The following is a 72,089-nucleotide window of genomic DNA, read 5'->3' on the forward strand; positions in this document are numbered from 1 at the left end:
AGGAGGCTATTCAAGATGCTTGCTCTTCTCCTCTTGGTGTCATATTTTTTATTAAGTATTTGGTTATAGGTGAGGTAATTATTTCATCTCATCTGTCACTTTGTATCTTTAATGGTGCCATTTCATGAATTGATTATTTTAATGCACAATGCATTTATTGTTTTTTTTTAATTTTTTTTTATTTGTAGATGGACACAACATCTCAATTTTGTTCATTAATTTTTATGTGGTGCTGAGGACAAATCAAGTGTCTCACATGTGTGTGGCAATTGCTCCACCACTGAAACACAGACCCATCTTCAATTTATGATTTTTTTGACATTTTGTTTTGTGTAACTTTGAAAAAAATTTTTCTTTGTTATTCTTAGGTTTGAAAACAATTGTGTCATGTCATTCAAAATTAGACCCCAGTATTACTGTTGTTTTGAGACAAGGGATTTATAATCACACAGGCATGCCATTGTTCCAGCAGCTTCCTTTAGAAAGGATATTATATTATCAGCAGTGGAAACTCTCATTTATCATTGTGTAGTTGGTGTGTTTTTAAAGATTCTCACTTTAGTTTCACAGGTCTATTTATTCATAATATTTTAAGGTGTACACTGATTTCTCTAAGTTTATAACATACGTTAATTTGTGGCATAATGGTCTTTTGGTCAGTGATAAAAACTATGTATAATGATAGCTACAACCTATAGCCTAAGCTTGCATTAATATAAAATCTACATATAAGTACACAGTATGATGTTTGCAAAAATAACAAAATCACTTTTGAATGCATTTCTCAGAATGTATGCCTATCACTTAAGGAGACAACATTGTACACATACTGTATACTACAAGTAGGGATATAATTAGTATGTGATTATTATGTTTCATATTTACCAGAGCTATTTCAATTTTATTTATCATATTAAAGCACAAATATCTGACATTACTGACAAGCTGGGCATTAGTTCATCTTGAATATCTTTTAATTTTGTTATTTTACTTAGGATTTGCTATATATTCTCTCTCTCTCTCTCTCTCTCTCTCTCTCTCTCTCTCTCTTTCTCCCTTTATTTATTTTTTTTGTAAAATTTGCCTTTTCTAAACTATAGAGATTCTCACAATTAGCTAATGAAGCTTAGATACTTTTAGAAATCTAATTAAGTTTTTATGTTTTCTTTTTAAGCTCAGCTTTAGATGAGGGTAAGGGGCCTACTAAAAAATTTTTGTAGAATCTTATTGGTGCATATCTGTTTTTCCCTGAAGTAGATGTGGTGGTTCATAGGGCATGCCTGATTAGATAGTGCCAAACCATTTTTCAAAGTAGTTTTATAAAGTTATGTGGCTGCAAGCAGTGTTTGAAAATTCTAGTCATTTAATATTTTGTAATTGTTAGGTCTTTATTAATATGTGTATGCCTTTATTGTCATTGTTTTTAACATTCTGCTGAGTATACAATACTCTCTGCATTCTGAATGTTAACTTATCTCTCATCATATTGACATATATATATATATATATATATATATATATATATATATATATATAAAATTATTTGCAATGTTTTCTCCCTGTTAAGTGCTTTTTAAAACCTCTCGTTTTGTGGGACTGAGGTACCTGGGATTGATCTCAGGGGCACTCAACCACTGAGCAACATTGCCATGTCTATTTTTTTGGTATATTTATTTAGAGGAAGGGTATCACTGAGTTTTTTTTTTTAATTATTTTATCACCATTATTGAGGCTGCAATTGAATTCATGATGCTTCTGTCTCAACCTCCCCAGCTGCTGGGATTAGAGACTGTTGTATTTCTTTTTTGAGATTTTTTTTTCTTAGCCATATGTACTATTTCCAGTATTCTTCACTACAAGCCTTTTACTAAAAATGGGTGATACAAACATTCTCTCTATTTCATTGTCTTACTTTCATATAGTCTTAATTACATTATTTGGTCTACATTATCCTAATTCTGATTAAGTTTAACATGAGTTCATTGTACTTGTTTTTTTTTATTTTATTTAATTTTCATAATCAATATAAGAATATTTTTGCAGTAACACAATATTTTTTCCGCAAAATTATTTTTTTAATTTGAATCTATTGGTTTTCTGTATGAGATTATAGAGATTATATGTTTTGTTTGTTTATTTTATTTATTTACTTATTTATTTATTTATTTATTTATTTTTGCATGGGGCACAAGAGATTAAATTCAGACATACTTTACCACTGAGTTAAATCCCCAACTCTTTTTATTTTTTATTTACAGACAGGGTGTCACTAAGTTTCTTAGGGCCTCACAAAGTAGCTAAGTCTGGTTTTGAACTTGTAATCCTTCTGGCTCAGCCTCCCAAATCACTGAAATTAATCGTGGGTACAGCTACTTTTGGTGGAATATATATATATATATATATATATATATATATATATATATATATATATATATATATTTGACTCATCAGCTCTGTTTGGAATATTGGTAATGATGTAAAACAGCAAAAACTATATTTTACATCACATTTCTACCATATCAGGATTTGCATATACACACCTCATTGTACTTTTGCAAGTTTAGTAAAGTATGAGTACTTATCTTAATTTAGAAATTAAAAATGACATTCTTAGACCTTAGCATGTTATCCACCAATAATAATTACTTATAAAAAAAGTGTGTTTCCATGTAAAGTGATGCAAACTTGTTTTCTCAGTAGCTGGAAAAGCTGAAGCAGAAAAATTGCAAATTCAAAGCCAGTCTCAAAAATGGTGAGGCACTAAGCAAATCAGTGAGACCCTAACTCCAAATAAAATGCAAAATATTGCTGAGTGCCCTGAGTTCAATTCCCAGTACCAAAAACAAAACAAAACAATAGAGCAATACAAAAAAATACAACAATACAAAACAAACAGTCCAAAACAACAAAGAGTCTGTAGACTCAGTGAATGACATTCACAGATTCTCCCTATGGGGTTTTGGATTCAAATGTGAAGATTCTCATTTCCTGAGCAAATGTTACACAAAAAGCAAAGTAGAAATACCTAACAAATGCTGAGGGAAAATATTCAGCAAACATATTAATACAATGTTGATTGATAAAAACCTAAAATAGAACAGATAACTACTTTGTAGTGGGAGAACTCCGGAATAGATTGGCCTTAGAATTGGATTTTTATATGAATCAAATGTAAATTTACTGAAAAAATGTGAGTCACTTCCAGGGAAGCATCATTAAAGTCTTCAATAGAATTTTAAAAATCTTTTTTTGAAAATCAAAGTTATGATACCCAAATGGGAATGTTTTTGAGAAGAAAATTTCACAGTGCCATTCCCAATACATTCCAGAGGAGAAGTTGGGGATAGCTTAAGGATCTCAGCATCACATTCTGTGCCAGGTAGAAATGGAAAAGGCAGTGTCTGAAAATTTTGTTAATTTGTCTTCTATGTAAATATTTTTAACATTATCGGGAGAGTAAATTCAATAAAACTTGGTGAATTTACTTATAATTAATTAGAATATAATTTGAAATAATACATCAAACACCATCACACATTGTAAGTTTTTATGTGTTTAGGTGTTTAGGTAAATATAACAAAAATGAATTTCTTACTATTGGATAAATTCCATAAGGATTTAAAAATCTCACATTATACTTACTTATTTTGCCTGTGAATAGTTTTCAATATATTGTCTCTTATTTATAATTTATGTATTATACACCTCTCCTATTAGAAAATAAAATATTGATTTTAAGAACAATTAAATTTTTGTGCCTTTATGTATTAAGTTTGTGTGTGTGTATGTGTGTGTGTATGTGTGTGTGTGTGTGTGTGTGTGTGTGTATGTGTGTATTGTACTGCAGTTGTCCACTACTTCATGACACCAGGCCTGGAATAAAGATCTCAACATAAATGTTCAATTATATATTATTCAAATCAAATTATTGGGGCTTATATTACCACCAAATATAAAGTAAACAATGAGATGATGGCCTGAGAAGACCCATGTACCTGGAAATGCAGTGGAAAGTAGGGTAAAACCAAATTTCGAATGGAAAATGTTCACACCCTCCATAGCATGAGCATGATCTTTATAATAACTTTTTTTTTCATTTTTCCCATACATCTTCACCATTACTCTCTTAAAGCCTGTCTTAAAAACTAAACACTTCCACCTTTATCCCTGGACCTGTTACAAATATGTGATTACATGAGACCCTGTGCATCCAAGAAATATAAGATGGTACCAGAAACTTTCAGAAGATATTTATATGTTATTTTCTGGATCTCTCTATTATTTTGGGGTTCTTGGGCTCTTTCACATATGCTTGACCCCAACTTGTTTGTTCCTACTACTCTTTCTCATGATGTGACCCTAAAGATTGTCGGTTTGGAAAGAGCTGGACTTCACTAAAAGTTCATCTCAGCAGAAAGAGTAGATGCTTTGTCTTCAAGATGAGAAGGAAAGAGTAATAAATTAGGTGTCCATATAGTTCCCTTTTCATTCCAAATTTAGAGGAGCCACATTTAGAAATATTGCCAATTTATGATGAATATAAGGCTTTTGGTTGCCTTTTTGGATGCTCAAATTGTATATGTGTCATGTATCGTGTGATTTAGAAATTTTCTCTTTTTTATGCAATTATAGCCTGACTCCTCTAAGCCTGATTTGTACTAGGTTATAACTATGGCCTATGAAGATTTAATTTAAAAAAAAATCCTTATATTGTTCATACAGCTCTATCATGTAGGCTTGACTCAAACACCTATTAAAGTGAATATTTGAGTAAACTGAAAAAATGTATAGAAATTTCTGTTTCTTTTCCCATGAATACCATAAGATAGGATGCATGTCTCTCTTCCATTTAGTGGAGAGCAGGAGCCTAAGTTACCAAAGTAGCAGTTAATTAATCCAGATGACTTTCCCATTGACCAACACACATCCTATTTAAAATTGTCTACCTCTTTAACAATATTGGGTTTCTGGTCATATTCTGTTTTGTTTTGTACCTTCTTTAAGATAATCAGTCAACTCTGTTATAGTTGAAGTTTAGTTCACCTCACTCTTTTTTTTTTCTAATGCACTAATATGTTACTTCTCAATATCTTTTGAAAACCAATTTAATTGATGACTACATTTTTTTTTAAAATAGAGAATTATTTCCTCACTTGCATAGGGCTGGTAAATTTCCCTGTTTTCAAAATGAGAATACGTCTTAAAAATTAGTCTTGTGAAGTGTGATGAAAATGATGATTCTAAGCATTCTATATAATATCCACATTTCCAAGCTCTTTGCAGGGAGGAACATGACAATACTCAGGACCAAGAAAGTACATTCAATCAAAGCAGACATAAAATTGGTCAACCTGGAGTGTTATCCAGATGATTCAGCACCACAAATCTATATATTTGAGAATCTCTGAAACACCATATATGAGAAGGTGAGTGAAAAATAAGTCCTTTAGTAGCACTGAGATTGGTTTTAATTTTTAATGTATAATTAGTCAAGTCAGGTGGGACATCCTATTTCCTCATCTTTTTCAACCACATAAAATGGAGCATTTATACACTGACTTCAAGTGTTAAAAGTGAATTTAAGCAAATCAAAACCACCCTAAGATACCATCTCACTCCAGTAAGATTGGCAGCCATTATGAAGTCAAACAACAACAAGTGCTGGCGAGGATGTGGGGAAAAGGGAACACTTGTACATTGCTGGTGGGACTGCAAATTGGTGTGGCCAATTTGGAAAGCAGTATGGAGACTCCTGCAAAAGCTGGGAATGGAACCACAATTTGACCCAGGTATTGCCCTTCTCAGACTATTCCCTGACTACCTTAAAAGAGCGTACTATAAGGATACTGCTACATCGATGTTCATAGCAACACAATTCACAATAGCTAGACTGTGGAACCAACCTAGATGCCCTTCAATAGACAAATGAAAAAAAAATGTGGTATTTATACACAATGGAATATTTCTCTGCACTAAAAAATGACAAAATCATGGAATTTGCAGGGAAATGGATGGCACTGGAGCAGATTATGCTAAGTGAAGCTAGCCAATCCCTTAAAAACAAATGCCAAATGTCATCTTTGATATAAGGAGAGCAACAAAGTACAGAATAGGGAGGAAGAGCATGAGAAGAAGATCACCATTAAACAGGGTCGAGAGGGGGGAGGGAAAGAGAGAGAGAAGGGAAATTGTATGGTAAAGGAAGGAGAGCCTCATTGTTATACAAAATTACATATAAGAGAAAGTGAGGAGAAAGGGGAAAAAAAGAGAGAGAAATGAATTAGAGTAGATGGGGTAAAGAGAAGATGGGAGGGGAGGGGAGGGGAGGGGAGGGGAGATAGTAGAGGATAGGAAGGGCAGCAGAATACAACAGACACTAGTATGGCAGTATATAAAAAGTGGATGTGAAACCGATGTGAATCTACAATATGTATACAGGGTAAAATGGGAGTTCATAATCTGCTTGAATCAAATGTGTGAAATATGTTATGTCAAGAGCTTTGTGATGTTTTGAACAACTAATAATAAAAAAAAATTAAAAGTGAATTTTTTTCTTTTTTTTATTGGTTGTTCACAACATTACAAAGCTCTTGAAATATCATATTTCATACATTAGAATCAAGTGGGTTATGAACTCCCATTTTTACCCCAAATACAGATTGCAGAATCACATCGGTTACACATCACATTTTTACATACTGCCATATTAGTGACTGTTGTATTCTGCTACCTTTCATATCCCTTACTATCCCCCCTCCCTTCCCCTCCCATCTTCTCTCTCTAACCCATCTACTGTAATTAATTTCCCTCCATGTTTGTTATCCCATTCCCCTCATAACCTCTTATATGTAATTTTGTATAACAATGAGGGTCTCCCTCCATTTCCATGAAATTTCCCTTTTTTTCTCCCTTTTCCTCCCACCTCATGTCTCTGTTTAATGTTAATCTTTTCTTCCTGCTCTTCCTCCCTGTTCTGTTCTTAGTTGCTCTCATTATATCAACATCTAGCAGTCAAGGAAATGCAAATCAAAACCACCCTAAGATACCACCTCACCCCAGTAAGATTGGCAGCCATGATGAAGTCAAACAACAATGAGTGCTGGGGAGGATGTGGGGAAAAGGGTACTCTTGTACATTGCTGGTGGGACTGCAAACGGGTGTGGCCAATTTGGAAAGCAGTATGAAGATTCCTAGGAAAGCTGGGAATGGAACCACCATTTGACCCAGCTATTGCCCTTCTCGGACTATTTCCTGAAGACCTTAAAAGAGCACACTACAGGGATACTGCCACATCGATGTTCATAGCAGCACAATTCACAATTGCTAGACTGTGGAATCAACCCAGATGCCCTTCAATAGATGAATGGATAAAAAAATGTGGCATTTATACCCCATGGAGTATTACACAGCACTAAAAAATGACAAAATCACGGAATTTGCAGGGAAATGGATGGCACTAGAGCAGATTATGCTTAGTGAAGCTAGCCAATCCCTAAAAAACAAATACCAAATGTCTTCTTTGATATAAAAAGTGAATTTAAGGAAAATGATATCATAGAAATTTTCAGAACACAATCATAGAAATGTGGGAAGAACACCTGCACATACACAAAGAAATATATATATGTATATATATGTATATGTATATATATATATATATATATATATATATATATATATATATATATATTTGCACAAATGTGAGGGTAAAGCCAGTGGCCCACAAGAATTGTTGGTGAAATATAATGATAACATGCAAATAATAAATTATTGAGGTTGATGCATGGTTCTACAATTCTAGGAGATGATAACAGTGGTATAGAAAATAACATAGTTAAACTCTCTGAATGTACCTCTTTACTCTCTACCTAAAATTGATTTCGTGTTTGGTGATTTCTGAATTTTCTTTGTTCAGGATATCAAAGGTGATGTCCTTTAATATCTTATCCCATCTCACATTTGTGACAGATTTATCATCTTTTTCACTCTGCAGACCTAAGGAATCAGCTCAGTCATTCTGGGAAAATATCTGACTTACCTAAATCTTTGTTTGGAAGAAATACCTTATTGAAGAATATTTCATAATCATTTTTTCAGTACTTTATTGTTTCTACATTTTATTGGTGTATTATAGTTGTACATGATATTGAGATTTGTTATAAAATATTCATACATACACATAATAGAATTTTCTCAATTTGACTCCCAAGCACTCACCCACCTCCCACTCCTTGGTCCTTTTTCTTGACTGATCTCCTTTTGATTTTCAAGCAATCCACCCTCACCTTTTATTTTATGTTTTTGATATCTAGCTTCCATATATGAAAGAAAACAAAAGACCCTTATTTTGCTTTCTCTAGTACCATTGATTTTCCTGCAAATGTCATATTTTTTATGGTTAAATAAAATTTAATAGTGTATATATAGCACATTTTTTTTTCATTTTTTTTCATCCATAGTGGGACATAAAGGCTAATTCCATAGTCTGAGTATTGTGAGTTATGCTGATATGTATGTATCTTAAACATGGATATGTATAGTAAAATAACATTCTTCAGAATAAATACTGATGAGAAGTATCACTGAATCATATACTCATTCCATGAATAGTCTTCTTGAGGAACCTCCATACTGATTTCATAGTGTTTGTTCAAATTTACAATATCTCTAAAAAATGTATAAGCATCTCTTTTTCTCCACGTCCTCTTCAGTATTTATCATTATATTTATCATTTATGACTGCCATTGTTACTGGTATAAGATAAAATTATACTATAGTTTTTATTTGCATTTTCCTTATTGATAATGATGTTGTGTCAGGTGCCACTCTACAGAGGAGCCATGCACACACCTTTAAGACCCGAGTAAAGATGTGTTGGACTCATATTGCACCTATTTCAATGCAAGTGCACTTGCCTCTTTTTGGATAGAAAGGTACAGCTCTGGGAGTGGGTGTTACTCAACTGGAGTGGAGCTGCCTTCTTGTTCCTTTGTAGTACTACTTCTGACCATTTTTGGATAAAATGTTTCATGGAACCTCCCCTTATTTTTCCCCTGTATAAAAATAAATAATTTCAGTGGCTCATTTTTTTTCTATGGACCCCTAAGATCACTGTGACATCTGCATATTTTGAAAAGGTTCTTCTATATTGGGTGTTTTTTTCACCATTTTCTTAAGTTATTGAAGTAGTCAGATTTTTTGTACTCAGCATAGATTGTAAACTAAGTTTGATGATGATAATTTTGAACTTTTTTGTTTGTTTACTTATTTTAAAACATCTTTATGTATTTCTTATGTGCTGTTGATAATGAAACCCAGTGCCTTGCCTATGCTAGGTGTGCACTCTACCTCTGAGCCACAACTACAGCCCCTAACCATTTGTCTTTATTTTTATGAGAAGTGTTAGTTTAGTTAATTTGCTCATTTATTAATGTGCTACTTAATATTTGTGTAAAGTTTATTGGGTCTTTAAATACTCTAGACATAGAGGCAAAAGATTAGCTAGCAAATAATTTTTACCAATCCTGTGAGTTCTATCTTCACATTCCTAATTGTTTGCTTTCCTGTGCAGAAGCTTTTTAATTTTATGTTGTCTCATGTTTTAAGTCTTATCACTATTACTTGAGCTTTAGGCATCCTATTGAGAATGTTGTTGCCTGTGACTAAAAGATAGAGTGTCAGTGCTCTATTTTTTGAGCTTTTGTGGCCACAAGCTAAATAAAACCTAAAGCCACCATATTTGCAAAGCTACAAAGAATGATGCTCTCTTAGAGCCTTCACAGGTAGTATGGCCTTGAAACTACTATGACACTAGACTATTTTCACAAACTCACATTTAAGAGATTGGACTTATAACACCCCAAAATGCAAGAAAAACACCTCTCTCTCTCTCTCTCTCTCTCTCTCTCTCTCTCTCTCTCTCTCTCTCTCTCCTCTCTCTTTAGCAACAATATAAAACCAGACTTTCAAAAAGTATATTTAGTTGTAGCTGAACAAATTATTTTATCTTATTTATTTTTATGTGATGCTGAGAACAAAATCAGTGCTTTATACATACCAAACACTCTACCACTGAACCACAACCCAAACCTCACAAATTAGACTTTCTTGCAGCTTATATATTCTATATTATCAAATTTGACTTTTTGGGGGGAGGTTACTGGAAACAAAACCCAGTGGTGCTTAAAAAACAAACCACATTTCCAACCTATTTTCTTATATATTTTCTTTTTTTTTTTTTGCTTTTTTTATTGATTGTTCAAAACATTACAAAGATCTTGACATATCATATTTCAAACATTAGATTCAAGTGGGTTATGAACTCCCATTTTTACCCCAAATACAGATTGCAGAATCACATCGGTTACACATCCACATTTTTACATAATGCCATATTAGTAACTGTTGTATTCTGCTACCTTTCCTATCCTCTACTATCCCCCCTCCCCTCCCCCCCATCTTCTCTCTCTATTTTCTTTAGACACAGGGATTCACTGAGTTTCTCAGAGCTTTGCTAAATTTTTGAGGCTGGCTTTTAACTCTTGATCCTCCTCCCTCAGTTTCTATGTTTCTGAATTTATAGAAGTGCACCACTAGGTTATGTCATCAAATTTAAATCATAATAATGCGATGAACAGTAAGTGATATCTGTCAAAGGAGTGAATGAACCTGCTAAAAAACATGACTGAAGCCTTGCTGAGTGTCCTCAGTGGCAGTTACAGAACCATCAGGCAGCTTCTGAATCCTGATTGATCTGTGTATGCATTGTGATTTTTTATTCTCCAGGTAGTGACTGCCATATCTGAATGAAATTATAGAATGCTGAGTTGGCATTTTCTACTAAATGAGAGAATTCCCCCACACACACATTTAGGTGATTACAGGTAAATATTTCTGAGCAGAGAGTGAAAGAGAGAGAGAGAGAGAGAGAGAGAGAGAGAGAGAGAGAGAGAGAGAGCTAATAAAAATTATTAAATAAAATAAAATTCTTCACAATTTTATTTGTTGTATACACATTTCCTTCTTTTAACCTTAAGAGGCCTAAGGATGCATCTGCTTGAGAAGCTAGCACGTTCTTTCATGAAGTTTCAGTGAACATATTTTTCTTTTGGGAATAAAATCTAGAGACACTTAACCACTGAGCCACATCCCTAGCCCTTTTTAATATTATATTACAGACAGGGTTTCACTGAGTTGCTTACATCCTTTCTAAGTTGCTGAGGTTGACATTGAACTCATAATACTTTTGCCTGATCCCCCAAAACCATTGGGATTACTGGTTTGTGCCACCATGCCCAGCCAATAAACATTTTTTTTAAAGTTTCCTTCTCTTTTATTGATTTTATTTATTGATAATTACTCTTCTGATTGAAGTGGTTTGGATTCTTAGTGTTGTTTTAATTTGCATTCTCTAAGTGCTAAAGATAATAATGATAATAAATAATACATATTTATATAATAATATACATTATATAATATATACATTATATAATATATAATAATTTCATATATATATATATATATATATATATATATATATATATATATATAGAGAGAGAGAGAGAGAGAGAGAGAGAGAGAGAGAGAGAGAGACCCTGTAATATATCTTCTTCTTTAAAGTGTTTTGGCTGTAACTTGAAGTACTTTAAGAGTAATTTCAAGTAACCCTGTACCTCTGTAAGCATTTTATTGCCCATTAACAACTACTTTCTATCAGTACTTACTGTACTTAGTGATACAGTCTCCTCATGATTTTTCAGTTTTACATTATTGTTCCACTAGGGCGAGGAACAACCTATGTCTCCATTTTCTAGATAAGTCCAATCATCATTCTTTGTCAGAAAAAAGAGAGGCATATTCCATTTAACACATGTTTGGTCATAAATGACCCTGGAAAATGTGGAGCTGTAAAGTTTGCAGCTGCCCTTTAAGAATCTCTGTTGTTTTTTCACAATGCATAATCCATCTTTTTTCAGTCCTGGTAACAAGTTCTCCAGAATACCTATTTAAAGATGCCTTGAAAATCTCCAATCACCACATTTTAAAAACTTTATGTTATTTTAGAATCTGCTTTCTCCCATTCTCTGGCACTCTCACATCCAGCAATCTCATCATTACATAAAGAATTCTTTCAATGTCTCATGTATACTATTGGACTTTAGGGAAAAAAAGAAAATGTATATGTATATAAATAATTGGAAAAGGCCCTTTCAGGTAAGTGAAATCCACTTGGATATTTTTTCAACAAAATTACTGCATGGGATGAAGGTAAAAAATTCTGCTTTCACGGAACACACTCATAACCATTAATTTCAAGTTTTTCTTTCTACCCCAGAAGCTGTAGTGGGTTGTCATCTATTCACATTGTATAATCTGAGTGGGCTTATTCATTGGCTTTAGCTACTCTAGCTTTATTACTCATGGAAGTAACTTTCTCTTTGAATACTTAACAAAAACTTTTGGCAATTAAAATATTATTTTAATTTAGAATTTTTGCATTTTTCAAAAAAAAAACAGAATCAAAGGGTTAATTTACTTGCTGAACTGAGCAAGATGCCAATCATTGGACCAATGGGTTCTGTAGAATAAAAAGGGATTATTCACCATTCAAGGAGTGGTGGAAACTCCTAGTCAAACCCTCCTTCCTGAGCATATGGTTGAGGGACATTTGTAGAATAAGGAAGCCAGTAGTCTGAGGCATGGGAACAGACTGGAGTAGGGAAAGTGAAATAACTGAGGGTTGCACCTGCTTCATCAAACTTGGATTTTTATATGCCAAACATTCAGATAATGGTGGGCTCAGCATGCACTAAGGGTGGAACTTTTGACACGCTAGTGTCAGAAGGGCACTATCAGACAGTTGTGAAGGCCCAGTTAAAGATCAATAGATGATGTTTCCTCCACATTGTTTGGAAACAAAAATAGTGACCACTACTATTGTGATCCTATTGTTAGATGTTTCAGCAAACTATTGGTGCACACTGCTCAGCTGGGTGATTTAAAAAATCTGAGCCATAAGCAAGTAACAAAGAGTAGAAGAAGTTACAGAATTTTTCCTGGCTTGCCCTGTTGTACTGGGAGACTTCTTTCTATGTAGGACTCTCTATATGCAAATATAATTTCACTAGGTTTTTTTTTTTTTATTGCTGTCTTACATCAGTTTGATTTGTAGCTCAGCCGAACACCTTGTTGACTATTGGTGATGTTAACCTCAACTCAGTTTCCCCCACATTGCCTCTTTCCTCTCCTGTTCTCTGTTTTGTAGAAAGCATCTCTAGGTCCAGCCTACAGAAAGGACAATTTGGATTATGCCTCACTTTTTACAGGGTGGATATCCAGGTACCTGCTGTCATACCATCACAGCAACTAGAATATTTTAGGGAGGGTATTTTGAGGCTGCACAAGTATTCAATTTTTCCTTGAAGTTTTCAGACCAAGTTTGGTTTTTAATAGATTTTTCCTGATTATAATGTTCTGATGAAGACTATTTCTCTTATTCCTTCTTTGTTTATTAATTATAATTCTTTTATATTATCCAATCATAAGTTTAAGTTATTGTGGATGAAAAGATATTTCATTAATTGGGCTATAGTCAAATGCAATCATGATTTATTTTGTTAATTCAGCTAATAATGTTTGGTCATTGAGAGATCTTTCAGTTGTCTCCCATATCATTTTAATACATCCAACCCCTTTTTACTTTCCCTATTTTTTCATGTCTACATGTTCTATGCTCAACTTTTATTCTCCCTGCCTTTTTCCTAGAATGCAGCACTTCTACTAAAAAGTGTTACTTAGATAAACCTTAGGTATGGCTGGATGCAAAGTATTCTCATTGCTTCTACCCTAAGCCCTCTCAAAGAGAAAACTAGAAAACATGTATATATGCTCACCAGACATACAGACAGACCTCCTATGCAGTCTATTCCTGGGGCCCTGAACATCATTTTCTAAATTACGGTGCCTTGGCTTCAGTGCTTTGAGCTGAAGAACTTCTAAAGGACCTCAGAAGCAGTCTTTTTGATGTCTTTAGTCCTTCCTCCTCCTGCTCTTCTTCTCCACAAGGGCAGGCTGTAGAAAAGAATTTTTTTTAATTGGAGGTGGGTCATGTATATTAGGCTTCATCTCTCAAAGATAGTCATAAAAGCAAAACAAAACCACAACAACAACAACAACAAAACAACAACAATAACAACCACAACAAAATATCACTCCTGCTTTCCACTCCCCTGTGGGTAAGCCATAGAGAAATTCTCTGAGTTACATAAACTGACATAAGATTTTAGCACACTCTTTCTGGAAGTGGTCATGCCCCATGCCAGGGAGGAAGGATGCCACACAGAGAGGCAAGAGCCTAGATAGGCCTCACTGGGTTACTCCTTCAGTTTGCTCATATCAGCTCATTCTTTTTCTTTGTACAATTACACTTCTACATGCCTGTTCATGCTTCATCCAAAAAAAAAATAGTTCACCCTGGGATTTTCAGAATAGATATGAATGTTATCATGTCAAGTAAAAATTATATCAGAGAACTTTGTTATCTTCTCTTATAAACCAGCCTTTTCTTATGGGCATGTCAGCCTATATGCTTTGTGATAGACAGAAAAGGGGTCATCTCTTTTGTTGCCCATGCTAGAAAAAAAAAAAAAAACGGATGTAAGGAATTTAAATGAAAGAGTGACATGAAAAATTCAAAATTTAGAGACTGTTTTGCCCTGGGGCTAGCTAGCCTAAGAAGGATTGTATAATAGCTCAGGACAAGAGACGGCAGAGTTTAGACCCCTGAAGAAACCAGTTTAACTAAAGTGTAGATATCAAACATTTTGTACTGATTAACCAGAATTCAGAGGCTCAGAGAGATTGAAATGTGGAAGTGGATCTGTCATGTGCGACCTTCTCCTCCACATTCTGGGGGTTCAGAAGATGTGTGCCTCACCAAAACTATAAGAAACAAGTTTGTGAGGGAAGCACAAGGATCCTTGAAGAACTCTATGGTTGCTCTTCTTTGCAGGCCAGACCTCACTGTGAGAGTTGTGGCCAGTCAATTAGAAAATTTCAATGTGATTCGCATGATAGAATTTAGAGGATAATGAGGCCAGTGGTTGCCCTTAATTACCAAAACCAGGGTATTTGTGGTTAACAAAATGTAAAGTAAAGGGGAAGAAATGAACACAATATTCTGACTTCTGTTGACTTCTGGCATTGGCTAATTTGTCATGGTGTTTATAAAAGCCAAATAAATGGGAAACCCACTAAATTCTTACTTGACTTATATAAACAGAAAAAAAAAATCAGAGCAAATGTACAAATATCCTCCAGATCATAATAACAGAAAATAATAATTCCTCAATTAGTTTCCAGATTTAAGTCAATTTACAAATCCTGAACCCCTTAAATGAAAGGGAGATGATGTCCCATTGAAGAAGGACACTGGTACACTACCAAAAATCTTTCTGTTAATCTTTCTCCCATCTTTTTCCAAAAGGACCTAGGGCCTTTTAGTAGAGGAACTGCATTGGGAAAAAGGCATTGATCAGATTTTTCAGGGACCAGTAGACACAGGTTCCGAATTTACCTTAATTCCAAGAGACCAAGAATGACATTGTTGCCCTCCAAATATATGGAAATAAGGAGATCAATGGAATTTTATGCAAGGTCTGACTTACAGTTTTTTCAGTGGGTTCCTAAACTTATCTTGTGGTTATTTTATGAGTCCTGGAATGTATAGTCAAGAAAGATACACTTAACACTTGTCAAAACTCCCATCCTGGTTCTCTGACCTATGGAGTGAGGTTATTATGGTGGAAATGAATAAATGAAAGTATATGATGTTGCCTATACCTTGGAAAATACTGAATCTAAAGCAATGTCACATCCCTGGAGCAATTTCAAAGATTAATGCCACAATCAAGAATTTTAAAGATGAAAAAATAGTGTTTCCCACAAAATCCCCATTTAACTCTCCTATCTGGATTGTGCAGAAGACAGATGGGTCTTGGAGAATGACAGTTGATAATCATAAGCTTAATCAGGTTATGATTTTAATTGCAGCTGATGTACAAGATGTAGTTTCTTTGCTTGAGTACATTAATACATTTCCTGGTACCTGGTATGTGGCTATTGATTTGGCTTTTTCCCCCTCAATTCTAGTGTAAAACAACCAAAAGAATAAATTTGCTTTAAACTGTCAAGGCCAGCAATATACCTTCACTGTCTCTTCTCAGAGGTATGTCAACACTCTAGGATTGTGTCACAGCTTAGCTCACAGAAACCTTGATCTTTTTTCTCTTCCACAAGGTATTACATTGATCCATTATATCAATGACATTATGTTTGTTGGACCAGCTGAGTAAGAGATAGCAAGCACTTAGAACTTGCTAGTGAAGAATTTGTGTATCAGAGGATGAGAAATAAATATCACAAAAATTCAAGGGCCTTTCAACTTCAGTAAAATTTCTAGCAGTCCACTGTTGTGGGGCCTTCTGAGATATTTCTTCCAGAGTAAAGAATTCATTGTTGCATCTCTCTCTTTCTACAAATTAGAGAGAAACTCAATGCTGGTGGGTCTATTTGAACTTTGGAAACAGCACATTACTCTCTTGGGTGTGTTACTTCAGCTCATCTATGGAGTTACTAGGAAAGCTTCTGCTTTTTAGTGGTGTTTAAAACAGTAAAAGGCACTGACACAGGTCCAGGCTGCTGTGCAGGCTGCTCTGCCATTCAGGTGATATGATCCAGTAGAGTCAATGATTTTTTTTAAAGAGAGAGTGAGAGAGGGGAGAGAGAGAGAGAATTTTTAATATTTATTTTTTAGTTCTCGGTGGACACAACATCTTTGTTGGTATGTGGTGCTGAGGATCGAACCCGGGCCACACGCACACCAGGCGAGCGTGCCACCGCTTGAGCCACATCCCCAGCCCCGAGTCAATGGTTTTTGAAGTGTCAGTGGCAGATAAAGACACTGTCTGTGGCCCCCATTGGTGAATTACAGATAGGGCCATTGAGATTTTTTTTTATTTTTTTTTATTGGTTGTTCACAACATTACAAAGCTCTTGACATATCACATTTCATACATTAGATTGAAGTGAGTTATGAACTCCCAATTTTACCCCAAATGCAGATTGCAGAATCACATCAGTTACACATCCACAATTTTACATAATGCCCTATTAGTAATTGTTGTATTCTGTTACCTTTCCTATCCCCTACTATCCCCCCTCCCCTTCCCTCACATCTTCTCTCTCTACCCCATCTACTGTAATTCATTTCTCTCCTTGTTTATTTTCCCATTCCCCTCACAACCTCTTATATGTAATTTTGTATAGCAATGAGGGTCTCCCTTCATTTCCATGCAATTTCCCTTTTCTCTCCCTTTCCCTCCCATCTCATGTATCTGTTTAATGTTAATCTTTTCTTCCTGCTCTTCCTCCCTGCTCTGTTCATAGTTGTTCTCATTATATCAAAGAAGACATTTGGTATTTGTTTTTTAGGGATTGGATAGCTTCACTAAGCATAATCTGCTCTAGTGCCATCCATTTCCCTGCAAATTCCATGATTTTGTCATTTTTAAGTGCTGCATAATATTCCATGGTGTATAAATGCCACATTTTTTTATCCATTCATCTATTGAAGGGCATCTGGGTTGGTGCCACAGTCTAGCTATTGTGAATTGTGCTGCTATGAACATCGATGTGGCAGTATCCTTGTAGCATGCTCTTTTAAGGTCTTCAGGGAATAATCCAAGAAGGGCAATAGCAGGGTCAAATGGTGGTTCCACTCCCAGCTTTCCCAGGAATCTCCATACTGCTTTCCAAATTGAGGGCCATTGAGATTTTGGAGCAAGGCCCTGCCATAATCTTTAGACAAATTCTCTTCCTGAGAAAAATAGCCCTTGGCCTGCTACTGGGCCTTAATGTAAACTGAATGCTTGTCCATGGGCCACCATGGCATTATGCGACCTGAGCTGCACATTATAAACTGGGTGTTATCTGACCCCCGAAGCCATAGAGTTGTGCATGTGCATTATCTATCATTCAGTGGAAGTGGTATACACATGATCAGGCATGGGTGGGACCTAAAGGAATAAGAGGGTTGCATAAAGATGTGGTCAATTTGTCCGTGGCTCCTACTCTTGCTGCAGTATCTTCTGTTTCTCAGTATGAACCTATGACTTAATGAAATGTACCTTATTATCAGTTAACAGAGAAAGAGAAGATTAGGGCTTGCTTCAAAGATGTTTCTACAGATTACACAGGTATCATCTGGAAGTGGACAGATAAGGCCCTTTTGCCCTTTCTTTAATGATTATGAAGGACAGTGTTAAAGTAAAATCTTCACAAGGGGCAAAACTTCAAGCAATGCATCTGGTTGTGCATTTTTTTGTGAAAGGAAATTCATCAGATCTGTGACTGTACACCTATCCTTAGGTCATGGCTATGAGTTGGCCACCTGATCAGAGAAGTGAAAAGCAAATAATTGGAGAATTGGCAACAAGGACATTTGGGGAAGAGGTATATTTATAGACTACTCTGAATGGGCAAAGGATGTGAATATATTTGTGTTTCATGAAAATGCCCACCAAAATTTGACCTCAGCAGAGAAGGATTTTAATAATCAGGAAGATGGTCTAACCAAATCTATGGATAGCAGTCCACATATTTTCCCAGCCGTCCCTGTCATTGCCCAATGAGTTCATGAACAAAGTGGTCATGGTGGCAATGATGGTGATTATGCATGGGCAGAGTAGCATGAAATTCCACTCATCAAGGCTGATTTGGATACTGCCACTTCTGAGTGCCCAATTTTCCAGCATTAGAGACCAACACTGAATCCCTGATATGGCATCATTCCCCAAGAAAACCTGGCAGCAACCTTTTGGCAGGTTGACTATATTGGACCACTCCCATGATGAAAGGGGCACCAGTTTGTCTTTATTGGAACAGACCCTTATTCTGGGTATTGATTTGCCTTCCCTGCACATAGTGTTTCACCCAAAACCACCATCTGTGGATGTACAGAATGCATTATCCATCATCATGGTATTCCAAACAACATTGCTTTGGACCAAAAAACTAAATTCATGGCCAAAGAAGTGAGGTAGTGAACTCATGATTAAGAAATTCACTGGTCCTACCGAATCCCCCACCACCAAGAAGCAGGTTGTTTGATAGAACAATTTAGTGGACTGTTGAAGATGTAGTTGCAGCACCAGCTAGGTGGCAGTACATTGAAGGGCTGCGGCAAGGTTCTTCAGAAGGCTTTCTATGGTCTCTGAATCAGCATCCACTATATGGTGCTGTCTCTTCTATTGTGGAATTCACATGTCTAGAAATCAAGGTGTGGAGACAGGAATGGTACTCCTAATGATTACTCCTAGTAACACAGTAGGAAAGTTTTTGCTTTCTGTTCCTGCAACCTTATGCTCTAGAGCCCTGAAAGTCTTAGTTCCAGAAAAATGAATGTTTCTGTCTGGAAGTAAAGCAATGATTTAATTAAAATGAAACTTATTACTTCCTCCTGGCCACTTTGGGCTCCTCATGTCTCTGAGTCAACTAGCAAAGAAGGAAGTTAAGGAATTAAACTGAAAGTTATTACTTCCTCCTGGCCACTTTGGGCTCCTCATGTCTCTGAGTCAACTAGCAAAGAAGGAAGTTAAGGTGTTGTTGGTGTGACTGATCCAGATTACCAAGAGGGAATTAGACAGTTTTACTCCACAATGGATGTAAGAAAGCATTCTCCAAAATTGCAGTAGATCCCTTACTGCATATTTTGATATTACATGCTCCCATTATTAACGTCAACAGGAAACTAAAAAAACTCAATTTTGGATTTTTTGAAATAGTTTGTTTTTTTAAATTTTTTAAAATTTTTTAACACAGTTTTTATATCTACCCATCTATCAACATGGTCCAGTCTTTTACTTTTAAGTGAATAACTACTTTGTGAACTTTTTAAGAGCCTTATATTGGGTGAATATTCAAATAATAATATTTTAATTCATTGTGTGACATATGCTCATCCCAAAAAAGGCCTCACTTAAAATATTGCCATTTACTCTATCTGCTATAATAATTTCTGAGCCAGACCTTGTTCCATTCAATCTTATAAAAAAAAAAAACATTTTACACTTGTTATCTGTTGTTGATCAAATTCAAATATATACTAATAATAAAATTCTAGAACAGGTCAAAAAATCTATTGTTAAGTTTAGTTAACTTACTATATCATTAAGTGACAGATAAAGGAGAAAGAAATAAGATTGGACAAATAGGAAAGAAAAAAAGAGAAACAAATAAAAGAAGAGAGAGGGAGAGAGAAGAAGAAGAAGCTGTAAAAGAGCAATTTCCATAAAGATAAAAGGGACAAAGAGATGGATGGGTGTTATTTGAGTTTGTATCAGACAGTGCATTGGGATGAGTAGGAAGTAAGAGAAGCAAGTATAAACTACAACTAGGAAAACAAAGTCAAAAATATTGATTCCATTTGATGCTTTAAAATATTAGATAAAATAAAATAAAATTTAAGATACAAAGTTGGCAATTGGTTTTGCAATTATTATTCAAGGGAAGGAGTCATTTAAATGATCAAAGTAGAGGTTAGAGTTTTTTATATTATAACATATCCAGGTTAAGAAAATTCTTCTTGACTCTTTAGATTTCATTGGATTTTGGATATTTAGTAAATATTCTTCAACCTTAGGACCTGGGTTTCTTCTGACTTGCTGGGTGACAGAGACCAATTTTATACTTTCTTTGATTATCCTAACAATAGCTTCTGCTTTGTCAAATCAAAGGCCTTCTCCTGACTGCCCAGATGGTGCAGCATTTGTATTGTGTAGAGTAGTTTGGGATGTAGGTTCTGGGGTGGACCTGCAATTTCTGTCAGGAAATCTCTATTGGATCATTTTCATAGTAATAAATTTCCTAGTACTTGTCTGTGGGCACAGAAACTCTGTGGATTTTGTTAGGGCAGTGAAGGGTCTCCAGTTGTTTAATTGAACTCCAGTTTCTACTACCTCAGGTGGTAAATGGCCTGTGATGATACCGCATACAAAGCCCTCCCAATTATCCAAAGAATTCCCTGTTATTTTCCACTTAGGATCATACTTCAGGATGTGCAACTCTTGTGGCTGGTGTCATCTGTCTTTTTTCTGAATAGCCTCAGGGAACTTCCTACTGGTCTCTATGCTGCTGGATATGGAGGTAGCTTCCCTCTGATTGGTTTTGGGATCTCCACTCAACATCCTGGATCCCAGGGACTCTCCCTAGTCTTCCTTCCTTTGTTGTGCCCCCTCACCTTAATTTCAGTGTCCAGGAGTATATTGAACCCACCTTTCTTTGTCCGGGGCAAAAGATGATTCTTTGTTTCCTCTGTCAGAGTCAAGTGAGCTAGGAAAAAAAGTGTACAGAGCTTTTTATCCTTGTTTGTGTCACAGAGGCTGAGCAGAGTTTGCTGTACTTCCCAGGGCAGGTAAACTTGAGCTCACTTGATTCCCCTTATTGGTGGTGAAGGGAGAGGAAGAGAACAGCTTCAGCAATTTAGGGCTAATAGTGGTCCTTTTAGAAGTTCTTTCTGGTCCTAATTTTAAGGGTTTCACTGTAGGAGGCTTCCCTCTGGCTTAACATGCAGCTGTCTGGATGTGAGAAGACACCACGTGAATTTAAGAAGTTAATTGGGCAGCTCAAGTTTCAGATATAGGGATTTAGTATAAGAAGAGAGAAATATACAATCTTAAAGGAAACATCCTCAGGTCATTAAAATGTAGAATTAAGCCATTGAAATGCAGAAAATGTAGTTGTAAGCCTTGGCCATGCATAAAATAAAGAAAAAAACACATTGAAGAAAAACTGGCCTGAATTTTGAAGCTTCATCTTGTATCTACCTCCAGTCCAGCCCCTGATATAGCCCTCTTATAAATGTTGAACCCCAAGCCCACATCAGTTCTGTTTCTCAGTCTCAAGGCAGCCCTATTTTCCCTTGAGTATGTATTTGTATGATAAATAAACCTCTTCTATGCCTTTGTTTGGCTAGTGATGAAATTATTTTTCATTCCATATGCCACCTGCCAACCTGAATTGTTTTCCCCATCTTCTCCAGAAACTCTTTGGACCCTGCTCTAGAGACATCTCTTCTCCCATAGCAGTTCCAAAAGAAGGTCATGGACCCCCTCCTCAGCTTTCTGCTCAAAAATATTTGTTAAGCTCTTTATGTTATCTTTTATTTTTTTAAGTCTAAATTGTTATATATGAAAGCAGAAATCATTACATCTCATATTACAGACATAGAGCTTCATTTTTCATATCTCTGGTTGTACATAAAGTATATTCACACAATTTATTTCTTCATACGTGTACTTAGGGTAATTATGTCTATCTCATTCCACCACTTTTTAACCCTCTTCTGCTTCTTTTTTTTCCCACTCCTTTGCCCTACCTAAAGTTGGTCTAATCCTCTCATGTTCCCCCTCACAACCTCACTATGAATCAGATATCTTTAGTCAGGGCAACTACCAGTTTGGAACACCAGATAGCAAGTTATCCATAGTTTTCTAATCCCCCCTAATTCCCAACAGCTGCTAATTTGGCAAAGTGATTACTCAATTCCAAGTAGTCCCCTGTAACAGGTGCAAATCCACCAGAGTGCAACACACAAGACCCTCAGAGAGAAGCCTTCCTAATTAGAAAGTAGAGAGTGAGAGAAGGAAGGAGACACACTTCAGATACTAATTTAGAGAGCAGGAACTGGGAAGTCCCCGGGGAAGATAAGGAGATGAGCCCCAGCACCCAGATCACAGAAGCAGATGCCAAAAGAGATGCTTGAGATGCAGTCCCCAAACAGGACTGGTGGTTGCCATACCCCACTTCAAGTTGTCCTGTACCCAAAACCAACCATAACACTCTTGTAACCCCCATCTTTTTATTCTACTTTAAGGAGCATTCTGATACTGTTGTGCTTTACATTTTGTCTGTTTGTCCAACCATTCTTAAGTGGGCAAACTTGTAAGAATGTCTGCTTGCCACTGCCAATGCACTCCCTCCTTATCCATGGTTTATGTTGGGGGTGGTCTGCTTTGTTTTCACTTCTGGTGCCCAATCTTTCAGTCTCTCCAGATCTCAGACTATGTAACGTCAAACCTCAGAGCATTATTTTTCATTACCCACCTCTTAATTCTGCTTCTCGTTTACGGCCTTCTCTCTGCAGTATGAGGAGATTGGGAGTGCTGCCTGGCTGGTTTATGCCATCTTCCTAAGACAGAAAATAATTTTACATTTTAAAATGCAGACTTGGTTGCTAGTTTTGATAATTGAGTGTTTTTTAAATTTCTTAGTGTAAGTTCTCAGCACTATAAATTTTTCTAAGATTTGGCTGTATTATGCACCTTTGATATGTAATGCTTATATAAGTCTAAATTTATATTATTTTTTTTAATTTATGAATATTCAGAGTATTTGGTGGAATACTTACAGTTATCTAATACTCAACAAAAGTGCCAAAACACATGTTTGGGAAAAGAGCCTTTTAAATAAATGGTTCTGGGAAAACTAGACATACATATGTTGAAGAAAGAAGCTATATCCATATATCTAGTCAAATCAAAATGGATCAAATACTTAGGAGTTAGACCATAAACTTTGCAACTGCTACAAAACAAACAATAACTCAAACAAATATATGGTCAACTTTCCATCATATTGGTACAGGAATTTACTTTCTTAATGTTAGACCAGGATGCAAGATAAGACCACTGACTCAAATTAAAATCAAATTAAAGCAAGCTTATTATTTTGACCAGCCAGGCTGCCTCTCCAACTCAAAACCATGGGGGAAAGACAGCACTGCAGCTTTCCTGCAGCCCAGCTTTATAGCCCAGAATGTTACACAAAGGGGGTTACAGATAACAAAACTCTGATCAGTATAACACAATTGGTAGTTTAAATTTTTGCTGGACCCAAAATAAGAATTTATGAGGATCATTAGCCTCAGAAAGGGTCATTATCTGGCCAGGGAAGGCCAATATTTATGAGGTGTCACTAAAGTTTCAGAGAGGGCTGCTATCTGGTCAGAAAGCCAGGCATGGGTAAGTTCAAGTCACGGGCAAGCACTCCAAGCAGGTTCAGAATTTGCAGTGATTTATAGTAAAGCCAAAATTATCTTTTCATGGCTTTGTGGCAAGATGGCTCCCAATTTTAAGAAAAGATCAGGTTGGGTCTATCATTCCCCCCTTTTCTTATGTGTCCCTTTCAAATATTTGATAGGGTGGGGAAAGAGCAATGAGGGAATTTTAATCCCTCAGGTAACAAGTCTCCAACTTTTTAGAACTCACACAAAACCAGTCTCCCTGATTTGACCTGACTTAATTAATTACTTATATTGACAGTCTATTTATTTTTGGCTCCATTGTTGTAAGAAGAGGGATGTTACAGGGCTGGGGATGCGGCTCAAGCGGTAGCACGCTCGCCTGGCATGCGTGCGGCCCGGGTTCGATCCTCAGCACCACATACCAACAAAGATGTTGTGTCCGCCGAGAACTAAATAAATAAATAAATAAATAAGAAGAGGGATGTTACTCATTTTGGCTTCTTCTGAGCTGAGAGGGAGTGCCATGAGGGATTTCCTTTTAGAAGTCAGTTTGGTTTGAAGTCTGGTTAGGGAAGAACAAGTTGTAAAGTCATCTGGGGATGGGTGTGTCTATGAGAGAAACAAAAACCATGAGTACTGAATAATTGTTGCAGCAGCTGAAACATGTCACTGCATATAGAAGTCCTGTCACCAGGAGGTGTGAGGGCTGAGAAATTATATATATATATATATATATATATATATATATATATATATATATATATAGAGAGAGAGAGAGAGAGAGAGAGAGAGAAGTTGTTTCTATAATAAGGCCAAATTGGACAAGGCCTAAAGTTATTAGGAATGTAAACACAACATTAAAGTTTTAGTGTTACAGATTTCCTTTTCCATAAGATACAGTTTAATAACTTAATCTCATCTGATCTTGTAAAATCATTTTATTAGTATGACCTCTGTTTCTAATAGACAATCCTTTAATTCTGTTACTCAGGGCTGGATAATCACACTAGCAAACACCAAGCCTATCTGTGTAGGTTAGGAATAACTGTAGGCCTTAAACTAAAAACGTCTGTCTCTGGCAGCTCCTCTTGATAGTCTCTTTTTATAGTTATCAGGTGTTTCTGTCTGAGAATCCTTCTTTGTAGTCTCCAGTCTTACTTATTTTGGGAGGATAACATAAAGTATATACCTTAAAATATTATTATTATTAATTATTATTATTATTATTATTATTATTTAAAATGTACAGGAATGGCTGTATTTTGGTTTTAACTATCTTTTCTAAGTGTTTAAGATGAAGCAGTCAAACTGACTTTTGTTTCTATCTATTGTTAGCAGTCAGCTGAGTCCTTCCTGGGGAAACTTGAGAGCAGCTTCTCAGTTCTGCTAGTGCCATTTGTGCTAGGATGGGTCCAGGTCTTGCTTCACCATGTGGCTTCCCTCGGAAGCATCAGGGATGTCTCCCTTCTCTGATGACCCTCCTCTTCATAGCAAATGCACTGATTGGATTTCTGTTCTCCGGTGGTCTCATTAATCTCCCTGATTGGGAGCTTATGTGGTCCAGAGTTACAAAGCTCTTTAGAGAAGTCCCATGTACCCTGATTCAGAATGACTCTGAAGGCAAGAGCCAAATATTGGTTTTTCTGGCACTTTTAATTTAACTTTAATTTTAAAACATAATCTTAAACATCCAACGAATAAAATTTAAGAGCTTTATATTAAGAGTACTGGGCTTTAATGTCTATAACTTTATAATTATTTATCTTTTTTATTAATTGGGATCTGTATTATTCTATCTGTCATGTAGGTGATGGCTTATTATCTTAAATTAACCCAGGTTGTGTTCTTTTTTGTTTTGTTTTGTTTTACAGTCAGCTCCATCATATTTACTTTTTTTTAATATTCTTGGATTGGACAATTTGGTTACATTCATCAGTTTGATTCAAAACAGATTACCCTGCTGGTCACTTGCTTGAGGTTTGCAAAACGGTTATATTTAGAGATGAAATAGCTGCTAACATCTACATCTAACATCTAACAAAAACATTCAGTAAACTGACAAATTGTGAAAGAGAAAGCATTGAAAAAAATCAATGAATAATTGATACTTTGACTTCTGCTGTGAAAGGTATTTTATTCATCTTATGTTTGGGTTAATTATAGAAATATAATCTCAGTGGACTCCTGATGTGAAATGATAAAATGTATAAGGTTAGCCTACACCTTTGAGAACATCCACACATTTTCATTTAACAATAGACAATTATGACTTTCATTAAGGAATATCATCTCACTAGCATTAAAGGATTGGCTTTGACAAATAAAAGTGTGGCTAATAAACTTGCTCATTACTCTTCTCTGCTCTTGATTTAAGAGAACCTTTGATCTCTGGCTGAGACACTCATTTGTAAAGCATTTGTCACTGGAGATGATGCTGTTGGTGTTGCCAGCTGTGTGAGCACAGGTATCTTCAGCAGCTTGTAAGTGTTCACCTATTCTTTGAGTACCATTCTCTGTGGCCAGAGCTTCTGCTAAAGAGGCCATTGGAACCAACTTTGACACTTGGACTTCTGCTGAACCCAACTTTCTGCTCTCATATTCTACTATCCTGCTTGTTTTGATTTCTCACTTGTATCCAGTTTTGCCTCCATGCCTACAGACAAGGGGATATCTTAAGGCATTTGCTTCTCATTGACTCTGGCTCATCCTTTGGCTGTTTTGGATAGAAATGCAATGGGTCAAACAACCATATTGCATTCTAACAGACCATAGACATCTCAGAATGTTGTGTTATTAAAGCAACACTTTTGTAAAACAGTAACAGGGAATCTTGAGATCACTTATAAGGAAATTACAAAATAAAATTAACAACCTGAATAAAAATAAATAAATAAATAAATAAAATTAACAAGAGTAAAAACATTTAGTTCTTGTAATAGCTACCCTGAATTTTGGCTGAGTTATACATTATATCCCCTGTTTGAGATCCTAGTAATCTTGACAAAAAAAAATTGAATATAACTTTAATGCACTAAAATCTGGCCTATGGCTTTCATAGTCATTCTCACATGTAATAAGATGGGACACAGAATCTTATCTCAGGTAAGGCAGGGCTCTTTATAAATCTTAAGTGTTCTAGTTCTAAAGCTGATCTTTCCTTTTTAAATATCATTTTACAAAGTTTACATAAATTGTTTGTGGTCACATGAACATTAGCTAAAACAATATGATTTCACATTTAAAACATGAATTAAAGAAAGGCTGAAAGTTTTTAACCTTTTGTAGAAAGGTAGCAATATACTTTGTGCTTTACAATATTTACCTTTACATAGATTAGGCTCTCATTAACTTAAAAATACATTTAAATTGTTCCCCAATGTAAAAAGTAACATAAAACTTTACATATCTCATTGATAGCAAGTAAATAAATCCCCAATATATTTTTACCATACAACTTTAGAATACCAGCTTGATATAATGCTCATTTAAAAAGCTTATACCTTACAGACTTGTATACCTGGAAGATATGAGCACATTAATAGCATCACAATTACATTGATGTTTTTATGTTAACCAAGTTTAGCTTTTAAAAAAATGACAGTACAATGCTCTAAAATAATAGTTCTTACTTAACCAGTTGTTTAATTTTTCTGGTTGCTTGCTGTAGAATAAAATAAAATATAATAAACACAATGTTATGAGTAAACTTACCTTTTAAGAAATTTTTGTCTTTTTAACACATGACTGAATGTAAAAACATATACATACTTTAGTAAATCAATCAGATATCTAACAAAAGTACTCATGAATGAGTAATCCCATTTTAAATTTACTTTAATTATTTTATCAAAATATTAGATAAGTTTATTGATCAGTGCTAGCCATTTTTTTGTTGAAGGAAAAGTCCTAGAACCAAGGCATATTATACATTTTATAGACCTTAATATTTTATTAGTTTTTTTGAACACCTAGAAAAACTTGTAAGCTTAAATTTAAAGACATTTATTTTTATCTGTTTATTCAATTTAAATTGAACCATTTAAATCACATTAATTAAAGATCTTTGGATCCATTTTTTAAAAATTGTTTTTATGAGCTCTCCTCATATATGTTAATTTGTATATCATATATATGATATATGGACATATGGACATATAGACATACAACACATAACACAAGTGTGCACACATAACACAATAGTAAAGGCCTTGTAGCTTTTCGCAGGTGAAATCTCCATTGCAATGTTTAAAAACTCCACAATTGATCAAAGATAGAACTGATCAGAAAAAACATTAACCTAGGTCTGTAGGATCAAAATCATTAGCTCAAAAAAATACAGAATCTAAGAAAAAATGACTGGCCAGTAATTAGTAAATACCATAAAATTTACTTTTTTTCCCCCTTAGGACTCAGATCCATCTCCTACTGAACTTGCAGGCTTCTTTCATTGCATTTCAGCATAAGTTCTGGCTGAGGTCTGGAAGGAGCAGGAAAAATCTGCTATTCTGAGCAGACAACTCAGGCCTAAGGCATTTTAACCATAAGTCATAATTTTCATGTTCAGATGTTGAAAATTATGATACAAGTTTAAGATACAATTCACAAAATTTTATATCTTTACATCTTGTTTTATCAACAGATACCATACTATGATTTACTATGCTTGTCCAAATTAATGCACTGGACAATAAAATAACATTTTCCAGGCTACCAAATTCAAAAATTGGTGAAAAAAAAAACTGAATGATTGGGAGTTACTTTCCAACTTGGAAGTAGAGTTCTTTAGTTTTTCATCCTAAATATTTAAGTTCTCTGGCATGAATTATCTGAAATCATAAACTAAACAATTACCTAAACCCAACTTTTAACTGCAACATTGTGCAATGCTTCAGAAACCCATTCAGATTCCAGATTGTTACAATAAAACATCATCTTTTAGACACACATTCAGCCAAGATCATTCCCAAGAAACAATTTATAATATCAAAACATTATTGCACATGTCTTAAAGGGCCAGAAACAAAGAAACAGGACAGACAGACAGAAAGGTGCTCCAGACTATGGCTGACAGACAGGAACCTTTAAAACAGAGCAGATAAGAGAAAAATCTCCTACACCGCTGGCACCATAGGTGTTCACCCAAGGGGACTAGATGTTTTCACAGAGGGGCAACCTGAAATGTAAAATCAAGGGTCTAGGTGGTGACCTTACTGCATTTAGTGTCCCCTTTTTTTTTTCTCTTCTTTAAGTAGAGAGAGGTCGCATAATCCTTATAGTGCAGGGAAGGAAAACAGGAGTTCCCCAAGCAAAAAAAGGATTCTGCAGCTCTGGGAGTCCCTCAGTCCCTCCTTTTACTTATAGCATTAGCTCCTCTGGTTCGGTTCCCCCCCAGGAATGCTCCATCTCCTAACATTTCAGTAGTCAGCTCTCAAATAGTTCTGGGGGGGTGTCAAAATTTGTAACTGAAAGTTTGGTTCCTGACCTTGAACCAATTAATGCCAATTTAATAATGAGGACAGGGTTTCGAAAAAAAAAAAAAAGAAAAAGGGAGTTTTAATGCTTTGCTAAAAAAGGAGAAACACAGGGAACTTCGCACCAAAGGTTGTGACTCTCTAAATCTGGAGGGACTAGGGGTTTTAAAGGAGTTTCACATGTTAATCTGGGAGATACTCAGCTCTTAGATCTGCAGCAGGCATTGCCCTCTGCAGTGGGTGTGCTCCAGGCAGCCATCTAGGGGCTTCTCTCATCCTGCTTAACAAAGGGATTAAAATTCATCGCAGTTTCTTAAAACACAGTCCAAATGGGTGTCAGGCTTATTTGCTTTATTACCCATTTTCATGTCCAATATCCTTAAGATTTTACCACAGAAATCACACAACTAAAGTCACAAAAACAAACAAACAAAAAACATATAGAATACAGGAAAAAAAAAAAAACACAAGAAAACAGAAACCCAGTGGTGAAACAGAAAAACAGAGGAGCAATGCAATGTCTTGCTAAAGCTCCCGGGGTAGGAGCACGTAGTGCCCATCAGCACCTCTCTACCCTTCCAGAGGAATTCCCTACAGAACAGAATAGAGGACAGAATGATTTCTCATTACTGTCCCAGACAGGAGTATATGTGAGCCTCGCCAGGCCACCTCTCTGTCATCAGAAGAGATCTCCCTCAACCAGATACCAGATGTTATAAAGGCACCACTTACCTATGGAGGCCTCCTCCACCAGGTTCTTGCTAATTGTTTTAGTGCGGCAGTACACACCAGCTCTCCGAGGACCAAAGGCTCACCCTGGGGCCTTGGAACACCTCAAGGTGTGCACCCCCTAGAGTGGCTCTCCAGCCCAGAGCCCTGGAACAAAGGCCAGCTATAGAATTTCCAGCAGTCTGGTCTTGTGGTCTGGTCTGGCAGGGTCATCTCACTGGGGAACTCCAAAATGTTAGACCAGGATACAAGAAAAGACCACTGACTACAATTAAAATCAAATTAAAGCAAGCTTATTATTTCAACTGGCTGGGCTGCCTCTCCCACCAAAACCCACGGAAACAAGACAGTAGCCGCACCTTTCCTGCAGCCCAGCTTTATAGCCCAGAAAGTTACACAATGAGGGGTTACAGATAACAAAACTCTGAGGAGCATAACACAATGGTAGTTTACATTTTTGCTGGCCCTGACATAAGAATTTATGAGGATCATTAGAGCCTCAGAGAGGGTCGTTATCTGGCCAGGGAAGGCTAAGGTTTGTGAGGCATCACTAAAGATTCAGAGACGGCTACTATCTGGTCAGAGAGCCAGGCATGGGTGAGTTCAAGGCATAGGCAGGCAATCCAAGCAGGTTCAGAATTTTCAGTAATTTATAGTAAAGCCAAAATTATCTTTTCATGGCTTTGTGGCGAGATGGATCCCAATTTTAAGAAAAGATTATGTTGGGTCTATAATTAACAAGAACTCTAAGTCTCAAAATAAGTGGATGTAATTAGATTAAAAACTTGTGCACAGAAAAGAAAATAAGAGTGTGATGAGAGCCTATAGAATTGGAGAAAAGTTTTTCCAGCTACACCTCAGACAGGGTATTAATATCTAATATATATAAATTAGTCAAAAAGTTTAACATCATCCCCATCACTAACACTAACAACAAAATAACCTGACCAATACTTGGGCAAAAGTACTTAACAGACATTTATCAAAAAACAAAACATGGATTATAGACAAATATATAAAAATTGTACAACATCTTTAGCAATCAGAAAACTGCAAATAAAAACTACATGAAGATTTTATCTTAGTCCAGTCAGAAAGGCAATAATCAAAAGTAAAAATGAATAAATAAATGTTGGAGAGAATGTGTGGGTAAATGTATATTCATACAACAATGGTGGAACTGCAAACTGATACAAACACTTTGGAAAATGCTATGGGGATTTTTCAAAATGCTAGAAATGGAACCACCTTATGACAAAGTTATTCCACTACATGGTGTGTATCCAAAAAAACTAAAATTAGCATTCTGTAGTGATAAAGGTACTTCAATAATGGTAGCAGAAAAAATCACAATTACCAAGCTATGAAACCACCCAGATGTTCTTCAATAGATAATTGAATAAAGAATATGTGGTATGCATACACAATATAGCTCTTCTACTCAGCCATAAAGAAGAATGAAATTATGACTTTTGTTGGTAAATGGATAAAAATAGAGAATATCATTCTAAGTGAAATAAGCCACACTTAGAAAATCTAAAGTTTAAATGTTTTCTCTCCTATGCAAAAGTTTGTCCAAACTAAGGGGAAAAGGTGCAGAAATCAGATATCATAAAGACAAAATGGATATCAGTGAATTAGAAGTAGATTGAAGTGGAATGAGGAGGCATAAAAAAGAGGAGAAAATTCAGAATGAATTCAACAAAATCATGCTGTGTGTATATATATATATATATATATATATATATATATATATATATATACACACACACACACACACACACACACACACACACACACACACATACACCATGGTGTATTCTACCCTTATGTATATGTAGAAAGTACCAACAAAATATAAATAAATAAATAAATAAATGGAATAATATTAGAGAAAGAAGAAAAGGGGAAGGTGAAAAGAGTCTACAATGGAGTAAAAATTTCCATGCAAGTATGATTTTGTCAAAATGAACCCAACTACTATGTGTAACTATAATGCTTTAAAACAAACAAACAAACAAACAAACCTCTCTCTCTCTCAGCTAGACCTGGTGGTGCCTTCTGGTAATTCCAGATACTAGGAAGGATGAGGCAGGTAAGCACATTCAGGCTGTCAAGGTTTAGATATGAAGATTCCCAAAAACTCATGAGTGAGACAATGAAAAAAAAAATCAGAGGTGAAATGATTTATGAGTTTTACCCTTATCAGTACATTCATCCCCTGATAGGGATTATGTGGCTTGTAACTGTAGAGAAGTAAGGTGTGGATAGTAGAGATGGGTCCTTGGGGGCATTGTTTTGTTGTTCATATTTTGTCTGTGATAAGTAAAACATTCTCTCTCTCTCTCTCTCTCTCTCTCTCTCTCTCTCTCTCTCTCTCTCTCCCCCCCCTTCTGGTGCTTAGTCCTAATATACTTTCCTCCTCCACACTCTTCCACCATAACATTATTTCTCACCTCAGGCCCTGAGAAATAGGGTCAACCATCTATGGACTGACACCTCTGAAACTTTGAGTCCCAAACTGTTTTTTTTTTTTTTCTTATTGTTCAATAATAAGAAAGTAAATAAAAAATCTCATAAATCTAGAGTTAAAAAACACACTTCTATATAAGTCCTGTATACAAGAAATCTTAGAAAGAAACCCATAGTCCCACACACAGTTTAGAAATGAAGAGAGACAAAGTTATTTTCTTGATTTTGTAAAAACAATTTACAAAAGAAAAAAAGCAAAGTAAATGAAATTTAAAAATATACATCTTCTCTGTGATCAAAGATATAGAGCTTGAAAAGTAATCATTTTCAATTTCAAAATGCAGGAATACTGGAAGAACAGAAATCTGAGTGCCCAGTTCTCCAGGGTATGAGCAGGCCATGATTCTAAGAAAGAGCAGGGGTCTGCAAAGACAGGAGGAAGTCTCACTCCCTGGGCAAGGCATCCTGCCTCTGGAAGCAGATCAGCCATGTACCAAGTTGGTCAGGCTGGCTGGGAGAAACACTTAGCAGCCTTGCCCTCTCACAGGCCTTTTCTCCACAAGCACTTCTGGGTGCTCACAGTAAAGATTGGGAGAGTCAAGAGATAATCTCTCCCACATAGCAGAACTGGGAGGGGAAGAGAGGCTGCAGCACAGGAGTTGGGGCATGGGAGTTTGGCCTTAGCCCTTCTCTTTGCTTCTTTACTGTGCACACACAACCCTCCTCTCAGATTTGTCTAGGAGGGGAAGTAAATGCTTCTGCCTTCCATAGTAGGTCTTTACAGCTGAAAGCAGAGATAACAAACAAACAAAAACAAACAACAACAAAAAAAAAACACCCCTTACACTTAGATGCCTCCTTGATGGACAGAAATGAATGGGAAGGGTGGGAGGCCACAGAGAGTCAAACCAACTTACTCAAGGACTCAGGATGTGCAAGAGACCAGTATTTTTAGCCCATTGAAGGGGGCGTACGCACCACAAAAGTACAATAAGAATCCCCTTTTTCTCACTTGCAAAACAGAACTTAAAACAAAAAAAAATCAGTAACATCTCCATTCAGACTGAGCATTAAAAGAGACATTTAAATCTCAAACACTTGACTAATCTCACTTATTTCTGCAGGCCTGATAAAGTCAGAAAATATAGAGGTGTGTAGCCAGGCCCCCCTGGGAACATGGCACTATTCTCACTCTGGGGAGGGATCAATATGTTTCTCTTCTGTCACCATCAGGACACACTTGGTTGATGCACTGCTGGTGCACATATGTGCTCTCAGTGATCTTGCCTGAGAAGAACACAGGAACAGAAGGCAAATTTTCTCCTGTACCATCTTGGCCTCCCTAGGGCATTCCAACCTCAACAACCCTATGAGCAAACTTGAGTTGTTAAGAACTAAGCTTGTGGTTGTTTGTCACAACAGCAACAAAAATTCAGGCAGACCTACATTCAATTCTCTGACTCTTTCTCCAGTCTGAGAGAAAATAAGGATACAAACATCAGGAAAAACATTTATTCCTTTCTGACCTTTCCACTATTTTTCCAAACACTTTTCTTCTCTGCTGGGTTTGCCCATCTGACTTGGCATGTTGCCCTTCTTTTCTGTTGCAGGTTTTAACCTATCAATCTTAGCTATTTTGTTTATTTTTTTGTAAATCACAGGCAGATCTTCAGCATCAAAGTCACATGTGAGGTGATATTGACAATTATTGTGTATCTGGGAGGGCAGTGTTTTATCTTAATATTTTGTATGACTCAATTTTTTTGGAAACTAAATCTTGTGTCAGTAGAGAAGAAAAGAGGGTAGAGAAAAAAAGAGGGCATTTTCTTCTGTTGAAATATTAAGGTAAGGTTTTGACAACATGCCCCAGAGTTGGGCTAGCTTTAAGGTTTCTGGACATAATGCTGCTGTGGGCCAGAAACTGAACAATCCAGCAAGGCCTCATGGGCAGACTCATTATTTACTGGAGGATTGTTTCCCCCAGTGTCTGCTCCACTTCCCGCCTTTTGTCTGCATTTTTTCTCTGCCTCAGAGAGAATCAGCTTCTTGCAGGTTGATTTTTATTTGATATTTTCTAGACTGGGAGAGGAGGGAGGAAAGAAAGGCATTCTGAAATATTTTCAGAAAGCCTCCAACCCTGAAAGCACTGCCTTTTGTGATCCTGGACTTTGTGGTCTTTCCCTTTCCCACATCTCTGGGAACCTGGAACACATTCCTACTCCTGCTGCAGGAGTAGGTGTTCTGCCCCTTTCCCTCATCCTAGCTGAAATGGGAGTTTTCCATGGCATTTTGCTGGTTTGGGCAGTATCTGTTGCCTTTCCCCACCATCTAAGGCACTTGTTGGGTATAGGAGATGATCAGAGGGTATGTCATATATTTCCTGCCTCAGGCAGCAGCTAATCTCTGTCTTTGGACTATCCAGATGTGTCATGTGAGCAGGTGCAGATGGCCTATGCAGAGACACAGTCTAGCAATGTGCCAACTCTCCCCAAGCTTTCTTCTTCCCCCACAACTTCACACTCTCCTACCTCCACCCTCTCATCCATCAGACTACTGGCTACTCTAACCTGTGTTCTGATGATCTTTCCTTGGTAGAACAGTGCTCAGGCTTCAAACTCCCTGCAGGTCTGACTGGTTTAAGGAGGGATTTGAGTATTTTCTTTGTCTATTTTTTTTGTTTCTTTGTTTTTCTGTTTGTTTAATTTTTACTAAGTTGTGAGTGATGCTCTTGTCAAGTCTGCACTTTTTAGTCAGAAATTGAAAGTCAGGTGAGGATATTTTGAAAAGAATGTTAATAACATCATGTGGGTTTTTGCCAGCTATATTTGATAAACTGTTAGAAGAAGAACATGAGGTTAGAAAAGAACTAATTGATTCAAAATTAAAATTTAGAAGATATATGAAAAGATCAGAAATTTCAGGTTTTGCATGATTGGACACTGAATAAAGTTGGTTATCATTATTTATATAAAAGACTTGCTTCATGGCAAGTAGAAAAGTCAGTGCAGCTAGGACAAAAAAGAAACAGCTTACATTCACTTTAGTATTTGAAAGGCACTAAGTTGATGTTTACTTTTGGTGTGCATGTGATGGCTCATTGAAAGGGTATGGGTTCACAAGTATGTAGTACCAGGACTAAAACAGAAGAGAGACACTATTAAAAATTGTAGGCATAGTCTATAGGATTTGTCATTGACTAGATTTATTTAATAAGAATCTCATAAAGTTTATGAGAAGTTTCTTTTGCAAAGTCTCTACCACTCGTAAAAGAAAAAAAAAAACTACACTATTGGGTACAAAAACACTCCTGTGCACCCAGATTTCAGAAAACAGGAAGCAAGTTTAGGAAGTTATAGGGCCAAAGCAAGACATAGTTTCCATGCCACCTAAAGGTGTTATCAGGAAAGATAACAAAAGAAAATCCCACAAAATGTGTTATGTGAACCAAGGAGAAAAATGGACCAGACTGACACACATAGAGCCCAAAGCAAAGATGGCAATCAGGGTCCAGACCCTACCCACAGTGGAGTACTTGAAACTCTAAAAACATGTTTGTCTTTACTTGCTTAGAGTAGATTATCTTCAACAGGTTTCTTCAAAATTCTTCGTTCTCTGCATACATATTGCTAGTTTAACATAAGAGAAAGAATATATCCTTTCTTTCCTCCTGAATTTGGGCTGACTGATGTTAGTGGCTGAATCAGTGGAAGGTAGTATTTTGATAATCTGTAACATGGGTGGCTTGAAAGAACTTCCACACTGTAATTGTGCTTCAGTAGTGCCAAAGCTTGCCACATGGCCGAGAAGATGCCCTGAGATGAGGGAGTGAAGCACAGACTTTCTGTAAAATGCTTGAGGACCTCCATCCATGACATGTGTTCTTTTTCAAAGAGCCCAGCAACAACAACTTGATCAGTTTCATCACTGCTACTCACAGCACCAATGTGTGTGGACACAAACAGCACCTCCCGCTTCATCCAGGGGCCATTGCCTAGATAAGCATGGCCTCTGATCTACACTGATTACCACAGGGAGAGAGATTTGTCAAGTGGGCTAAAGAAGCAGTGTCACCATTAATTTGCTTAGTTTGCTTTGTTCCCTTTATGACCAGCAGAGCCCAAAAAACATCTGTCTTGGCATCTCATCAGAAAGAAATTTTCTACAGAAAGCCCTAACTTTTCCTAGCTCTCAACATGAATGAGAGAAAGCCAGTGCTCTGGATAAAACTCACCTGTGTGTTTCAGCCTGAGCTCCTGTCAGTTCTCTGGGCTGGGCTAAGTCCTTATGTGTTAAAGGGTCCATTTCAGGGGAACCGGAATCCCTTCATTCCTTCTCTTTATGGGTGATGCAATTGGATATAGGAAGCCTTAGAAATCCATCAGTTTCCTGAAACGCTCCAGCTGCAGGAAGACAGGTATCCCATGAGATATTTACCCTGAGACCACCATGAAAGAGAAGGAGTAGTCCTGAAAGAACCTTGCTCTTTTAATCATCTTACACCAAGCATCATCCATGAGAGGAAAACCATCTGGAAGATATTTTTTTTTCTCTAAATGCTATGTGGTAAAGAAATAAAGTCCTGACATGTGGCCTTCATGAGCTGAAGCAACTTCTCAGGCCATTCTTGCAGAGGCCCTAGACATCCAGAAAAAGAAAAAAAACCCCACTTTTCCATGTCCTGATTTCTAACCCACACCTTCACTTTTTTTATTATTATTCCTCTGGAGTCATAGATGACAAAGACAAAACTCACAGATTTAGTTTCCACATTTAATTTTATGAGTCATCTCATAATTTTTTGCATAATCCAAGGTGGAATCAAGTATGTGATTTTTCCTTACATAGATATTCTATCACCACCTCCATTTATTCAAAAGAATTTTTCTTTTTCTACTGTATTGCCATAGAGATATTTAAAAAAAAATAGTTAATATTTATATTGGGATCAATTCCTGAGTTCTCTTCTCTGTTCATTAAGTTACTTTTCTTTGTTCTTCAAGGTGACATTGAGACTTCTAGTTACCTCATTTCCATACAAGTGTTAGGATCATCTAGTCAATATCCTATTAAAAAATATTCTGCTGGATTGATTAAGAAAGAATCAATGGATTATTCTGGAAAAAATGCACTTCTTAAAATATTAAGTCTTCTAAGTAAACTTATGTCTACATTTATTTATATTATCCTTAACTTTCTCATCCATGCATTTGAGTCTGTGGTGTAGACATTTTCCACATCATTCATTGAGTATTAAACCAACATTGTGTTGCTAAGGAAGAACCAAGGTATGAAAGGAGAAAAGCTGATCTGCAGTTTTGGAGGGTTGGGGCACTTGGGCATCAGACTCTGCAATCCAGTTTAGAGTAGGCAGCACCCAGACTGATTAACTGCAGGGCTCTGGAAGTCAGTATTGGCTCAGTGTAGATCACACTGCTGCATCAGAAGACCCGAGTAGGTGGACGTCTTCAGATATCTGCTCACATCACTGCTGGGTCTCTGCCTGGATGTGGCCACAATTACCATCTGGAGCTTTAGAATAGGCTGTCACTTTCTCAGTGAGTGGATCTGATCACCCCGAAGAGAATACAGTGGGAAATAACATTTTACAAGAGACTCAGGATCCTACCAGTCATCATCAACATTTACTGGCAAATAAATGTGATAAACACATCATTTTGCCAAATAAATCAAAGGACACTTCTTCTACTCATCTGAGATTAAACATATTATATGTGAGGTAGAATTATTATTATTTTTTTTAATTCTCTCTCACTAAGAAAAAAAATTCAGGGATGGAGGTTGTGGCTCAGCAATAGAGTGCTCACCCAGTACATGAGAGGCCCTGGGTTCAATCCTCAGCACCACATAAGAATAAATAAATAAACAAACAAACAAATAAATAAATAAAGCTAATGTGTACAACTAAAAAATAAAAATTAAAAATATTAATTATTTTATTTCTTAGATGAGAGGTGTTGGGTTCCAGGGGACTCTTAAACTCCTTGATTTGCTTTTTTCTAATCATCTGTATAGGGTGCTAGGGATAATGATTTAAAGAAGGCCCCTGATCCTATAGAAATAGGGATGTGTAGCAGTAATTCTACTCCATTGGATTAAAAATTATTGTAGAGTGTTTTGCCACCCCTGACACTTGGTTGGTCATGGCAACCACTTTGTACCAAATGGAAGGCACAAACAAGAAGCTGAGCAAGACTCTGGGGGACAGTTCAGCAGTGCAGGGATAAGTTAAAGTTGTGGGCCAAGCAAAAGATTATCAAATAAGAATGTGACCATTAAGTGCATAAACTTCCACACAGGATAATGTCCATCCTCACAAAGAGAAAACAGTTGGAACAAATATGCTTCATATTTTTCTCTGAAGTATACGAATGAAGTAAATTTTTTTTAAAAAATTATTTATTTTAATTAGGAATATATGAGAGCAAAATGCATTTTGAGTCATTATATACAATTGCAGCACAACTATTTATTTCTCTTGTTGTACACAATGTAGCATCACACTGTATGTGCAGTCTGACATGTACCTAGGGTAATGATGTTTATCTCATTCCACCATCATCCCTGCCTCCATGAACCCTCTCTAACCTGCCTCCCCTTTGCTCAATTAAAGTTTCTCCATTTTTCCATGCCCCCATCACTGAAATAGATTAGCATCCACTTATCAGAGAAGGTCCCAGCTTTCTTAACAAGACTTCTAAATCACAAGAAATAAAATCAAGAATTAATAAATGGGATGGACTCAAACTAAAAAGCTTCTCAGCAAAAGAAACAATGAGGTGAATAGAGAGCATACATTTTGGAGGCAAATTTTTGCCACACACATGCAAGATAGAGAACTAAACTCCACAATATATAAATAACCCCCCACCAAAAAAAAAAAAAACTTTACGCTTAAATAACCCCCCACCAAAAAAAAAAAAAAAAACTTTACGCTTAAAAAACAAACAAACCAAGCTGAACAGACACTTCTCAGAAGAAGATATGCATTTGATCTACAAATATATGAAAAAATGTTCAATATCTCTACTAATTGGAGAAACTCAAATTAAAATTAGTCTAAGATTTCATCTCATGCCAGTCAGAATGGTAGTTATGAAGAATATAAACAACAATATATGTTGGTGAGAATGTAGGGAAAAAGGCACACTCATACTTTGCTGGGGGACTGCAAATTGTTGCAACCGATCTTGAGAACCACACAACCTCTTCTCTGGCCTACTTTTAGAATCCATGACTAGTCTGTATCCAGAATTTCTTGTAGCCCTCACTCTTCACTTATTACATCTGGGATTTTCAGGATGTTGTTCTGTAGTTTGGTGCATATTAAATAATTTTTGAAGCATTGAAATAATCTTGGATTCTCTTCACCCCCAGCAGTCTGAATTAGTGAATGGTAGCCAAAAAATCATTACATTATAATATGCAATATGTGTATCAAATATGTAGACAGATTTGAGATACTCTGTGAAAATGAAGGTACATATTTTAGTTGCATTTTGGGAAAGAATTATTCTTAAAAAGGAAAATAAAAATCATAAACAAATTGCAAATATTTTAAGCAATGAAGAAAAATTTTAAAAAGTCATTATGGGCAAGTACAGATAAATGATACTCAAATGCCAAAAATTATATAATGTAAGCACAAGTGGAGGACATTGTAATTCCTGAGATTTTTTATGTCCTGTCAGAAACTGGCAGAGTGGGCCTTGGGAACACTGAATTAAGCAACATCTAGGTGGGCCAAAGGACTATGAAATTTGGAGATAATTTTGACAAGTATTAGCTATTTGGGGAACAAACCTATTAAGGATGATATGTAAGGTTGGCAGTAGCTTCTTTTTCTAGACAGAGTGCAGAGTTAAGTCAGTATAGGGGGAGGGGATGTTCAGGATATATCCTCATAAACTGTGTCAGAGGAGTTATCATGTGTTTACTTCATCACATGATATACACAGGGGCTGTGAATAAAAGCTGGTATGCAAGTATTCCTGGAGACTTTTTTTTTCTCAAGTTTCTTTTGCTGAAAAATGAATTCTAGGAGAGCAGTCACACATCACTTTGTTGTTAATCACTGCATCTGCAATGTATTTCACTGTGGCTGCTGAATAACAGTAGGTTCTCAGATATTTTATACTTGGTGGTGTTCTGGTGCAAGACATTCTCTGTGTACAAGCAGCAACACATTACTTGGGTGTCCAGTGGTTGTTAAGGGGAAGGTGCTAACCTCCTTTTCATTTTACAATGTGGTGTGATGGTTACAGAGGGCTATGTAGACATGTAGGGCCATTTCATTTTTATGCTAAAAGAAGGGTGTTGAATGCAGAATGGTTGGACTATCATTACCAGTTTAGTGCTTAATCACTACCTTTGGGCTTGGCATACTGTCACAACCTTTCTTTATTCACCTGTGACTGGAGACAGCTATAGACAATTCCTAAATGGGAACTACCTGGGGCTATCTGTTCTAAATTTCAAACAGAAGGCAGCAAATCTTAAAAGGGTTAGATTTTTCTTCAAAAACACATTAAAGTCTTTTGTAGTGCCCTTTAAAAAATATTTTTAGTTGTAGATGGACACAACACTTTTATTTGTCATTATGTGGTACTTAGAAACAAAACCAGTATCAAACCCATGCTAGCTGAGTGCTCTACCACTTAGCCACAACCTCAGTGCCCACCCCCCCCCCCAGGTCTTTTTAACCATTTTATTTTAGCCAAATACTTCAACAATTGCTTTTCTAACTTTAGAAAACATGGAATGATCTGGCCAAACTCCCATTAGATCCATGATATTTGGGGGGGGGGGGGATCCCTGTTAAGCTTGCCTAGACTAATTAGAGGGGTCAGGCATGGAGGGCATAAGCCTTTCTCAGGAGCTAATATCTGTTTCTAGGTGACACTTTCCCACATTTCTTCAGGGAAATGCAATTTATCACACCTCAGGTATCTCTGCAGTGTATTAAGCACTGAAAAAAATATCATCTTGTTTGATACTGCCCCCATATCAAAAACACTAACTGATTCAGATGAAGTTTTTTAAAAAAAGGCTTTCATGGAATTACAGACAAATGAATTTTTTAAATTTTCTTTTATTTGTTCAAATTAGTTACAAATGACAGTAGAACACATTTTGATACATTATACATAAATTCAGTATAACTTCTCCTTCTTATGGTTCTACATGTTGTAGAATTGTGCTGATCATGTAATCATATATGTATATAGAATATTAATGTCTTATTCATTCTAGTATCCTTCGTATCTTCCTATTCCCTCCACTCCCTTAACAAACAAATGAATTTTTCCCATCATTTTAGCCCTGAAAATGTACATTATTTCTTAACTGGCCTCCCTGTTTCCATCCTTGAGCAGACACAACATTTTTATTCAGTCTACTTATTCAATTGCTAATCTTTTCTGGAAACACTCTCACAGACACTTCCAAATTAATGCTTTGCCAGCTATAGGGGTATTTTTTAACATTGTCACATTTACTCATAAAATCAAGCACCAAATTTTATACTGAATCAGAAGTATTGTAACAAGTGTTTTATTGTTTTCCTAGAATTGACATAATAGATGACCAAAAACAGAGTGGCTCAAAAGAATAGTTAATTTTATCAAATTTCATGTAAAAATAAGTACAAAAGAAGTAGTTTTCAGATAACAGTGGTTTTTTTCTGGGTGTTCTGAGGGTGAACATGTCCAATGCTTCCCTCCTAGCTTCTGGTGACTATAAGCAGTCATTGATGTTCCCTGGCTTGTGGTTGTACCACTCCAATCTCTGACTTTGCTTTCTCTGGCCTTCTCTACAACTTTAAGTATGTTGCCTCCTCTTCTTATAAGAATACCAATATTTAAATTTAAGGTCAACTGTAATTGATTTTGATCTCATCTCAACTAATTAACACTGCCATAGACCTAGGCAATTTAGTTCATTGCTCCTATTGGAACTACACCAACTTTAATCAGAATTAGTAGTCCATCAAAGGTACATTGCTCAATTTAGCTCTTTAGCTAAATATGAATCACAAAATTTATTATGTTAATTGTCCCACATGTCAATCATCAGCATCTGAATGTACACTAGGCTACAGTCACACATCTGCCAGCTGGCATTTCAGGCAGGGGCTGAGGATGCTCTTTGAAGATAAGGAAGGAAGCAAGGAATCTCTTCTACTGATGTGCTCCACTCCTGGATTGCCATTAGGATTTAGGGCATACTGTCCCAATGCATGGCTTAGGCCGCAGATTCCAGAGACTACCAAGAGTTCACATGTGCTAGCTCCTGTTTCTACCACAGTCAGTTTTGCTTCCAACTATATCCCTCTCATAGTCTCCATCCCCAGGACACTTCACACTCACCATTTCCTGGTGCTCAAGAGCCAGGCCTACTCCCTAGGGAGCTTCAGCACCTCGACAGCAGAGCAATCTTTGACTCCAAGCATGAGAGTAAAGTCCAGAGCTGAGTGGCAGTAATGGTGCACTCAGGAGTAAAGAAGCGATTTTTGAAGCCTGCACACAGAATTGAACAGTTCTCACTAAATATGGCCTACTTGCCAGAGATTCAGACATTGGCCCTCAAATCTGAGACCAATAAACCATTTTTTAATTAAGTGACAAAAAATATTATCCACTCCAAACATGAATAATGTTAGGACAAATTGTTGGTTACATTCCCCCCCCCAATTGGGTTTTGCACCCCAGAGCCTCAGGCTACTTCTATTTTAAGGTAAAATTTAATTCAAGAAGTGGAATCCAGTCCAAATAGCAGAAGATTTGCATTTAATCTTTCATAGGAAGTCATTTCAATTTATGGGTTATATAAGCCTGTATATGATTCAAGAACATAAATAATATAATAGCACTTAGTATAATTTTTTTTAACATTTTCTTGTAGGGCATGATGTAACATATTGGGCATGTTGCATCAGAAAAGAGGAAACCTAACTTGCTACCCGCTTCCTGGTCCTGGGGCCACATGTGGCTAAGATAGCGCCTGGCAATCAGCCAGAAGGCATTGCCTGGGTTTTGAAAAAAAATCAGATGACCTCTAGGAGAGGCTCGGAACCCTTCTGCCCTCCTGGACAGCTCATGTCTCCTATTACTGCCTGTAGGATGGGTGTACTTGTGAATTCTCTCACCCTGCTGACCTTTATACTAATTGGCTCCTGTACATTATATTAGCTGTGTGTGTTTTCTCAATAAACTGAGATACTGCTTTGACTGGTCTCCCTGATGGGTCTGATTGTCCTCAGGTGAGGGAGGGCTGGGTGCAGGTGGTCAGTCAGCCTTTTATTTCTTGGTTCTTCCTGGTCAAGGCATGCTCTCCCTAATCTCTCCTGTAGATCAGGAGGGAGTGGGGGAGAAGGGGCTAAAACTCCCGACATTTTCTGTTCTGTGTTCCATTTTTTTTAGCTGGTACTGAAAATTGAACTCACAGGTAATGGCCACTGAACTAAATACCAATCCACCACCCCCTCCTTCTTTTTTCATTGTATTTTACTTAATGTGTCGCAGAATTTCTTAGAATCTCAGTCTGTCTGTGAACTGGCTTTGAACTTGCAATTATCCTGGCTCAGCCTCCTGAGCTGCTGGAATTACAGGCATGTGCAACAAGATGCTCTGTGTTCTTATTAGGGGACAGATTGAACTTTTAACTGGAAAACAACCTCCTAAAGCAACAATGCCCAATGAAACACATAATACACTATAGTAATTTAAACATTTCTAGTATTTACATTAAGAACATAAAAAAACTTATATTAATAGCATAACACAGCCTATCTTGAATAGTTTCATTGTTACTAAAATACTACTCCCTCAAATTTGCCTCTCTTTATCATATCTCAGTTCACAGTACCCACATTTCAGATGTGAGAGCTATGTCACCTGATGTCAGGAATTTAAAATACCTAGGTTATCTCTTTATATGCTAGAGTTGACAGATACTATTTTCTAACACTATTTTTTTTCAAGCTCAAAACAGTAGGAGAAAAATGCCCTGAGTGAGAGGAGGAAGCTCCAGCCAGGAAGTGTCCAAAAACAGATTATTCTTTCCCATTTCATACTGATTACAGTGGGGTTTTTTATTGTAGATATCAGAGGAAAAAAATGAAAAATGGAGTCCAAGGACCTTAGAGACACATACCTTTAATCTTCCCTAGCCTTGACTCTTAAATATATGAAATGCAACTTATTTGGCAATTTGTGCTTAGACATAATGTCCAGGCTGTAAAATATCTTTTCTCCTATGGACAAATTCCCACAACTAATAAGTAGGTGGGCTGGAACTCAGAATGAGCTGCATCTGACTCAAAAGCCAAAACATCTCCACAAGATCACAAGACTCTTGCAACATTTCTTATACTCCTCGGATTTGGAAAGTAAACATTATTCAAAAGAGCATAATTTGTGAAATGTGTATGTAAATCTATTCCTATGAATTACATAGAAAAATGAAAATAAATTATTCTTATTTATCTATATCATCTTGGGTCTCCCGTTACAGTATACAGGAAATTCTGGTTTAAATTTTTAGAAAAAGATGATGCACACCTGACAAATACACAAAAGGAAAAGCAAATCTGGGATCAGCAAGCTTTACTTTATTCATTATTTTGCAGTGGAGTCAATAGATGTAACCCTGGTAAACTAATTTTGGGGACAAAAAATGCTGGTTGGATGAGGCAAAGGTCTGGGTTATATTGGCTTCTTTTAGGGTTGGAAAGCAATTCCTGGGGTATATTGTATTGGAGTATGGCTGAGTCATTAGCATGGAACAGGAATGTGAATAGGGTATTTCCTGGGCTTATGGTTTTGGGGTCAACTGCCCCATTAGGGTGGGGGGTCTGAAACCAGGCAGGTGCAAGTAGTTTTGTGTGTGTTACTTTGCTCTGGCTGAGGTCTATAATTTTAAATGACAAAAGAATTAGAGTAATATGCTTGGACTTATTTTCCATACCCTTCACAGTTTACATCAAGGACAAACACCAGCTAGAATTTATCTCAACACCCCTTTACATACAAAATATAGGTTGACATTTAATATGTTGAAAGTTTAATCAAGGTTTATTAATTAGAGAACAGGCTGCTCTAGTGAGATGTAATGTATCACCAAGTCCTATGTTTTCAAAACAAAAAGAAATGTGAGCTATATAGCCATGCAGAATAATTTTTTTCTTATTTTTTTTATAGAAAGCACATAGAGGAAAAGAGAGACCAAGGTGGGAAATATAATTACTGGCAGGACTATGAAACATTAAAAAAAGAATCTAGATTTCAGAAAAGAAAGATTTGACATATTGTATTTGGACATGTGGATGACATGAATGCCCAGGACAAGAATGTTGTAAGCTTCTGAAAGAAAATTGATATGGTGAAAGAAGCTTATATAACCCAGATCCTTACATAAGGAATTTTCTGCCCCCAAAATAAGTCATTCTAGGTAAAGCACTGCTTGACCCTACTTCTGAATACCGAATGAAGAAAATATTGCCAATGAGAGGTTTGCTTTTTATCTTCCACCTTTGTCATGTTTGTGTAACTTATGATAATGTTAATTAATCCAAAATTATACAAACAGTAATGACATTTCAGCCCCTTTGAAACTTTTCAATGAATTCCTGACCATTTTGATGGAGGCTCACAGCAGGCCTAACAGGTGCCCTGGAGAAGACTTGGACCTGAATGGCAGCATTAGAACCTTATTTTCTTCCATCTGAAATTAATCAATATCTTGAGATTAGTTTCTGGCTGGAGGCAGAAAATAGCAATCATTACAGAAGAGTTGAGTAAACTCAGAAATGTGTAGAACCCAGCCTGGCACTTGGGCTCAGTGGTTGACTGGTCAGAAATATCTGCAGTGCCTCATGATGGCAGCTTTGCACAAAGAAAGATCAACCTTGGGGCTTGCCGGGTTTCCAGGTAAGTCACCTGGATCCCAGGCATTGAGCATTCACTTGCCTTCCTACAAAACCTGCAAAGCCACTACCCAGTGTTCATTCTTAATAGTAGCTGAACACTGTTTGATTTTCAAGGTGAATAAATAAATAAATAAATAAATAAAGAAAGAAATAAATGAATAACAGTATCATGACTGCTCACCCCAGCCTGCTTGTTCTAAGTGGGGCTGGGATTGAGGCTCAGTGGTAGAGCACTTACCTCGTATCTGTGAGGTCCTGATTTCGATCCTCAGCATCACATTAGATAAACAAGTAAATGTATAGATGTCACATTTTTTTTTTTTATCCATTCAACTATTGAGGGGCATCTGGGTTGGTTCCATAGTCTAGCTATTGTGAATTGTGCTGCTATGAACATCGATGTGGCAGTATCCCTGAAGCATGCTCTTTTAAGGTCTTCAGGGAATAGTCCGAGAAGGGCAATAGCAGGGTCAAATGGTGGTTCCATTCCCAGCTTTCCCAGGAATCTTCAAACTGCTTTCCAAATTGGCCACACCAATTTCCAGTCCCACCAGCAATGTACAAGTGTACCCTTTTCTCCACATCCTCGCCAGCACTTGTTGTTGTTTGATTTCATAGTGGCTGCCAATCTTACTGGAGTGAGATGGTATCTTAGGGTGGTTTTGATTTGCATTTCTCTGACTGCTAGAGATGGTGAGCATTTTTTCATGTACTTGTTGATTGATTGTATATCCTGCTCTGAGAAGTGTCTGTTCAGGTCCTTGGCCCATTTGTTGATTGGGTTATTTGTTATCTTATTGTCTAATTTTTTGTTCTTTGTATACTCTGGATATTAGGGCTCTATCTGAAGTGTGAGGAGTAAAAATTTGTTCCCAGGATGTAGGCTCCCTATTTACCTCTCTTATTGTTACTCTTGCTGAGAAAAAAATACTTTTCAGTTTAAGAAAGTCCCATTTGTTGATTCTTGTTATTAACTCTTGTGCTATGGGTGTCCTATTAAGGAATTTGGAGCCCGACCCCACAATATGTAGATCGGAGCCAACTTTTTCTTCTATCAGACGCAGAGTCTCTGATTTGATATCTAGCTCCTTGATCCATTTTGAGTTAACTTTTGTGCATGGCGAGAGAAAGGGATTCAGTTTCATGTTGTTGCATATGGATTTCTAGTTTTCCCAACACCATTTGTTGAAGATGCTATCCTTCCTCCATTGCATGCTTTTAGCTCCTTTATCAAATATAAGATAGTTGTAGCTTTGTGGATTAGTCTCTGTGTCCTCTATTCTGTACCATTGGTACACCCGCCTGTTTTGGTACCAGTACCATGCTGTTTTATTACTATTGCTCTGTAATATAGTTTGAAATCTGGTATCGCTATACCGCCTGATTCACACTTTCTGCATAGAATTGCTTTTGCTATTCTGGGTCTATTATTTTTCCATATGAATTTCATGATTGCTTTATCTATTTCTACAAGAAATGCCATTGGGATTTTGATTGGCATTGCATTAAACCTATAGAGAACTTTTGGTAATATCGCCATTTTGATAATGTTAGTTCTGCCTATCCATGAACAAGGTATATTTTTCCATCTTCTAAGATCCTCTTCTATTTCTCTCTTTAGGGTTCTGTAGTTTTCATTGTATAGGTCTTTCACCTCTTTTGTTAGGTTGATTCCCAAGTATTTTATTTTATTTTTTTGAGGATATTGTGAATGGAGTGTTTTTCCTCATTTCCATTTCAGAAGTTTTGTCACTGATATACAGAAATGCCTTTGATTTATATGTGTTGATTTTATATCCTGCCACTTTGCTGAATTCATTTATTAGTTCTAGTAGTTTCTTTGTAGACCCTTTTGGGTCTTCTAGGTATAGAATCATGCCATCTGCAAATAGTCATAATTTAAGTTCTTCTTTTCCTATTTTTATTCCTTTAATTTCTTTCGTCTGTCTAATTGCTTTGGCCAGTGTTTCGAGAACTATATTGAATAGAAGTGGTGATAGGGGGCATCCCTGTCTTGTTCCAGATTTTAGAGGGAATGCCTTCAATTTTTCTCCATTCAGAATGATGCTAGCCTGAGGCTTAGCATAGATAGCTTTTAGAATGTCGAGGTAAGTTCCTGTTATCCCTAGTTTTTCTAATGTTTTGAACATAAAGGGATGCTGTGCTTTGTCAAATGCTTTTTCTGTGTCTATCAAGATGATCATATGGTTCTTATCTTTAAGTCTATTGATGTGGTGAATAACATTTATTGATTTCAGTATATTGAACCATCCTTGCATCCCAGGGATGAATCCTACTTGATCATGGTGCACAGTGTTTTTTATGTGCCTTTGTATCTGATTCACCAGAATTTTATTGAGGATTTTTGCATCTAGGTTCATTAGAGATATTGGTCTGTAGTTTTCTTTCTTTGAGGTGTCTTTGTCTGGTTTCGGAATCAGAGTGATGTTGGCCTCATAGAATGAATTTGGAAGAGCTCCCTCTTTTCCTATTTCCTGAAATAACTTGAAAAGTATCAGTATTAATTCTTCTTTAAAGGTTTTGTAAAACCCTGCTGTGTACCCATCCAGTCCTGGGCTTTTCTTGGTTGGTAGTCTTTTGATTGCTTCTTCTTTTTCATCCATTGATATTGGTCTGTTTAAATTGTGTGTATCCTCCTGACTCAGTCTGGGCAAATCATATGACCTAAGAAATTTATCAATGTCTTCACTATCTTCTATTTTATTGGAATATAGGTTTTCAAAGTAATTTCTATTTGTCTTCTGTATTTCTGTAGCATCTGTTGTGATAATGCCTTTTTCATCTCGTATGTTAGTAATTTGAGTTCTCTCTCTTCTTCTCTTCATTAGCATGGCTAAGGGTCTGTCGATCTTGTTTATTTTTTCAAAGAACCAACTTTTTGTTTTGTTAATTTTTTCAATAGTTTCTTTTGTTTCAATTTGTTTTATTCTGATCTGATTTTAATTAATTCTTGCCTTCTGCTACATTTGCTGTTGTTTTGCTCTTCCTTTTCTAGGGCTTTGAGATGAAGTGTGAGCTCATTTATTTGTTGGTTTTTCCTTTTTTTGAGGAATGACCTCCAGGCGATGAATTTCCCTCTTAAAACTGCTTTCATTGTGTCCCATAGATTCTGATATGTTGTGTCTGTATTTTCATTTATCTCGAAGAATTTTTTGATTTCCTCCTTTATGTCTTCTGTAACCCATTGATCATTCAGTAATGTACTGTCCATTGTCCATGTGATGTAGGATTTTTCCTTCCTTCTTTTATCACTGATTTCCAGTTTCATTCCATTATTATCTGATAAAATGCATGGTATTATCTCTACCCCTTTATATTTACTGAGGGTTGCCCTATGGCATAATATATGGTCTATTTTTGAGAAGGATCCATGTGCTGCTGAGAAAAAAAGTATATCCACTTGATGATGGTTGATATATTCTATATATGTCAGTTAAGTCTAGGTTATTGATTGTGATATTGAGGTCAATAGTGTCTTTATTCACTTTTTGTTTGGAGGATCTGTCCAATGGTGAGAGAGGTGTGTTGAAGTCACCCATAATTATTGTGTTGTGGTCTATTTGATTCTTGAACTTGAGGAGAGTTTGTTTTATGAACGTCGCAGCGCCATTATTTGGTGCACAAATATTGATAATTGTTATGTCTTGTTGGTGAATGGTTCCTTTTAACAGTATATAATGTCCTTCCTTATCCCTTTTGATTAACTTAGTCTTGAAGTCGATTTTATTCGATATGAGAATGGCCACCCCTGATTGATTACGAGGACCGTGTGCATGGTATATTTTTTTCCAACCTTTTACCTTGAGCCTGTGTATGTCTTTTCCAATCTGATGTGTCATGTGTCTCCTGGAGGCAGCATATTGTTGGATTTGTTTTTTTAATCCATGTTACCAGCCTATGTCGCTTTATTGGAGAGTTTAAGCCATTAACGTTTAGAGTTACTATTGATATATGGTTTGTACTTCCTGCCATGTTTGATTATTTATCTCTTTTTTTTCTAACTTAGTTTGTTTCTCCATGATTAGATTTCCCCCCGTCCTCTGCCTTTACCGAGGCACTTCCCACTGATGGTTTTGGTTATTGTTTTTCGTTTCTTCCTCGTGTAGTGTTTTGCTCAAGACACTTTGCAATGCTGGTTTTCTGGCTACAAATTCTTTTAGCTTTTGTTTATCATGAAATATTTTTATTTTGTTGTCATACCTGAAGCTCAATTTTGCTGGATACAGAATTCTTGGTTGGAATCCATTGTCTTTCAGTGTTTGAAATACGTTGTTTCAAGATTTTCTCACTTTCAGCGTCTGTGATGAAAAATCCATTGTTAACCTTATTGGTTTACCCCTAAATGTAATCTGCCTCTTTTCTCTTGTAGCTTTTAATATTTTCCCTTTGTTCTGTATATTGGATATCATCATAACAATGTGTCTTGGCGTTGGTCTACTGTGATTTTGTGTTCTCGGTGTCCTGTATGCATCTTCAATTTGTATATCTGTTTCCTTTTTTATTTCTGGAAAGTTTTCTGTAATTATTTCATTCAGCAGGTTACTCATTCCCTTGGTATGAATCTCTGTGCCTTCCTCTATCCCAATGACCCGTAACTTTGTTTTTTTTATGTTATCCCAAATCTCTTGGATGTTTTTCTCGTGATTTTTTACCAGCCTATCTGAGTTGGCTAGACTCTTTTCAAGATGATATATTTTGTCTTCATTATCTGACGTTCTGGCTTCTACTTGCTCCACTCTGTTAGTGATACTCTTGATTGAGTTTTTAATTTGGTTTATCGTTTCTTTCATTTCTAGAATTATTGTTTGATTTTTTTTATAATCTCTATCTCCTGATAAAGATGCTTAACTTTTTCTTTTATCTGTTTATGTAATTCATTTTCAATGTGATCTTTAAGGTTCCTTTCCATCTGTCTAATGTGTTCCTTGAGTTCTTTATATGGCCATTTTTCTGATGACTCTAGGTCCTCCCGAATATTTAGGCTGTCCTTCATTGTTTGTACTCCTTTTCTTCCTTGCTTTTTTATGCTCATGTTAGTTCTTGTTCTGTTTGACTGCTGAGTTACTGTTTACTCTTGTAAATTTGTTTGATGCTTGGGATTAGAGATATTAGAAGGGAAGGGAAGAAGTCACTAAAGAGAATGAGTGTAGGCAGGTAGAATTCAAGAAAGGGGGAATAAGAAAATTGAAAAGAAATGAAAAGAAAAAAGAAAAAAGTGAAAAGAAAGAAAGAAAAAACGAAAAAATAAAAATTTAAAACAAAAAAATTATAATGATAATAAAAAAATGGAAATTAAAGTTTAAAAAATAATAGTAATAATAATAGAACAAAAAGAATTAAAAAAATTGAAACCATTAATAAGAAAGTTAAAGAACAACAACATCAACAACAAAAAGTGAAAATAAAATTTTAAAAATACTAATAATAATCATTAAAATAATAATAATAATAATAATAATAATAATAATAATAATAATAAATGCAGTCATAGAGCTTGATTAACTTCTCTTCCAGTAGGTGGAGCTATGCCCACTGGGCCAGGCTTCTCTTCTTGATAGGTGGGAACCAATCACTGTGCCTCAGCATTTCTTCCCAGACTGTGTGGGTCTCCAATCCTGAGTGCCTAGTGCCTTCTCTTGTGGTTCCTCAAGCCAGGCCCCGCTCACCTGTGACACTCGCCACAATACTGGCTACACACCAGGTCTGCTGCTCCTGGGAGCCCTGTTTTTATGGATGCCTGGGCACACCCTTGCTGTTTGCCTTCCTCAGACCCTAAGTTTGTAGGGCTTGGGTCTGAGGACCCCCAGCAAATTTGTTTGCCCTCAGGTAGCAACTCCCCTGGTAGCTGGTGCAAGGGACCTCTGTTGTCAGCACTGGTGGGAGTGATAGCCGGGAGTTCTGCGCTGCTAGTCCCATGTCACTCCTGATTCCCTGGGTCTGGCTATCGTGCTCAGTTGGCTTTTACCTCTGTGAGTTCAGGTGGGCCAACTAGTTATTTCAGCGGGATCATTAGTGCTGAGTCATGAGAAGCAGGCTAACCGGAGCTAGAATGCAGTCAATCCGGGCTCGGTGTGTTCTGAGAAGGGCAGACTGTTCGCCCGGGATCCCCTTCAGCTCAATAGTGCCTAGTGGTCCTGAGCGAACAGTATTTTGACAGTTTACTTCTCCCTATGCCCACGCAGCTGAAGGGGTTAGAGACTTGATCTCTCCGTGTCTGCCGCCATGTTGGATCACTTAGATTTTAAATTGTCACTCATCTTATCAGCTGTTCCATTTTACTCGGCAGCTCACTCGCGCGGTGAGGAGTCTGCTCTAAGGTGCTCCGCGGGAAGCAGCGGCGGTGGTGGTGGCGGCGGTAGTGGCCCAGCTGTGGCCTTCGGGACCCCCATGGAGGGAGTGCGGGCTAGGGAAGGGGAGGCAGCGCCTCGGGGCCTGCGCGGGCTGGGTACTGGGCATGTGAGAGAGCGGGCAGGGCGGGGGAAAGAAATTGAGATCTCGATTTAGGGAGTGAGTGTGGGAGGAGAGACGGTGGGGGAGAAGCAAAGCGAAAAGGCGGAGAGGAGAAAGAGAAGAGGCCGAGGGAGCCGGGCAGCTCAGGGGCTGCAGCCTTACTGCTTGCGCTGAGGTAGTGATGGACTCACTCCACCTTGGCTGGAGTCATGGCGGATTCACTCAACTTAGGCCCCTTTCTTGACAGGGTGCTGAGTCTTTGTCGATAGATCTCCTTTAATGATCTTTACTTCTTTTAAGATGTGGCAACACACGCTGCGGGCACGGCGGCGTGGAGCACGGAGCGGCTTGTCTTTATTTTATTTTAGCAAAGAATTGGTTTTGCCAACATTTTCCTCAGGAGCTGAGTATTACCCACAGCAGGGAAGACAAACTTACAATTCTCAGATTGCTTTTGACTTCAAATCTGGCTCTAGCACTTCTAAATGTAGAGGGAAATCATTTCTTGCTGTATTTTCCATGTGTGATTCCTTCCCTTATCCTCAAGCACCTGGTGATATTTGTTTATTTGTTTTATAAGCATCTATTTAAGTGTAGTTTTTGTATGAAATACTCCCAGTTGCCACAGGGTGTAGTTTGAGGATTAGAAAGTGCTGTTGGAGAAAGCTGACAGTGGCTTCATTTTCCAAGAATGTAAGTCTTTTCCTTTCTGTGATTTCAGGGAGTTGATATTACACAGCATCTGAACTTTTGGGGGACAATTTTCCGTAATACATCTGTCATTAAAAAGGCTTTTGGGTTTCCTTCTTAAGAGCAGTGCATAAATTTAAGCCAAGCGATGTTAAAGGATAAGAAGTTTTTCAGCATCTAGAGCATTATAAGACTACTATAGAAATAAATGTTAACAACCAAGACCTGTAGAGTGGGGGAGGGGAGAAGACCAGAAAAGGGCAGGGAAACAGATGCCTTTGCTTTTGTCCATTGTAGTATAAAATTGTAGCACTTATTATTCTCTTTGCATTTAGTTTTGGGAAATAAAAGGTTTATGTTTAAGAGGAAATACTTCACAATATGAGACAATTGACATTTGAATGCCTTTTGAGTATGTTTGTAAATATACTGGATTCATATTTCATATTAGAATGAATTTTTGGTAGAATTATTAGATGTAAAGGGTCCCTGATGGGGATATCTCATATCAGGTTATCTGCAGGATATCTTCTTCAGAAAGTAGACTGGCTATAATATGAACTAACCCACCCTGCCCTATCCCCCTTTGAATTGCTTATAAGAATTCTTGAGATTTGACATTGATAGGACTCAGTAATCAGCAGTTCTTGAAGTTTTCAAAACATTTTAGGGGACAGGAAATCCTTCTCTATATCCAGTTCCTCCTTTTGGTGTGTATCAGGGGTAAGTACACAATTTGAACTTGCAAATTTAGGATGCCACTGGTTCTACAGGAAAATGCCTGAAAACAACATGGCTATGATACAGACACTGCTTTTGAAAACAAATCCCAGTGTGACAGGTCACAGTTCTTAGCTAAAAGTTTCTTAAAAACTGTCATTAGACTGGGCTAGCTGAATTAGAGGTGAATTAGAGCTTTTTCTAGATTCTGGATCCTGTTTCCACCTTTAACTATGTTTATAAAGCTTTTGGATTTCAGAACTTATGACATAATAGACTGTGTACTCTTTTGTGGCAGATACTTGGAATGAGAGTTTCAAACAGAATTGATTTTGACTGAGCTGTCAGTTTTAGAGTTTAATGAAAATAAAACCTGTCTCACAGCTAACTTCTTTGATAAAGGAATTCTTTTTTTGTGGTTTTAAACTTGAATATTGCATATTTTAATTTCTAAAGATGTGTTCTTTTATTAAAAACCTGCAAATAATTATTTTATTACATGGAAACCAGTACCAAGAAAAGATTAATTCAATCCAGATGTAAAAATGTATGTGAATTTTAAATTTGCATGATCTCAACAAGTTTTATTTTTGTTGATGAGGCTTCCTGGATCCCAGTTGGCACTCACAAATTATCCCTAATGTTGTATTCTGAATTGATAACAAAATTCATGGGCATTCTCTAAAACCATTTTACCATGGTTTTAAGTCTTTAAAAGGCATAAAGTGGAGGTGATTTTTTTCTACTATTCATTAATACATACTTCATAATGCTCTAGTTTGGTATGTGAAGCCTGTTTCTCAAGTGGGAAAATGAGTTATTTAATATTTTGTATCCTTATGGGCAAGGTATAGAGACTTTCTTTTTTAGTTTTGCAATTTCAACTTTTTTCTTTTACAGAAAAAAAAAGTTTTAGTCTTCAGTGGAATTCTGCTGCAATACAGTTTGTAGTTTCAGGTGAAGCAATTGATTCTTGTATGAAGGCCCTCAATCCTCTATGGCATATTTACCAATGAAAACAAACATCAGACACAACTTATAAGAAAACTTCAGTGTATTTTTAATCTGTATCCCTATCATTGAAATTTTAAGTAGTATTTGTGGCATACTTTCAGTTATATATTTTTAGGAAGTCTTTGTATGAATATATATATATATATATATATATATATATATATATATATATATATATATATATATATATTTACACATTTTGACGGTTTGCTACATTATGATTTTGTGTAAAACAGAAGGAGAAATAGGATAAATGTAGGGAAGGAATTTATGATAATGAAATTTTAGTTAAAATATATTTTTCCTAAACCTAAGCAAGGAAAATGGTATTGTGGGCCTCTTTGGTTAAACTTCAATGTAGGGGGTAGTCTTTTTAAATTATACCTTATCCTTGGGTAGAGACTTGGGGAGGCTTTAAAAATAAGTAAAAACAAGTTAAATAGATAATTTGAGATGAAGGAAGAAGTAGAATACTGGGCACTGTGTTGCAAGGAAAATTTAAACTTAGAAGGATAAGTATTTAAAACAAGGCTGAGGTAGGGAGAAATTTTGATTTAGATGTGGGAATTAAAGATTGATATCTTCTTTAGTTGAGGAAAAAGTACTAAATGATTGGAATTGAGCTGCCTATCAGCATGGAATATGTCTTCTGGTTGATATTTGCCTTGGAAACCTTGTCTGCCTCAGTGTTGTGTTGAATCATTAGTTTGATGTTAAATAATGTACAGAGACTGGGTGCTTATTTCTGTCCCCTACCTGTACCAAAAGCCAGTTTCTGTTACAAAGATTGTGAACATATTTTGTCTAAGAGATAATTATGAAATAAATGCAAATATTTAATTAGTCCCCCCAGCATTTGGGGAAGCTGCCAATGCCTCCCTCCTATGCTGTGGGACAAAAGGGACTTACAGCAGTAACAGCTGAAGTTATTATAAAGTTTTGAGTAAAAATTAGCAATCTCTATTTCTCATTATCTTATGTAATTTCGTGTATAATTATTTCTGATGCAAGTTTGTATACTATCACTTTTTATATGAATCATATTGAGCAATCATACTGAGAATGGCAAAGAATTAACTGATCTGACAATTGGTCATATTACCTTATCAAGATAAAAATATTCTAAACAGATTTCCAGATGAACCCACTATAGACCTAAGAAGAAGGCAGTGCTTTTCTGGACATTCCTTTGAGATTTATAACATTTTCTTGAATGTCTTTCCCCACCTATGGCCTTACTAGTAGAGTACAATCTCTACAGCAGGAAACTTGGTAGAGATTGGCTCATTATGAGGTCTTTGCATTAATGTGGTGATAATTGAGATGATATTTAGATCCTTAGTATTCCAGGTATTTTCAGATGTTTTCCTGTTTTTTTAATTTTATATAAAACAACACCTTATATTAATTGATAGCCATAGTTTTATGTGAGAGAATAATTCACTGTAAGAATGAATTCTGGAAGAAGATTTTAAGAAATGAATTGAAGATGCATTGTTAGCTTTCTAGGTGGCTTTCTTTCTGGTCACATTAAATGATACATAATGAATTTTCTCCCCACAGGAAGCAGTACTTGTGATATATCATTTCAGTAGATCTCCTCCTCCTCCTCCTCCTCCTCCTCCTCCTCCTCCTCATCCTCATCCTCCTTCTTTTTCTTCTCCTCCTCCTCCTTCTTCTCCTGCTACTTCTGCTCTTCCTCCTCCTTCTTCTCCTCCTCCTCCTCCTTCTTCTCCTCCTCCTTCTTCTTCTCCTCCTTCTCCTCCTTCTTCTCCTTCTTATCCTCCTTGTTCTTCTCCTTCTTCTACTCTTCTTCTCCTCTTTCTCCTTCTTCTTCTTCTTCTTCTTCTTCTTCTTCTTCTTCTTCTTCTTCTTCTTCTTCTTCTTCTTCTTCTTCTTCTTCTTCTCTTTTTCTTCTTCTTCTTCCTGAGGGTGGGTACTCCTTATTTTATTTCTTCAAATTTGTTTTTGAACTATTACATATAGCTTGAAAAATCGACAAGTCAGAAGCACACAGCACAAAGTGATCACATTTGAGTAATTAGCATCCAAGTCAAGGAACAAAAAACTCACTGTATGGTCACAGTCCTTGTCCCAAGGTTGACAACTATTCTGACTGCTAATGTTATAGGTTTATCTGTTGTTTGACTAAATTTAAATTCAATCAAACATAAGATGTCATTTTTGATGTCTTCTTTAGCTCAATATAATGCTATGTCATATGTCCAAATTGATTTAAAAAATAGCAACAATTCGTTTTTTATTTGTATGGGTGAATATACCCAATTTATTTATCCATTCAGCCGATGAACATTTGGGGAGTTTGGGGCTAATATTGTTGGGTAACCTTTTGATAGCTCATAAAGTTAACATTTTAGGTTGGAAGGAGTGCACAGTCTTATGATTAACAAAATAACTTCCAAATATTTTTCAGAATAGTCCATTTAATTATTAAATAAAATGGTGCACATAAAACAACTGGCCTGGTCTTTGACATATAGTAAAAAATCAATAAATGTTAGTTATTATTGCATAAGACAAAAATAAATTATATACAGAAAGATTTGTCTATTAAAAGAGTGAGAGATTTGAGAGGGAGAGGGGGAGGGAGAGAGAGGGAGGGAGGGAGAGAGAGAGAGAGAGAGAGAGAGAGAGAGAGAGAGAGAGAAAGAGAGACTCAACGGTCTCTCTCTTTAAGGAAAAAAAATGGCATTCACTCTGAGTCCAAGAAAGCTGATCCCAGATTTTATCATTTTGCAAAAAACTCCATAGACTTGACTTTACTAATTCACTAAAATGCATCCTGCTTCTATTTGCCCTAATTAAATATGGGAGGCCTTGATCATTTCTGTTTCTTGAGATCCCATTTCCTTGGATGAATGAAGATGAAGTATGAAGTCCTTACTTTTCTTTTTTGCAGCACCCTGCACCTCTTCCTTATTCTCAGTCTTTGACAGCTTTGGGGACCTCCACTTGCATAGAGATTCAGATATATTTGAATGTACCTAATGATATTTTATAATCAGGCTATGATGACATCAATTTTGTTCTGTTATATCCCGCCAGCTGAGTACATCCCTCAATAATAAAATAATCTACACAAAGTCAGCAGTATTCTAATAGGAAGCCTTTATTACTGGCCAGGGCTCACTACAGAACAAGGGAGAGTGCCCCTACTGACGTTAGGGCAGGGTTTAAAAAGAGAAAAAACACAAAGCTACAGTTTCGGTGGCATTTTTCTCTGGTCTTATCAGCTTACAAAGACTCTAAGAACCTCAGCAAGATCTTGTCTCAAAATTAATAAAAAAAAGAAATTTTAAAACTTGTGAAAAAAAAAAGAGAAAAGAGAAAAAGGGGTGGGAATAGAGCAACATTAGTACAGTGCTTTCCTCATGTGCACAGGGCCCTGGGTTCAATACCCAGAAGCACACAGTCTCTCTCTCTCTCTCTCTCTCTCTCTCTCTCTCTCTCTCTCTCTCTCTCTCACACACACACACACACACACAAAAAAAAGCTGGGGATATAGCTCAGTAGTTAAACATCCCTGAATTAAATACTCAATATTATTTTTAAAAAACCAAATAAATAAGATAAAAGCAGAATTCCTATTCATCTTATACTGTTATTCACACACACACACACACACACACACACACACACACACACACACCTCGTAGGAATAATATGTTTGAGCAAAGACTTACAAAACTTCTAGCATGAACTTAAAGTAAACTAGGAAAAAGGCTGCGAAATGAATTTAAGGAATTAAGAAACAAAAATATATTTTTAATTTCTCATCAGAGAAGAAATTTTAAAATGGATGAGTTTTATTACAGGCATGTTAATAATGCAACATGCTAAATGCAACATGCTATGAATACTGCAACCAGAAAACTTTATCTGTATTTCAACATTTTTGTAAATTGAAGCTGGGTGCAGTGGCACATGCTTTCAATATCAGTGGCTCTGGAGGCTGAGGCAACAGAATTGTAAATTCAAAGCTAGTGTCAGCAAGAGTGAGGTCCTAAGAAACTCATTGAGAATCTGTCTCTAAATAAAATTTAAAAAATTGGTCTTGAGATATGACTAAGGGTTCAACTTCCCCTGAGTTAAATCCCTAGTCCCAAAAAAAGCATTTTTCAGATTAAAAATATGAATTCCACATAAGAAAATAAAGGGAGAAGTAAATACAGCAATGTTTGTGATCTATTAAAAAATGATACACAAATCTTCACTATAAGAATATCATCTGGGGCTGGGATTGTGGCTCAGAGGTAGAGCGCTAGAATAGCATGTGTGAGGCACTGGATTTAATTGTCAGAACCACATAAATATAATATAAAGACATTGTGTACATTTTATAACTAAAAAATAAACATTTAAAAAACTATTATAAAAAGAATATCATCTGGGAGTATAACAACAAGAACAATGACAAAAATAGGGAAAAAAAACCATGATACTCCTTGGAAGTTGCTTTAAATCAGAGGATATATATTAGCTTCAAATTACAAATGGTTTTCAGGTCTTTGACTGTGCAGGGACTGAGACCCAGTAAATAAGGTTTAGGGCTCCAGGAGTTTAAAGAAGATGTGAGGAGCAGGTGCAATAGTAGGGTTGCTTTATTTGAAGGCAACAGTTTCTCTAGCCAGCCTCTAGCTTCTAACCCTCAGTCCCCTAAATTATTCCATATAACTTTTTATTTTTTTAACTGCAGGTCAGACAAAGAAGTCACATTGCCAATATTTTACTGAAGTAAGTACATAAACTCAAGCAAATGTTTATGACCTATATATATATACACTGAATAAATGTGTTTATGACCTTGGCTATCTACTAAAACCATAGCCCTCTGGAAGCCCTATCACCTTGTAATGCACTCAGTCACATTGGCCCTATAAAAACCTCATGGTATTGAATATTTTACAACTTCGGCTGTAAAGAGCAGTGCTAACTTTTCCATTTTCAAGGCACTACACAGAATGCTATTCATCTTTAGACCATACAGACATAAAAACAAATCAGTCAGGGAATCTCTTGCCTCATGTTTAACTTATTGTCATAAGTATAAAAATTCTACTTGATAGGTAAAATGTGATGGAATTGGACACCTGGGCCAGCCCTGCCAGTAGTTCACTGGAGCCATTGGCTGCTCTTGTATCATTTAATGCATCACCATTGACTGGATTTGCTACCCTTTATCCTCCTTCTTCTTCCCTGACTCAATCAACACTATGGGGAAAGTTGATGGTTATTTTCAAAGTACAGAGATCCTCCTCTATGATTGTGCCCTGGCTTTATAGGCTTCTTGTTTGTCTTACAATTTTCTAACTCTGTCAGTCTCTCATATATTTTTGTCATTTTTTTCCCTTGTTGTTTTTGTTGTTCATTTGTTTTGTTTTGTTTTGTTTTGTTGATAATGGGGATTGAACTCAGGCACTTAACCCCTATGCCATACCTCCAGCCCTTGTTGGTATTTTATATAGAAGTGTGGTCTCACTGAGTTGCTTAGCACTTCACTTTTACTGAGGGTGGCTTTGAACATGGGTTCCTCCTGCTTCAGCCTCCTGAGCAGATGGGATTACAGGTGTGAACCACCACATCTAGCTTTTTGTCAGATATTTCTGTCACATAAATAGAAACCACTCATACCATGGCCCTAGCACCTGAACATTGTCCTTAGGCTATTTCTACAAGTCATCAGTGCTACTCCTGCCACTTTTTTCCATAGCCAGGGACTAAGGCCTTTGCTTCCACTAGTCCTTGACAGTTAAACTTGCTGGGTTCTTATAAACACACAGTGCAATCATAAGCCTTCCTTAAGTTTACAGGAAATGCATCCCATTATATCTTAACACTTCAGAGGAGTTCATTCTAATAGGATTGTGGACACTGAGTGCTATATGTTTCTTTGCCATAGATGCTCCCCGCTCCCCAAACCATCACCACTAATATATCAGGGCTCAGATATCTCTCACCTGCAAAATATCCTACAGACTATGCCAGTTTCTTTGTGGCAGATCATATCCAGGAAGCAAGGGCTGGGTCTCTAGCAGTTGAAATATATGAGGCACATTAGGCATAGTAGCCATGCTCATGCAGAGGTGGCAATAGCCTCCTGCATCATTGCATAGGATATATATATATATATATATATATATATATATATATATATGCCAATTTCAAAAATTTTCCATAGTGAATACATGCTGAAAAACAAATATTTATGACCTTGAATATATATACTGAATCAGGGTGTTTATTACCTTGAATACAGAATAAAAACCAAACTGCTAGAAGCATCAGCAAGATGGCATATCTATAACCATCATGGGCCTCCCTATTAATCCACATATTTAGGATCCCTCATCATAAAATCCAAACATCTGAAGTCTTCTGTTATAATCCCTTAGCAAGAAGGCCAGAGTTCTGCATCTTTAGTCCAAAACAATGTATGCTGCAAAGTCAGGTGACCAGAATACAAGAATCCTGCCTAGGATTACTAAAAGTCACCTTCAGGTGGTACCCAGACAAGCTCATCATTCATGCAAATGATCATTGATCAGTTGCTGTGTGGCTATAAAAAAAAGCATATGTGCTGAAGCCATGCTAATATTCTTTTAGTTATCTAAAATGCATATACTACTAAATATGTTACATACTCATTACTGTGCTGCTGTTAACAAAATGTCATGTGATTATGCAACACAATATTATATACCTGATACTTTTTTTCATTCACTAGAAATATCTCCTAAAGACTATGATTTAAGGCTTGTGCTGTATGCTCTCTCAAAAAAATTATCTGCATCTTAGTTACTATGGAAGAATTTTAAAAAAAGAGTAAATACCTCATCCTTGAGAGTAACTAGACTTACAGGAAGGCACCATTAGGTGAGTTTGTATACTCACCTTTAAGAATGTTACAAAATAGCCATTTGCAGGGTCATGCACTTCAATACTGGTGATACAGGTTTCTGATACATGAGGATCAAAAGTTTGAGATTAGCCTTGACAACTGAGAAAGACCCTTTCATTAAACAAAAAAGAAAAAGAACTGGGAGTGTAACTCAGTGATAGAGTAGTTATGAGTTCAATTATAACTAAGAAATATGAAAAAATATTATTAAAATAAATAATATTAATATTTTATTTATTATATAGACTTCTCTCTAGCTGTAAATTCATCATAATTTTGCATAGGCATTGAAACCAGTGTTCTAACAGAGTGCAGAGAAAGCAAAGAAATTTTACAGGATGAATTATATTTTCAAATTAAATTAAGTTTTACACTGTAACCAATTGTGTAGATAAAATTTTTATCAACAGACTCCTGATTAAAGTAGATAATATTTCCTCATTATATGTCAAAACAAGTCTAATGTTTAAACCTTAGGAAATAAGACACCATTTAAGATGGGTTGATTATCACAGCTCTCTCTCTGTTTGACATTCCAATTATGCCTGTGTATGAACCTGAAAAGAACCAGTATGGTGATATGTTTCTGTAATTTCAGTGACTCAGGAGACTTAGGCAGGGAGATTTCACATTCAAGGCCAGGTTCAGCAACTGAGTAAGTACCAAAGCAAACAAAAAAATGACTGTGTTGGGCAAGGTGCATACAACCATAAATCCAGAAGGATGGGATAATGAGGCAGGAAGATCATAAATTCAATGTCACCCTCAGCCAAAGTGACACCCTAGATAACTCAGATAGACTCTGTCTCTAATTATAATACAAAATAAGGCTGGGGTGTGGCCCATGGTCAAGTGCCCCTGGCATCAATCCCAGGTACAATAAAATAAAATAAAATAAAATGGGTCTGGAGGTGTGACTTTGTGCTTAAATGCCCCTGGGTACAATCCCTGGTACAAAACAAACAAAAATTCTGCACTTTTGAATAAGTATCACTATCTAAAATCCAAGAGAATATGAAAATATTGATAACTCATGTAGCCTAGAGGAGGTTAGTTTTGGCTTTGAGATAAGGTAGAGTTGACCATGAATTCCAGTAAAGTTACTTAGTAGTTGTGAGACTTAGCAAATATTCTTTTACACTGAACACCTATGTAAACCTCATCTATTACAAAAGGCATAATAATCATAAGTGCCAACATGTAACAATTCTTCAGCTTGATCTATATACAGAAAGTTGATGATATGTTTTTACTCCTACTCTAGAAAAATATAGAATGTGTATCCAAAACTTTAAATATGGTCTCTTATTATTTTTTATGGATTATGTATTACTGTGGCTATGAAAAAGTATTAGGTATCTGTTTAATAAATATTTTGAATATTTTTGTTTTTGTTTTCAGAACACAGTTACATCCATGAGAACAAGCCCACAATATTTTTTTTTTTTTTGATAATGAGTTATCCTGGAAAAGAAAATCAGGGTGTTTTATTGGCAGCCTGATCACACTCTAAAGTTAAGTGTACTTACCAAACATCAGATAATCATATGCAGCAAAGATTCCAAGTGAACCTAGCCTAAATTGATGACTATCCCAAATATAAGCTAATAAGTTTTAGAGTGAGTTAACTAGTGACAGATAATTAATTAGTTTACTCACTATAGGCTGGATGCCATGATTCAATCACATGATGTGCAGAGGTTGTATGAAAAACAGCAGTCATCTTAAAGATAGTGATTTAATTTTCTTCCTTAAAATTTTGCTGACTCTCTTAATAAATTGCATTGAACTATAGAAAAATATTTATAGACATATATGCCTCTAAATATGCAAATATTCTCCCAGTACCTAATAAATTTGGTATAAATATTAGCACAATTATAAAAAACAAATATCTCAGTCCTGCCTCTAGGGTCAAGGTAAAATGGCAAATAAGTTTCTCTTTAATGTATTTATACTGTAGAATCTGGGCTACTGAAAAATCTGAAGACATGGCACCATCCACCTCCTGGGACAACAATTCTTTATGTTTACCATGTGGGATCTGAAATGGGAATGAATCTGTTATTAGAATCTAGTGAAAAACAATGCCCACATTTGTACAGATTTGGGTTGGAGCTGCCAGCTTTCTCAATGTGCACTGTCTCTCCTGTTCTTTGGCCCTGTTAAGAATATGTCCAGGAAGTGTATTCCATCATCTAGGACATAAAGATGAGTGGTTCAGGCCTTTCATCTTGCTGATGTCAATGAATCCATAGCTCTCAAATGTGAAATTTGGATACAGTAAACTGAGATATGCCTGAGACTTCAGGTAAATAGTAAATATTAAGATGGTTTTCCAAAAGTACATATATGTATTAATAAATTCATAATGTCAAGCCATGATAATATATTGAATATAGAGTTTTTAGTTACAATTTGTTTAAGACCTTATTTTCTTCTTCTCCTTCTCCTCCTTTTCCTTCTCCTTCTTTTTTTTTTCATTTAAGAACAGAGTCTTACTGAGTTTCTTAGTGCCTTACTTTTTGCAGAAGGTTACATTGAACTCACAGTTCTCCTCCCTCCACCCCCTGAGCCACTTGGATTACAGGTGTATGTCACTGTGCCTGGCTTTTGTTTTTCATTTTTAATTTGAATAGTAAAAGCTTTAAAATTATACTTGTGAGTCTCTTTTTAGGGGTGAGAGATATGGGGATATTGATGCCTAAGGAAATTGCTAATGAGTTTAAATATCAAGCTGTTTTTCATAAGATCAGAGAATAGAAAAGTTAGATAAAATTTTAAACTAACTGTGATATTATATATATATTCAAAATTGCTTTAACCTTATATACAGTGATAAGTGTCAATGCACTTCTGTCTGGGTTAGGTCCTATTATTGGAAGGAAATTCTCCCTCAAAGTAACTCCACCCAAGACATTTAATGAAATTCACAGCCACTCAAAATAATAATAAGAAGAAGAAGGGTAGGGGGATTCTAGATTTGTGAAGTACACCTATAAGTTACTTGAAAAGGCATCACAGGAAAAATTTATACCCTTTCTGAAGATATATATATATTATGGGCACACAAGTAATGAGGGTACACAAGTCTAATACACAGTCCTTTTTTCTTGAATTTTTATTTGTTGCTGTAGATAGATACAATATCATTATTAGTTTGTTTCTTTGTTGTTTTTTTAATGTGGTGCTGGGTGTTCAACCCAGTACCTCATACATACTAGAAAAGCACTCTACCAATTAATGACAACCCCAGTCCCCACAGTCCTTCACTTATTTTTTTTTTATTTTATTTATTTTTGTGTGTGTGTGTGTATGTGTGCAGGAAATTGAATCCATGTCCTTAAATAAGCAAAATAAGCACTCTACTGACTAAGCTATATCCCCAACTCTGATCCTTAATCTTTCAACAATGAAAATGGGGAAGTGCTGAAGCCTTTTCCAACCAGTTTCTGTCCAATCCTCACACAACCACTGATGAGGGGGCGGGATTCCACAATCTTCTGTTCTCTTCCTGTCTGGAGCCCACCATTCTTTCCATCTTTTTGTAGTCTTTCTATCCTGGATAAGGAGCCCAGATTTCTCTGTTACACAAAAGCTGAAAACAAATCACAAAGAAAACGCTAAGAAACCTGAAAGCCAGGAAATGGTAAGTGGACTTGTTATCTTGAGACTGGGTAGAAAGGTTGTTTGAAGCTGGTGGAAAGGGCAATGGTGGAAACTGGAAATTATAGCTAGGGGCTCCTTATGGTTCTCTCCAGATTCTGGGGCCAGAGGAACTCTCTGTGGCAGCTCAGGGTTCACCCACCTCTGACAAGTCCAGTGAAGCTTAGATAAGCAGTTGAAAACCAGAACATTTTGTTCCATGATTGTATGGAGTTTTCAGCTTCTTTTTAAACCCTTTGTGGGCATCCATAAGCCACAAGTCTAGCATGTCTCCAGATTATTATCCCAGTGGTGAAGCCTGGGATGATTATCAGGAGAGAACCCCACCTCCATTTGTTGTATTCATGCATTAGAGAGACTGTGGATTTTAGGGCTTGTTAGTCATGACTTTTTGTTTTGTTTTGATTTGTGTTTTATTTTCTTTTTGGTACCAGAAATGCAACCCAGAAGTGTTTATCCACTGATTTATATTCCCAGCCCTTTTTTGTATTTTTATTTACAGACAGGGTCCCTTTGAGATTTTTAGGTCCTTACTAAATTCCTGATGCTGGATTTTCACTCATGCTCCTCATGATGTCAGAGCTTTTTAAATGAAAGGGAAGCTTTATCTCAAATCCCCCCCCAAAAAAATTTATAATTGAAATCCAGAACTTCAGCTTAGGTCTTCATATGTCTGAGAATAAACCCCTGGTTTTCTAGATCTTTGTTCACATATCTGTTTGTAATGTTTTTCTCTGTTCACAGTGAATAAGTATAAAATACAACAGATAGTGAAATGACCCTGTAATGAGGATAATGGGCTTCATTGTACCACACCTCAAGGCTAACTGGGAGATATGTTAATCAGCACCTATTTCAAATGTAAAAACCCTTGAAACCCATTTGGGAGAACACCTCCAACAAAGTCCTTTGTTTGGGGGGTTATTACAGAAAAAATGAAAGTGAATCCATATAATAGTCAGGATGCTTTTTCTAAAGCCTATTTTTAAGAAACTTGAAAAAAAAATAATTGATTATGTTGAAAGTGGAATTTTGAGATGAAACAAAATTTCTCACTTTGCCAATTGTATCTGGATGCTTGTCTCAGAAGTTTTAAAGAATAAAATTTATTTATTTAAGCAAGAAGAAATAGAATTCCCACCATGTGGAAAGGGGAATGATACTAGAAAAACTCATTTTTGTGTGCCATATTAGAAGTTTACTGATGGTTTTTAGCAGAACATTAAGCAAAAAAGTCACAGGTTTCCCTTACTATAATATTAAAGGATTATTTTCCTCTGGATCAGGCTATCTGTAAGTTTGGATTAGCAATCAAACAATATCTACTATTCAAAAAATAAACTGCAACTACACTTATATTAAAGATAGAAAAAAATTTATGATGAGGTTGAGTCAAGATGGCAGTGGTCTGCTTTCAGCGCCAGGGTGTCTGGTGAGGAGGAGGGAGTTGGGCGACTGCATTGTGCTGTGGGTAGACAGCAGCTGATTGACTTGCTTGGAAGTGAAGCAAAGTCTTGGCGATCTGCAGATGTGTTGATAGGTGATTCTGCTAAGGTGCTCACGTGAGTCTTGCGTGGCTGGAATTTCTGGCTTTGGGTCCTGCTGAAGCCAGGCATCCTACTTGAATGCTGAGGCCCAGAGCCTCCGGGCAAGGTCACAGAAATGGTGATTTCTGAGGAGAACAACTGAAGAAGGGTCCTCTAACACACTCAGAGAGGGAGTATTCCGACTAGTTACATCTACAAAGCCTCCTTTTCTCTATCAGATGATGCATGCAAGTTCAAATTGCCACAATTTACTCTGTTTTTGAGACTCAACATGGTGGTGGGCAGGGAGGCAGCACTTTAAGTACCTCCTCAACCACGTGGACAGAGAGATGCATTAGAACGTTTAGATTCTACTGCCAGAAAAATTATGCTGAAGTGAGACCTGCTGAAAAATTTGGGATTATTGGAGGTGACAGCTTGCCCCAGATGGGTGAATTTTGGCCACGCGGCACAGAGGTCCCGCCACTGCCTGGTGACCAGCACAGCAGGAGGCGGTTCAGCACTGTGTGGTGGAGAGAACTTATGAAGAGGTTGCTAACCAAGCTTTCATGAAAAAGTGAACCAGAACTGAATCTGAGACTGGGACAGACCAGAGATAGGCCAGACCCACCCCTCCCATCGGACACTCTGGCAAGGAGTCTGGGGCCCGCCATTGCAGAGCTGATGTCACCAGAATTCATTGGACAGGATCCCTTCCCAGTGGAATTGGCTTTAGCAGGTGTGTGACTCCCACCCCCAACAGATACATACAGCTGGGAAACCTCAAAAATCTCGCTCCAGAGCTTCATAGGCATGACTGTAGGGGCCCAGGGAAGCAGAAGGGACTCCCGACCCCCAACTCCCCCTACCACCAGTGGCGTGGCCATGACTGTAGGGGCCAAGGGAAGCAGAGGGGACTCCTGATCCCCAACTCCCCCTACCACCAGCGGTGACACCCAAGGCCTTAGCTGCTAGTTCCTGGGGGCATGGCCACCAAAGGGGGTCCAGACAAATTAAACTGTCGCTTCCCAGATCACTGCTCCACAACCCTAGGGTCTGGATAATTGACAGAGAGAGTGCTCAGTCATTTGAGAAATAGGGCATGCAGTGGGGCTGCAAGAGTAACCAGATCCTTGGAGATCACCTCTGGGGTGCGGGGCCTGGCTGGCTGGCAGGAGGAAGCGGGGAGGGGCTGGAGAAGAGAAACAGCTCTGGACTACCAGGACAAGAGAGACAACCAGTAGGGGAAGAGGAATTGCCTTACAGGGATTGCCCACATAGAGGGCAGAAGCTTGGCTCGGAGGGCACAGCTCTGCCTACTGGAAGAGAAGAAAATAGAAATCTAAGACTTCATTTATCTGTTTTTTTCTTTTTTTTTCTTATTGCTTTTCAATTTTAATTGTTCTTTCCATTCTCCTCCATTCTACCTATCTTTCTTTCCATCTTTCTCTTTTAAGGACTCTTTCCTTCCCCTTCCTCCTAACTTTCATCCCAAGCATTACAACTTTCATTACATGTAATTTTCTAAATGCAAGTAGGTGACTATTTCGAGGCTGTCTATAGGGCTCCTAAATACCTAGCTATTACCAAATACCCTGATCCATTTGCCTGTTAATATCCCCCTTCAGTAGAGCAATCTTCCAAAGTAGCCAAGACATATTAACCTTCATACCATCACAGCACCCAACCTAAATATAAAGTCCTAAGGCCAAACAACAAATCAGTATATGCCTACAGAATCCGTGGCCTTTTATGAATTGAATGAATCAGCTTTAGATTACAATAAAGCCCAAAATCTCTAGGCATAGTCTCCCACCACAAAGGAGAGACCAAAGAGATATACAAAACCAAAACAAATTTATAGGAGAAAACAGAAACATAGCAGTTAAACAGAGTTGGAAAATAATGTGAACACCATGAAAAAACAAGGGAAAAAAGGATTACAAACAATGCAGGACAACTTAAATTTATAGGAGAACCTAGAGGCATCAGAAAAATGGACAGAGAAAGAACTCAAGGCATACCTGACTCAGATGGAATGGAATCTTAAAGAAATCATTAGACAGCAAATCCAAACAATGAAAGAATATTTTGAAAATTAATTGCATAAGCAGATTCAAGAAGCAAAAATTGAAATCTATCAGGAGATAGAGATTTTAAAAAAATCAAACAGTAATCCTAGAAATGCAGGAAACCATAAAAAAAATCAAAAACTCAAATGAGAATATTAAAAATAGACTAGATCAAATAGAAGTCAGAACATCAGATAATGACGACAAAGTTTATCAACTCGAAAAGAATATAGTCAACGCAGAAAGGCTGGTAAGAAACCATGAGCAAAACATCCAATAGATATGGGATGTCATAAAAAAAAGCTAATTTAAGAATCATTGGGATAGAAGAAGGTATAGAGGTCCAAACAAAAGGAATGAACAATCTGTTGAATGAAATAATCTTAGAAAACTTTCCAGATATGAAAGATGGAATGGATTGCCAAATCCTGGAAGCCTAGAGGACCCCAAACATACAAAACCATAATAGACCAACTCCAAGACACATTATTATGAAGATGATACAGAACAAGGTAAGAATATTAAAAGCTACAAGAGAAAGGAGGAAGATTACATTCAGGGGTAAACCAAATAGGTTAACGGCTGATTTTTCATCCCAAACGTTGAAAGCGTGAAGATCTTGGAACAACGTATTTCAAACACTGAAAAATAATGGATTCCAACCAAGAATACTGTATCCAGCAAAATTAAGCTTCAGGTTTGACAGTGTAATTAAAATATTTCACGATAAATAAAAGTTAAAAGAATTTGCAGCCAGAAAACCAGCACTGCAAAGCATTTTGAGCAAAACACTACAAGAAGAGGAAATGAAAAACAGCACCCAAAATAAAGGGGGGGGAAATAACCAAAGAGAAAAAAGAAGCCAAATTAAAATAAATAAATAAATAAACATGACTGGAAGTACAAACCATATATCAATAGTAACCCTAAACGTTAATGGATTAAACTCACCAATCAAGCGATATAGGCTAGTAACTTGGATTAAAAAAAACAGATCCAACAATATGCTGCCTTCAGGAGACTCATATGATAGGAAAAGACATACACAGGCTGAACGTGAAAGGTTGGGAAAAATCATACCACTCATATGGTCCTCGGAAACAAGCAGGAGTGGCCATACTCATATCGAATAAAATCATCTTCAAACGTAAGTTAATCAAGAAGGATAAAGAAGGACACTATATACTGTTAAAAGGAACCATTCACCAACAAGACATAACAATTATCAATATGTATGCACCAAATAATGGTGCTGCAACCTTCATAAAACAAATTCTCCTCAAGTTCAAGAATCAAATAAACCACAACACAATAATTATGGGTGACTTCAACACACTGCTCTCACCATTGGACAGATCCTCCAGACAAAAGTTGAATAAAGAAATGATAGAACTCAATAACACAATCAATAACCTAGACTTAACCGACATATATAGAATATATCAACCATGATCAAGTGGATATATGTTCTTCTCAGCAGCACATGGATCCTTATCAAAGATAGACCACTTATTATGTCATAGGGCAACCCTTAGTAAATATACAGGTTTGGAGATAAGACCATGTATATTATCTGATCATAATGTAATGAAATTGGAAATCAATGATAAAAGAAGGAAGGAAAAATCCTGCATCACCTGGAAAATGAACAATATGTTACTGAACAATAAATGGGTTACAGAAGACACAAAGGAGGAAATAAAAAAATTCTTAGAGATAAATTAAAATACAGACACAACATATCGGAATCTATGGGACACAATGAAAGTGGTTTTAAGAGGGAAATTCATTGCCTGGAGTTCATTCCTCAGAAAAAAAGAAAAGAAAAGAAAAAAAAAAAACAACAAATAAATGAGCTCACACTTCATCTCAAAACCTTAGAAAAAGAAGAGCAAAATAACAGCAAATGTAGCAGAAGGCAAGAAGTAATTAAAGTCAGTGCAGAAATCAATGAAATTAAAGCAAAAGAAACCATTGAAAAACAATGATAAAACTAAAAGTTGGTTCTTTGAAAAAATAAATAACATCAACAGACCCTTACCAATGCTAACGAAGAGAAGAAGAGAGAGAACTCAAATTACTAATATATGGGATGCAAAAGGCAATATCACAACAGACACTACAGAAATACTGTAAATAATTAGAAATTGTTTTAAAACCCTATATTCCAAGAAAATAGAAGATAGTGAAGATATCGATAAATTTCTTAAGTCATATGATTTGCCCAGATTGAGTCAGGAAGATACACACAATTTAAACAGACCAATAACAAAGGAGGAAATAGAAGAAGCCATCAAAAGACTACCAACCAAGA

Source organism: Spermophilus citellus (genome assembly GCF_964194105.1).
Source record: "Spermophilus citellus genome assembly, chromosome: 6".
Classification (NCBI taxonomy): domain Eukaryota; kingdom Metazoa; phylum Chordata; class Mammalia; order Rodentia; family Sciuridae; genus Spermophilus; species Spermophilus citellus.